Source organism: Haliotis rubra, unplaced genomic scaffold (assembly GCF_003918875.1).
Source record: "Haliotis rubra isolate DU_JTF1 unplaced genomic scaffold, ASM391887v1 Scf33, whole genome shotgun sequence".
Classification (NCBI taxonomy): Eukaryota; Metazoa; Mollusca; class Gastropoda; order Lepetellida; family Haliotidae; genus Haliotis; species Haliotis rubra.
The window spans coordinates 3,550,834-3,617,278 of NW_025767002.1; the positions used below are offsets into that span (position 1 = coordinate 3,550,834).

At 40.4% G+C, this 66,445-nt stretch overlaps 2 protein-coding genes and 2 long non-coding RNA genes across 5 annotated transcripts; all 4 read left to right on the forward strand.

Moving 5' to 3' along the window:
- The first annotated feature begins 34,515 nt into the window (after positions 1 to 34,515).
- LOC124284193 lies at positions 34,516 to 37,140 on the forward strand. The gene is made up of 4 exons (XR_006900492.1): positions 34,516 to 34,558; positions 35,613 to 35,640; positions 36,091 to 36,192; positions 37,092 to 37,140. It is a non-coding gene; the product is annotated as an uncharacterized LOC124284193 (long non-coding RNA).
- A 3,407-nt stretch (positions 37,141 to 40,547) lies between these two features.
- LOC124284112 (protocadherin beta-2-like) lies at positions 40,548 to 48,349 on the forward strand. Its single transcript, XM_046720172.1, has 9 exons — positions 40,548 to 40,680; positions 42,485 to 42,562; positions 43,544 to 43,612; positions 44,297 to 44,460; positions 45,468 to 45,518; positions 46,667 to 46,762; positions 47,052 to 47,138; positions 47,357 to 47,473; positions 48,191 to 48,349. Exons 2-9 carry the CDS (start codon positions 42,508 to 42,510, stop codon positions 48,347 to 48,349), a joined length of 798 nt encoding a protein of 265 aa, XP_046576128.1. The 5' UTR covers positions 40,548 to 40,680; positions 42,485 to 42,507.
- Positions 48,350 to 48,578: 229 nt separating this feature from the next.
- Positions 48,579 to 50,414, forward strand: LOC124284194. Of its 2 annotated transcripts, none has more exons than XR_006900493.1 (3): positions 48,579 to 48,667; positions 50,204 to 50,282; positions 50,386 to 50,414. It is a non-coding gene; the product is annotated as an uncharacterized LOC124284194 (long non-coding RNA). The 2 variants fall into 2 exon arrangements; XR_006900494.1 differs by lacking the exon at positions 48,579 to 48,667 and adding an exon at positions 48,698 to 48,786.
- Positions 50,415 to 50,532: 118 nt separating this feature from the next.
- Positions 50,533 to 57,900, forward strand: LOC124284113 (cadherin-related family member 1-like). The gene is made up of 8 exons (XM_046720173.1): positions 50,533 to 50,538; positions 50,831 to 51,025; positions 52,140 to 52,295; positions 52,803 to 52,932; positions 53,383 to 53,432; positions 55,859 to 55,923; positions 57,343 to 57,597; positions 57,879 to 57,900. Exons 1-8 carry the CDS (start codon positions 50,533 to 50,535, stop codon positions 57,898 to 57,900), a joined length of 879 nt encoding a protein of 292 aa, XP_046576129.1.
- Positions 57,901 to 66,445: the final 8,545 nt, after the last annotated feature.

Sequence of the window (66,445 nt, forward strand, 5' to 3'; positions counted from 1 at the left end):
ACAGCACGTGAACGATGCGGCCTGGCGTTGTCGTCCATGAATATCGGGTGAGTAGCCAACGGATGGTTGTCAAAGTGAGGCACGACAACTGGATGGAGAATATCCCGGATGTACTGCTGACCATTAAGATGTCCTCGGACAGTCACCATTTGCAGTTTACAGTCGTGTGAAGAAGACAAACCCAGATCATAACCGATCCTCCACCATAAGGAACAGTAGGGTGGATATTCCTGGGCACGTAAGCAGTGTTTTATACCCCCACACTCTCATTCGACCATCTGTAACGTGGAGGAGGAACCTGCTCTCATCTGACCAGTGGACCCTCCTCGATGTCCTCAGGTTCCACTGCCGACGGGCCATACACCACTCCAGACGTCGTCTCTTAAGGAGATCAGACAGAGCAGGACGTTTGATGACCCTTCTGAACCTCATACCAAGTGCCCTAAGGCGATTTCTGACGGTTCTGGTGGATAATTGTCTGTAGGGTAACCACAGGCGCTTCAAACCGAACTTGTGGCAAAGGGTTCTCGCCTTACCAGACGTGCCAGGCTGCGATCATCACGGGCCGTTGTCTTCCTGGGTTGTCCAGGCCTTGAACGATCTCTCACATCTCCTGTCATCTGATGTTTCGGACAAGTCGGCTGATGACCGAGTGACTGTAGCCCAGTTGTCGTCCAATAGCTTTGAAGGACATGCCTGTTGCATGTATGCCTACAATTTGCCACCTTAGTGCTTCAGAAAGTCATCTCCTCGCCATTTCAGTATTCATTAATGGAGACAGTTACAAATTTGTCTGCTTTTATACCCATAAATTGCATATCAGAGAAACTGAGTTTTGGGAAAAGTGTGGGTTGTATGCTTCACGTGCACAAGGGATGCATTGTGACGAGTGCAAAGGAACTGAAACGCCTTTTTAGACTACTAAAGATGTGTTGTAATACAGAGATATCATTCATGTTTAACGATGGTTAACAGTTGCTCTACTATCATGAAATATATCAGGGGGTGCTTAATTAAGTTCCAGGTGTATATATGATGAGGTAGAAACAAATAATGTTCAGAACTGGGCCTTTCAGGTTAAGAATATTTTGACAACTCTTGGTTTTGGTAATATATATGGAATAAGCATGAATTTAATGTCTCTTATCTGCCTGTCATTAAACAAAGACTCATTGATCATGCTTTCCAGTCTATATAGGACGTCAATTGTCCAGTGTTTCTAAGTGTAGATTGTATAAACATACTACTGATACTTTCACTTTGCAATATTACCTATCACTTAGGACCTATCACTGTTCTGCATCACAATTTTTGCCTTCACTTAAAGTTGAATCATAATTATCTTTTCTTGTCATTCCGAGTTGGTTCAGTGACAGGCATATCAGTGTCCAAGACGCTGATTATAACTTTGTGTTTGACCATTCTCTGCCTCTGAGTTGTGTTTAATTAAGGAAACGCCGCCGAGAGGCAGTGATTCGCGTGGTTTTGAACTTTACGAAGACACGAGCGAAGCGAGAAGGAGGCTATCTACTTTTGATATAATGAAAAACGATTGTAGACGAAATGTAAAAAAATGTAGTTTGTTTTGTTTCTTTTTGTAGATTGGTGTCGGGATTTTCTCCTGTGGTACATCATGGTGGTGTTGTTAGACATTAGAGACCGATTGGTAGACCAACCTTCACCGGCATTCGATGAAGAATTACTTCAAGTCTGGCAGGCTGAAGAACCTCAACAAACTCCCGACGTCCCGTCTGTACAGCGCCAGCGCCAGCGCCAGCGACGTCGGCGAGATGAAAGACCGGTCGCAGATGCACCTGTAATCATACGATACAGGAGAAGACCCGACAGATTGGGCTACTAAATGAAATATTGTAGTAAAGCCAATCACACAATAATATAAACAATTTTCTAATAAATAATCCACTAGATATATATTGATGAAATCTACTCTTTAAAAATATTTCTAAAACGTTAAGGTATGATTTTAATCTCATTATTTATATTATTATAAGCATTAACCTATTAGTGTATTAAAACCACCTTGTTACACGTCACATAGGTAGAGTATTTCGATGCGCAATATTTGTACAAACCCTCTATGTACAATCATATAGGGTACATCAACCCATGGGCCCAGAGGGACCAATTAACAACGTATTTATCTTACCGAACACATTCATGTTAATTCTGCAAGTTTGAAGCACTGGTATCGGATCATAAGGTCGGCAGTTAGACAAAACCGACGACATACAAGAAAAAAACAAATTTAGAGTTATCTCCCTTCCATCGATTTGTTTTTGCAAAACATCTGTAACTTCCATACATCATACGTGACTCAATTATTGGAGATGGAGAAATACTAACACGAAGTACCAAATGAATTCCCACAATTCGGCATTCCCAGCGGGTAACAGGTTACACGCTTGTAAGCGGGGTACATAGAAAATAATAGAAGAGCGCTCAGCCAGTCAGAAAACGACATTTATGTGTGAGGTAAGACAATGGCTGATATCTAATGCATTGTTTCGGTTACATTCAATCCATGTGTCATCGTTGTAACAAAATACATCATGTTTACTGAAGAGAATACCGTTACTAAAGGTAGGTAGACTGACACCTGGCTAGCTAGGTCTGTTTAGATAACTGATAACGATGTTCATCTGAAGACAAGTTAATTATAGTATCGTTCGTGCAAAATGGTATCACATAATCTGTTATACAGCTGAAAGCTGATTCAAATATGATATATGACACCGTTTGGATTGGATAGAAGGTTACAGAGTTTGATCTGCAAAGGAATACCGTATATCCTGATGTACACCGCTTTGGCAGGTTGGTTCATTTACAACACGATTGACTTCTTGATGTTTACAAAACAAAGTATATCACCACATACGGATGTCTTTCGTCCACTAACTCTTCAGAACAGTAGGTGTTTCACGAGCGCGATTACAAGTCCTTGGGTGAGTTTAAAATGGTGACCGAAAAGTAAAAAGTGATACATGAATCATCATATTGTGAATCGATGGCCATGACATTTTGTTGTGTATGTATTCATCACAAACGTTAAAATGTATTCATTTTAAAATAATTCTATTTACATTATTACCCACGTGGTCAACGTATGGGTAGTTGCATATTAATCTCGTACGTCACACGAGTGTCGTATCGCGTTGACCTGTGTCGCAACGACTTGACCTGAGATTCTAACGATTTGATTGGATAACCGATGACCTCTCAATTAGGTCACGTTGTGACGGAACTACTTTTTCATTCATAACAAACACGTGAATTCATTCATTCTACAACTTAAATGCATTGTGGGAATGTAAACATTGCGAACGTTGCCGTATCGCTGTTTAATTGTGAGTCGAACTGAGACATTATATTCGTTGAAAAACATAAACGCAATGTTTCCACCAGTGATGTTAGCCGAGTGAAGCAACTGCAAACTAAGAAACGGGGTGCTACGGAGTAGTTTACTGTAGGAGGCTGTACGAGGCGATGACAACGGACATGCATCGTGACATCGGTTACCAAGGGGGCAGACGAGCAAGGCGTAGTGACGTCATTACAATGTGACGTCATGCAAAAAGTGTACTACAGAACAACATTCTTCCGCAACCTCTTTATGAAACCGGTTTCGGTTTGAAACCATAAAAATAACAAAAATACGCTATTTTGTCAATTTAAAGCATGTAAGACGTGGGTAATAAATAAAATACCTCGCCGCTCGATCAGATACCATAAAAGGACACGGTCTCATAACATATTCTCTATATATGTAATTATATTCCGAAACTCGTCAAAAAGCACAATCGTTCCAAACCACAATGCCTATGTTGTGCTGGTACATGTAGGACTGCTCGACGAAGTTCGTTGAGTTTTCTCATCTGTTCTCGGTACAACATCTGTGATCATTCTCTGTGCATTGTAAATCTATTGTGCATCCTTTGTCTTCTACCTTCCCTCTACAGTGGCAACGTATAGTCCAACTGTTGATTTGACACGAAGAAACGGAATTTGAATTCACGGTAAATACGGGATAGATATCTCAAGTTGTTAATTTTATATTTAGTCAGTATTTCCCGTCTCAGTCCCTACAATCACTCCCAAGTTACATCGTTATTTCTGCCTCTTATACACGACCCCTATTTGAGGAAATACCTAATTTCGTAACATAGTTCAAATTTTCACACAACCTAGTATAATAATACATTAAACACGTCTTAACAATAATTTCGTGTTAAGACCCTTTAAACTAATACATTTTAAACATGATTATATGTAAGATACGTATAGTTATATGATATGTTTGTTGAATTCATCCATTTCTTGTGTGTTGTCTTTGACATACTGAACTATTTTAGATAGTAGACGTGTTCCGTTCACCATAAATATTCACCCTGTAATACAGGGCGTAATATGCGTTGTGAAATAAGTTTACCACATTATAAATTCAGCGTGCTACTTACAAAACAACATTGATCGCACTCCAGAGTCGAGTTGATTATACATAGAAGTGACGAAAGATTCTAATGGTCGTGAAACCATGACATATCATTGATCCATGCATGATATAAGGTTGGAATATATTTCAGACGAAATAAATTAGGATCATGAAACATGAGCAGAATGTTTAATGTATTCATAATTCTGAACAATATATGATTTAGAGTTTGTTAGTGGATAACAAGTGATGAAGACCTAACCAGCTGATCACAATTTCTCTGTAATCGTGTATAATATTTGGGGTAATCCTCTAGTACAGATAAGAATTAATCTCATACAGATATACATTCATATAATATGTATCTCTCCAACTTCACGATGTTAAAAAAGAAAACGATTAATTTCTGTTCGCAATACAACCATTGCGAAATTGCTACTCAGGGTTAAAGAGGGTGTTTTTTACTCCAACCTAAACAATCAGTGTGTGTTGTTCACATTTTCAAAGTATCATGCCGCCAACAAACACGCAAACAAACAACTGTGTATGTACAAATTGTGATGTCTTCATGTTAAGTACTAGAAGACGCATTTTCCACGAGCACTATTCATTCTGCAGAATGAGGATGTCGCTACATACATTAATCCATTCATCCATCCATCCATACATCTATCCATACATCTCTCTCTCCTTCCGGGGATCACTGTGATGTCAATGTAAACTTTGTACAATCATAAACGATCTGTGTGATACTAGTAGCATAAGGATGTTTGTTTGAAGAAATTCTTGCTGTCAAGTAATATGACCTAGGTGATCATGTTTACAATCATATCTGATTGGGTTAGGTTTGTGGAATCCTACTTCGAGTAATTCTGTGGTAACTCATGTCTCTGAGTTGTAGGTGTTTTTGTCCTATCGCTTCCAGGCAAACAAGGACGAAAAACGACGGTTTACATACAAACAGATATTGTTACACGTCTGTGTATCGTACGTATTTCATCACACGTTTCAGGAGTTTGTATTTCCTGAACGTCTTACTATACCTGGCTTAAATAATTATCAGGTATCATCAAGATTACTACGAGGGGTGTCCCAAAGGTTTCCGGCATCACCATGAGCGGAAAGCACAAACTCAACAAAACCCTCCTTGTTTCTGATATACTATACAGTATCTTAGCATGAGCGTGACATACAAAACATGCATTCTTCGTGCTAATATTTGCTATCTACAGCTGTCAAACAGCAAGACCATATCATTTGCTCTCAAAATAAGGAGAACCGGGTGCATGTCTGTTATGAAGTATCTTCATTTAAAAAAGTTTATGCCAAAGCAAATTCATGATGACACGATGCAAACATTAGGTGACATACTCCTTCATATAGAACGGTCGAGCAGTGGTGTACTGAATTTACAAGGGGCAGATGCAGCACCGAAGATGAACCACGGTCTGGTCGCTCTCGCGGAGTGACTACCAAAGATACAATTGATGCTGTTCTCGACACAATCATACAGGACAGGCGAGCAACTGTTAGACAATTGCTACTGCACATGACATTAGCAAAACATAAGGGAACGAATAATCCATGAACATTGCATATGAACAAGGTGTCTGTCCGTTGGGTCCTCAGAATGTTATCTGAAAAACACAAACGTTAGAGAGTCATGGTTTGTCGTCAGTGTCTTCGGGACTATTAGTGCTTTCATGGGTCATCTTTTAACTTTGGCACTTTGACCCAGAGACAAAAAGTCAAACTATGCAGTGGAACCGCACTGAGGTAAACTTGGCCGAGAGGTCTGGCTTCCCCAGGACAATGCTCCAGTTCACACGGCGTAAGTGGCAGTGAGTGGTGCACAGGACTGTGGCTTCAAGATCCTCCCTCACCCAGCCTATTCTCCAGATCTTGCCCCTTCTGACTTCTTCCTCTTCCCTCAACGCAAATCTGTCCTCAGGAGCCGCAAATCTGAGACGGAGGTCATCGCTGATGTGGAGGAGTTTTAGGGTAACGTGACAAACAATGGTTTTCAGACGGGTTAAATTTGGTGGAGAAATGGTGGAACAAATGCATTGGAGTGAAGGGGGATTGTGCTGAAAAATAGGTACTATAATTTTCATATAGCTTCCATATTACATTTGGGACATCCCCCGTACATTATGTTTCATGCTGATTGTCTAACAGTTCAAGTTACCCGTTTATATGTTTTCAAAATTATTATTTGCATCTTCACTTGTCGTGAATTACACATCAACTGACCATCACAAATTAGTCATCATTTTCTTCCCTTGAGAAGGATACGGCTCTGGTCATCCCTGGCATGTTTGATTCAAGTTCCTCAAATATGACTCGGCTGCTACAGACAAACGTGCCACGGTTCTGATGTTTGACAAGCTTGGATTTAACTGCAAATCAATTCCCCAGTTTTCCACGAGACACTAGCAACAAGGACTAAATATGAGCATGGCATCGTAACGTCTACCCCCTTTTAAAGACACTTCTTCCTTTTGATTCCAGCTGTGCTTAGTGCTGCTCGGAGATGCCGGGTTCCAGATGGACACCTGTTGTTTTCCTGCTGATCAGTCTTTGCAATGGTGAGTCACATAGTATATCATCTATTATTGTCATTCACTCTTAAACTATGAATAGGTGTACATGTGCGGAAGCAGTGATGCTGTGTCTCAGGCTTTTCGCTGTTCTCTGAGGCCTCACGTAATGCAATTGATTTATAGTAACATTCGTCATGAAGTACATGTTCAGTGGTCTTTGGCATCACATTCACATCAGCTGAACGGTTTGTACAGTAAGAGTGACGTTATAAAAATTAAAAACGGTTAAAAAATTGACGTAAGTATAAATGTAATAATTTTCTGAGATCAAGGACGTTGGTTATGTTGATTTTAAAAATAATTTTAATAACTTGTCATTGGTCTTCATTGTCACCATTTTTTGTCTGTGAAAGGTGAGTAGTTTGTAAGAAGTTTCAAATACACTGTGCTCCAACTTTGATGACATGTAAATACTCATAAACATACCAGTGCCGAAATGATGAGGGTATTTTGTGAACATTCATTTTGGATAGACAATAGAGAAATATACTAGTATATTTAAAAGACAAATGTTATCATTCTTAACGAACTGTACTCAGCCATGAAGAGATCCCCTTTTAATACAAATACAATTGTATAAATATATCAAGTGCAGACTGGTCTATTTTCAGCAACAGCTGGTCATTCGAATGGAGGCGGTAGCATTTGCAGATATACTCTGCAACGCCTATACTGCTTTCGATAAACATAGCCCTATACACCTCGCATAAGTCTCAAATTTGTATTGTTGACAATATACTGGAGGTTTTGCTGTTGTCATGGATCTCATGGCAGAACTCGCGATCCCCATGAATCAAATGGATAGTCGTTATTTATATATGTCATCGTGGCACTCGGTGCAGTCTTGTGCCATGAACGTTTCGTCCTGAAAAATTAAACAAATGATTCACAAAGGTAACTCAACTTAATTCTCTGTTGAGCAGACATGATGAATCGATCGTCTTGCAAGCTGTACTCTCTGAACCGACCTCGAAGCTAGACTTTCAGTTGGGTTCCAATCTTTTTCAACTTCGGGTCTAACTGGTGTTGTTTGTATATATAAATGCCGCCACAGACATCATTTTATAACCCCTATCTTTCGTAAAGTGACTCATAATACATTTTTACAAATAATTTTATTGTTTTTAGAGATGTTTTAAAGTCTATTCTCTTTTCCAGTCGTCAGATAAGACTTCGTTGTTTAAGATAGTTTGCTCCCATTTTTGGCAATGTAAATTCTTTGTAGTGATATCTGACAATAGTGTTCTGTAAAACCTTTGTGTCCCCTTTGCATCTTTGAGGAGCTGTTTTATATTTGCTGGTAAGGTTGGGTATGGTATTTTTGACAAAGTCTTATAATCTATGTTAAGTGTTTTCAAATATGACTTTACTGATCTAATGAGGCCAGTAAATGTTAGAAAGTCAGTTTTTAGATTATAATGTTTTATAAAGCTTTCAAAGCAGTATATGTTATCAAGTAAATCGTTGATACATCGAACTCCTTTTTCATACCATTATTTGTAAAAAACTGGTTTACATCCTACACATATATTTTTGTTGTACCAGAGATTTTCGGCAAGTATATCATATACGTCATGGTTAGTTTCATTCCGAGATATAAATTGCCACCAAGCACATAAAACATCCTTATAATATTTATTGTGGATCAGTGGGAGACATTCTTCTGCCAGATATTGGCAGTTATAATCGAATACATAACCAGCGCCAAACTTTGGGAAATTAGAAATATACAGATAGCACCAACTGGCCTTACGTCTGAAAAACCTTCTGACCATTGATAGTTTCTGAGCATGCATTAATGTCTTTAAATTTAGCATGTTAAAGCCTCCATCATGTTTATCACAGATAATTTGGCTTCTCTTAATTTTATCAGGTTTATTATTCCAGATAAATTTAAAACATTTCTGTTGAAATTTATTTGTAGTTTTATTATCATGGTCAGGAAGCAGACAGACAGACAGAGATTGTATTCAGTAATAGGCCACTGGCCCAAAACACATTCATAAATATGATAAGAAGTTACATGCGTTTTACCAGGGAGACTATATAACGTTGTAGATTATCCCTGGTTTTACATAAAAACATCAGAAAGCACACTTAATAAATGATTAAACTTTGGGATGATCAAAGATTTTAAAACAATATTTCTTCCAAAGGGAGTGAGATTACGTGTGGACCATATGGACATTAACGTTTCACAACTTCATATTTTTTCTTTCTAATTTATCTTTATCATATCATTTAAGTCTTGAGTATATGTGATTCCAAGAAGACTAAAGTCACCCTGGTCCGAATTAAGATTTAGCTCTGAACATAGTTTCAGTTTCGATCTTTTCTTTGATCCTATCCAAATGAGACGTGTTTTGTCAATGTTAACCATTAAACCTGAAAATCTGGCGAAGAAACTAAGCACATTAAATACTGCATAGAGACAACGTTCTGAACCATCCAGGGTATATCAACACTCGTTGATAAAGGTAAAATTATCCTCGGCAAGCCTCGGATATTTGTAAGTTTATCAACTCGTGTTGATATAATTGATATCAGTAGACACTTGGGTGAGATTCTCTATGTGTTTCGATGAAAAATATCTTTAGTTCCTCTTTACAGTTGTGGTTTGTTTGCCGCCAACAATTGACTGGGGTCAGTCCAATACAAGTACCAGAAAACACACCTGCAGGTATGTTGACACATAAATATAGCTGATTCCTATCACCTGCACTAGGAATGCTTGTCAGCTTCATTAAACCCTGTTTTCAAACACTAACCCATCAGCTCCGGTAGGTAGACGTGTTAACTTCATGACAACCACTTAAATTCAAACTTGAAGCTTCGTACCACTTTTAACCACTGAGCGAGTATTTAGCATGCATGAGTTATAATACATTGATTACGTACATGTTTACTGTTAGAAAGTCCTTTCGATTACTTTTTATTCAGGTAAATCAATATATACGAACAATAGTAGTGATCCTCTTAATACATGTAGCTGCACTCAATATCTAATTTATATACCCGTAATTGCCGTAAGTCCATCATGATATTTGAATATCCACTGACTGAAATTTAAAACAAGTGGTACAATATTAACACATGCATGTTCAATTTTGTGTAGGACGGAGTCCGTCAAAACGTGACAGTCATCATCAGAGACGTCGATGACGTCCACCCACGGTTCCTGGGGCTGCCCTACTCCGTTTCTGACCCAGAGGTTGTATGCCATTCCTTGAGTGGTGAATTATTTTATATAATTCATTTATACCTCTAGTATTAAGCAACATTTACACCGTTTTTCCCCCTTGTCTCTACAGAACAGCTTCAACAAATTAGCTGTTTAATGAGAGAGATGCATACATGAAGAGGTTTTGGGTCTCGGGGAGTCATTGCAAGAATGAGGAATTTAGGTCGATATGATAACACACTTACATGTGTCGTTGTACATAATATACTCAAAGGCAAAAAATACAAACAAACAGTATCAGTGTTAAACGTTTACTGCCTCGAATGAAATGTTATTACTTGGAAAGGCAAAAATGAATGTTACTTAAGCGTTCATAAAAATAGATTATTTTCCATATGCTACTTAAAGCTTTTTGATAAGTCCTCTAGCATTCCCTTTTCACTATTTATTTTGTATATGTACCATTTGTTTGTATTCATTCACTTATATGCAAACCCTCTGTGAAAAGGAGGTTTGTCAGGTACTTGTACTTTGGCCTGGAGGCCCCTAATAGTGTAATAAAAATCTTGAACGATCAACAGTACAAAACTACAGGCATATGCAAATACAACACAGGATGGGATTCACAAGCAGGTCCACACGGTCGGAAAGAGTGTGTCCACCTTATGTATTGCTGCAGGCCTGGCAAATTCGCCTCACTGAGGCCATTAATTGTCGATGAAAGTCCTAAAAAAGATCATTCCATATGCGAGGAAACACTGAAGCGTTGTTGGAGGAGGATTCGTTGTTGGCGTTCAATTGGATACAAATCAGAGTATCCTGCGTGAGAGTGTAACGCATTAACATTGTCCTGTTTAGGGACCGTTCATGATTTATAGCTAGGGGGGAGGTGTGTGTGCGCGTGTGTGTGCGTTTGTGTGTGTGTGTGTGTGCGAGCGCGCGTGCGTGTGTATGTGATTATGATGATTTTAAGGGGGTCACCCATTTTGTTCTGGGGAGGTAAGGGGGTCATCAATTTTACTAGGGGGTCACTGATTTTGTAGATGCTTCTCCATAAAAATAATCACCCCCCCTTCCCTTGACATAAATTATGAACGGTCCCTTAGGATACTGTAGCATAACTCGAGCATATGTCACGGTATAGCCTGTATGCACGAGGAGCCACTCGTGCTACCATCCAATGTCAAGGTCATCTATGGCCGACAAGTGAGTATGATTGCCGATGATTTTGGAGAAAATGCCAGCTTAGTGTCGAGGAAATGATATGTAGATGTCGCAAAAAGTTGTTAGACCCGTGGAATACCGCTGCCGATCGAATCTAGTCCTACCTAGGTGTTGTCAATATGCCTGGAATTAATAAACCATTTAAAAGGTGAGTTTTCGCTGTCTTGGCTGATCCATGATTTTGGCGTGAAATTGCGGAGGTAGCTGTTTCCGGTGAGTCGTGGCGTATAACGTTTGAAATAATGATCCATTTATAGCTTATTTTGTAGGGAAATCATCTAGCTTTCGATCCGTAGGCCTCGGCGGGGGCTAAAAAATAGTTTACGTGGTGAAATCTAACATTGATTGAGGAGGGGGTGGTTTCGTCGTTACATCCCTTTCCTTTTATATAGTACTAGGGTATTGTCTATATACCTATATGTCTTTCTAACGCTGTTTTTAAGCGCGACAAGGCCCTGTGCTACCATCGCAAGTATTGTCTGCTCCACCGGATACGTCGGCGTCGATGATCTGCTGTCAGAATTGACAGTCGGACTGGTAGTCTTACTCTGATTCCATTCGTCACCACTCGCCCCTTTCCGTAACCTCCATGAAGAGTTGTCCCGGAATAACATGAGTTGGTCAAGAATGAGGCAAACTGTAGCGCAACTAGAGTTGCGCAACAGAGAGAAAAATAACCAGTCTTTCTATCATTCATCACTACTCGCCCCTTTCCGTAACCTCCAAGAAGTCTCGTCCCCGTCTCGATGCTTGTTATGTGCGAAAATACGACAAACCAATCAGAACGAGCGTAATGACTGCTGGTGCTTTGATAAAAATAATCCCTAGTACTTAAATCGGTTATGACATTATGTCATTGTTTAAAAAATCATGACAAATATATATCGTCACATTGAATGTAGTTAACGAACGTAGTTAATTTTAGAAGTGCCATGGACGTTGAGAGATTCGAATACACGCACGTATGTATGTTTGTTAACGTAACGGCTCTCATGGGAGTGTATGTCTGACAATCTTGCGGGCTTGTTATGGAGAGTGTACGTTCGCTTCAAACATCTGTAGGAAATATAATTATAAATCGCTACAAGTTTAAAAACAATATTATACCTCTATGTAACCAATCGGCTTTAATCTTTAAAATTGGGCTTATATATCATATCTCTGGGGATATTTTAGTCTGACTTTATTTTTTATCATTCACATTTTTTTCAGCGAATCCATTTAAAATTCCACCAGGGGTGTGACAGCAAGGTTACACGAATGTTCAGTTTGAGAAATATTTTAAAGTCATTTTTGAGTATCTGCTTTGGGATTTAATGTAACTGAATGAAAGATTATTTTATTTGTATATTCAATAAAACAATTCCCGTTTGTGATTATTTAACCCTATTTAGAAAATTAATATAATTGGAACTATAAGGTGAACAGCTGGTATAATTACATTAGAATGTGTCTTTAACAAATAAGTTTTTCTCCTTCTCTTAGTTGTATCAAAGAAGTTTAATTCTTTAAAACACATAAGTAAAAATACTTTCTTCTTAAAAAACCCACCCCAAACCAGCAATACAATGTACGAGTGCTTCGGTGATATTAAGAACCATTGGAATCAAACAGGGACAGAGTTATCGTTCTTGTTTAAAGTAGTTCTGATGTTCATGCGCCAATATGAAATCCTTCCAGAGGGGCACGAGTCGGTATTCGGCTTGTCCCGGAATAACACGAGTTGGTCACGAATGTCTTTCTATATGCAAGCGAAGACTGATAATTTTCTCTCTGTTGCGCAACCCTATTTGCGCTACAGTTTGCCTTGTCTAACATTTCTCAAAGATACTCCTCTGTTGCCAAGCATAGTACGATCTGAAAGGGTTGCTGGCTGAAACATGTGTCAGAAGTGTGTGGATTGAATCACCGAATCCGTGTTATAGTGCAGGCTACCATTTTGTTTCGGCGTTTTTATGATTGAAACAGATACACATTGACGTGCATAATTCGGAAAGCCTTGTCGCATCTATTGTGTAAGTATTGTCTATTGTACACATTTTAATTGTAATGCTATATACTTTGTCTCTTTCTATATCCTCTGTCCTTTGGACATATTTCAGTTGTGGGGTATATTAGTATATCAGTATGTTAGGGTAGTCATGTTAACGTAGATATTTTCCTTTTTGAAGAGTAAGCCTTAAGTATGCAGTGCTTATGTAACACGACGACGGTCGCCATAAGTGAAAACGTCGCCACAAGTGAAAAATGGTGTTTCTAAAGGCGTTAAATCGAATAGCAACGCCACACTAGTGTGCTGTACCGGTTTGAAGCTCATCTATTGCGCTCCATTTTCGTTGTATGTCGAAACTGCTCCAGAATGTGTTTACTTAGGCACTTCGTATTACTGTATTCAGTGGAATTGATAAACGTCTGGTTGTCTGACCGTGATCATTGCTGTCTATTTTGCTCGAATACGTCATGCTTCTTGCAAATGTTGTGCAGTCCGTACTTGAAAGTGTTTATTCGATCATTTTAAGACGCTCTCTCTCTGATTCAAATCTGAAAATTTATTCAAGATAACCAGTGAAAACAATCCATGCGTTGCGTTTTCTTTGGGTTCGCTAGTAATCTTAAATTATATGCTGACTGGACGAGAGAGTGAGTGAGTTTAGTTTTACACCTCAATCAGCAATAATCAAGCTATATGTCAAGCGGTCTGTAAATAATCGAGTCTGGACCAGACAATCAAGTCATCAACAACATGAACATCGATCTGCGCAACTGGGAACCGATGACATGTGTCAACCAAGTAAGCGATCGTGACCACCTGATCCCGTTAGTCGCCTTTTACAAGCATGGGTTACTGAAGATCGATTCTAACCCAGATCTGCACGGGTGGACTGGACGAGAGACTGACGCCGAGTGTTTCTGTTTCAGCCGCTTTATTCCGCGTGACACTTCCGGTTTTGCACAGATCAAACTTTCCATACAACTAGTTAGCAATGTTTATTCATTCAAGTCAAAGGCCACAGGCCCACAGGACGTACATTAACGGCTTGTACACATATTTGTTATGCATCAATATATAAACGATGAATAAATTTCACAAGGTACTACAGTAATACACAATGCATGATAATAACATTATTGGTGTACCGATGGGTAAAGTTTAAATGCTAAGAATACATACTTACTTAGATTTAGCAATGTTTGAGGACATGTGGAATTGATAAGATTGACAAATGCTGCAACAGAGGGATGTTCATGGAATGCAGGGTGAATATATGATTTTCGTAAATTTGAAAAAGCTTTGCATACAACTAGTTGAATTCATTGCGATACAACATTCCTACTATGTCTAGTCATTTACCCTAAACTACTTAAAACCTTGATTCTGATAATTTATGTATGACATCTGTATAATGTGAACATAATAAATGCAACATAAGTGGAAACTAGTGGTTTTCAATTGTATAATAGTGTACGATGATGGTCATTATTATGCATCTGTCGTAATGAATAAACAACACTTTCTCATACACCAGTGACAAGATATTTCCGAAATGTCACCAAATAACACAACCTGGTATCAAAGAACTTTTATTGTGATACAATATTTACACACTATACTGTAAATTTAACAATATACTCATGTTTTTAGATTTCTTTCAGACATTCACATCTATATTTAGATGACAGTTCAAAGTTCATTTGCCTTTAACATTTGCTTCTGAGTATATCATTTATTTGAGAATGAACCCATCAACACTGTCATCTTCACCGCCAATAGTACCGATCCTGACACAGAGAGATGGGGTTCAGTTAATTACACCATGAAGGTACGTGCTTCCGTAGCCTTCATATGGTATCAAATAATATCGACTCAGAAACCATAAGAACAGCTTTATGAAGATTTGTATTTGATAAATTTGATAACATTCATTGTACTTTTATGAAAATGCCAGTAATTTTGTCCATGTTTAGAGAACACAGGAGGCTTACACAAGTAAGTTTGAAGTATCCAGGACTGGAAACGTGACAGTGATTGGCGCCCTGGACTACGAAAGACTCAGTTTCTATCAGATCACAGTTGTGGCTACAGTAAGTACATGATTTGATAATACTTGGTTTTTACATCTGTTTATGTTCTACCCTATGTATTTACGGTTGGTTTGTTGTTTAACATCGCACTCAGCAATATTCCAGCTATATGACAGTATGTCTATGAATAACCACACAATCCAGTGATCAACACCATGTGCATCGATCTACGCTACGGGATTAAGAGACGATAACATTTGTCAACCTAAAGACGCATTTACCAAAGTAAACATGAGTCGTTATACTGTATTTCTTAGACTCGAGAGAGAACTGTTTCCTGAACTTAAACGGTAGCATTGTTTCTGAATTCCGACCTGGACTCATAACGAATGGTACTACGGTCACGAATCACAAGGTGACATTGCTTAATTGACGTCATGTCAGAACAATTCCAGCTACAGATGGGCGGTGAGGAAACAGTCAAGTCTGAACTAGGCACCTCAGTGAAGATGACCCGCACTCAAACAGGTCACCGAAACCGTGTTATAGTGCAGGCTACCATTTTGTTTCGGCGTTTTTATGATTGAAACAGAAACACATTGACGTGCATAATTCGGAAAGCCTTGTCGCATCTATTGTTGTGTAATTATTGTCTATTGTACACATTTTAATTGTAATGCTATATACTTTGTCTCTTTCTATATACTCTGTCCTTTGGATATATTTCAGTTGTGGGGTATATTAGTACATCAGTATGTTAGGGTAGTCATGTTAATGTAGATATTTTCCTTTTTGACGAGTAAGCCTTAAGTATGATAGGAGCCACCTATGCAGAGATTGCGAAAACTTTTGGTTGCTCCCGTGACATCATCAGTGACGAGTGCCTTGCGGCATATAGTTTGTCACGGACCTTTACCAGGCGACTCAGGGTTCCCAGTTGTGGGGTATATTAGTACATCAGTATGTTAGGGTAGTCATGTTACCAGGCGACTCAGGGTTCCCAGACATTATTTACAGACCACCATCATTGTTGGAGATTGAGCTTGGCACGGACTGTACTTAAATGTCAGCGACGTGACTGGCAGAGGGTCGTCTTCACTGTTTTATGTGTTCAGAGCCGATGGAAGACTGCATGTTTACCTCCGAAGGGGAGCGCGAACTGCTACATGCTGCGTTCAGAAGGACGTGCTGTTGAGCGGGGTTGTTATCATAACGTTGCCAGGAGGAAGAGGGGTCATAAGAGAATACTACTTTAAAAGCTAAGCGTAACGTAGATGACGTTCTTCGTCCGAATTTCCCACCGTTTCTACAACAACTGCCACGTGGAGAACTAATCCGCATGACAACGTCAAACTCAAAACAGCCTGAACTGTAAAGAACTTCATTGCAGTCAACAACGTGAGCGTGGTGCCGTGGCCTGCACGGTCTCCAGACATGCAAAAACAGAACACGGATGACATGATTAGTCGTGTTCGATAGCGACCGCTTCCTCCAGCCAGCCAGCTAGAACTTAACCAGGACATCCAAGAAAAATGATGAATTATTCCAATACTGACGTGTTCTGTGCGTCGGAGAGGTTTTGAGTGTCTAGTAGCATATGGGGTGTTCATACGCACCATGAGTGTGATGGGCATTGTACAATTTTAGATCTTTGTCACATTGCCCATTATGTTAATAGCTTGGTTTACTACTACTGCTCCTCAATTCGAGTTACGTTCGTTGAGCCTTTTTACTTCATTCATCTTTGTTTGTGGTTTTAAGACTAAATCGATTTAAAACTATAGCAAATTTCGTTTGGCTGGCAGTTTATTGATATTCAACGGTTTAATCCCATGGTAATTTTAAACCTTTAATCAGTTACGGTACCGTACTCACTCATGTTAATGCCCCTTCCAGGATGGAGGAGGCCTGACCAGCGATGCCCAGCTGTTCTCCTTCCCAACAGAGCTCACTCCAAATAGAAACAACACATTCAGAACATTGGAACGGCCGCTCGGCGACACATGGCAGGTTTATTACGTTTTACAAAATCCTCATATAACCACATTCCAGCAAAATTCAGCACTTATAACAAGATAAGTACATCACGCAACTTGCGATACGACATCATGTTCAGTAGAACTAGCCCGCCACATAAACCAGAGATAACAACTCATACATGAGAAAAAACTCTGGAACTGTGCCCTCCCGACGAATGCTAAAGTTCTTACTAGGAAGTTTATAGTATTTACAACATGATGCAAAATGAAACAAACATTGTCTCACCACAGGACAACAATGTCAACAGTATTCTCAAGGCTCTGCAGCCTAGTTTGCAAAACATTGCTGCACATAATATACTAACCATTATAATACATTCAATGTATAACAGGATATTATAAAGGCTTCGCAGCCTGGCATGTGAATCAAACAAAGTCACAACAAATCAGTGTTATAAAGGCTCTGCAACCTAACCACACACGGTAGAAAATATGAGCAAATCAGCTGTACAAACCAAACTTGGTTTACTACCCATGAAGGTAACAGGAATTAAACCTGTTTACAAAATTCATCAAGTGCACATAAAACAGACAGCAAACAATGCTCACAAGCACCTCACTGTGCTTAATTCACAACCATCACGGTCAAATACAACCACCACCTGCAACAATAAAACAAAATATGAGATATTATGCATATGAAATATATATATATACATATATACATGAAATTAAAGGAAATAAAAGTTAAATGATGTGAACACTGCCGTGTCTAGAGCGAGAGAGACGATATTTGAAATTCCCTCTCCATTTATACCTTAAACAGCGCCACCTGTCGCACAAAATTACCTCCCTTGGTAGATTCGCATACCCCAAGGAGAAAATAGTTTCTATCTAATTCATTTCACTCAACCGAAAGAAACAATATTTCTCCTTCCCAACAGAGCTCACTCCAAATATAAACACAACACATTCAGAACATTGGAACGGCCGCTCGGCGACACATATAGAGATTCAAAGAAAGTCAAAGGCCTAAGGAAAGTGAAACGTTTAAACGTTTTTGGAGATCATCTTTGATGTAGCCATCTTTGGCATTTTCACTCCTCCATCTACCGTGTCTTTTAAACATTCTGTCCGGAACACCATTATTCGCTGCTGCCGAAGCCCTCCACTGCGAAGGCTATGTAAGCCATACACTTTAATATTGGAAACAAATGGTTCAAGCGCCTCTGTGAAAATCTCTCTCAGGCGAGTATAAGACAAAGGTCGATCATCCTTTCTTAATCTATAACCAGAATTGGTCTTTGTTAAACTCCTAAAAATATATTCACCAGACTCAGAATCAATATTAGCTGCTTCCAGATACTTCTCCAGACACACAACCGGACATAACCTGGAATTAGTCCTACTAATCACCAACCACGAACCGTCCCTTTAAACGTCTGTCTTGGACTGTTCAATGAAAATCATGATGTGAGTATCATAGAAAACAACATCTTGTCTTGTAATATGCAAAAGCTCAGCTGATCTTAAGAATCCTGCATAAGCTATAAGGCACATACATATAACCCTTATACTACTGAGGGTTGGTGAAACAAAACAAAAGTCATACAATTTTTCTAACAAATCAATAGTAATTGGTTCTTTTTAGAAACACACCTGGCTAACTTTCTTTAGCCGCCTCTAACACGTTTCTTACCAAACTATTCTCAGTAGGACTAGGTAGACCTACAACAACATGAGCATAACGAATGCTGTAAAACGCAGTTTGCACCGGGGCGAACGAATCACATCTCTGAACAACAGATACAAGATATATTGAGCAATGTAATGGTGACATAGGCAATTGATAAGGCATATCACAAGAAAGGGCCCACCGTTTCCATGCTGCAATACCATAACGGTATTTCCGTGCCGTAGAATCAGCCCTACAGTGAGACAACAACCCAGGTAATTCGTCAGCTAAACTCCTCACACCACTTGGCAACCTCTCGAACTCATCTCCATAAGCATTGGACAACAAATCTGTAAACAGAAACGTGAAATTAGATAATGCTGAAATCAACAAACAATGCTAACATATCAAAATCCAAATCACGTTCGCCAAAGAGGCCTCCTTTAACCCTAGACGCAACATAGGCTTGTTTAGATCTGGAAAGGTACATCACATCCTTCACTTGGGGAATAAACTCATAATTATGAGAAATAAGAGGCCAAAAGCATGCCGAGTGCCACTCTGGCACAATAAGGGTGCCCTTAGCTTTACTTTCTGCCAAATGTCTAAGGCACCTGGGGATCAGACACACAGGGGGAACAAGCCAGTTAAGAACACCACCCCAGTTAACAGTGAAACAATCAACAGCATCACAACCAGGATTATAAAATCTGGAATTAAAGCATGGGAGCTTGGTATTATAATACGAAGCAAATCTGTCCACACTATGGGGTCCCCATTTAGCATCTATCTGCTTGAAAATATAGCTTGGAATGGACCAGTCATCATAGTCAACAATTTTACTTAGCATATCCGCTGTCTCGTTATCAGAACGAGGTATCCACTGCATAAGTAAAGTCACATGGTGAGAGAAACACAGTTTGAAGATATCCAGCACAACCGCCTGGAGATGAGGTTTCATGCTCCCTTTCTCCACTACTGACGTAATGTTCTTGTTATCTGTAAGCCACATAACTTTGTGTAAAGACAGACTGGGGATAAAGCTTTTCAACACAAGGTGCACTGCTTGAAGTTCTCTCCAAGTAGAACTCGACTTAGCTTCGTCATCTGACCACTGACCATGAGATATAGCTTGACCAAACTGCACACAATAGCCCCCAAAACCAGAGCCACTCGCATCACTGTACACAACTCGCGTTGCAATAGATTTTGTCTTCAGCACAGTACGTGAGTAAGCATTAATATGCGTCAACCAAAATGTCAGTTGATAAACACTTTGAGAGGATAGCTTCACTTTGCTGTTCCAAGATGACACAGAAATGATATCCATACTGAGCGATCTAGTCATAAGTTGAGCAATTGGGCCTGTCACCATCTTCATTGATACTACCTGCCCAACGACTGAGGCCAGTGACCTAACATTCTGATATCTATGCTTATGCGTAAGTAGATACTGAATGTCTGAAATTAACTTATCCCTTTTTCTCTGTGGGATAGACAATACCATGGAAACAGTATTAATATGGAATCCTAACCACTCAAGAGACTGGGAGGGCGACCATAACGACTTTTCAACTTTAGGGACAAAGCCTGACTGAATCAAATCTTCTTTTACCCTTTCACCTGTAGAATTGGCGTTATCAGAAGAAGAAGCAGATAAAATACCGTCGTCTAAAAATGTTACTATTTTCTTGCCCTCATACCGCCATTTCTTAACAAGTTGACGCATAACTTTAGTGAATACATATGGAGCAGATGTAAGCCCAAATGGCATAACCAAGAACTTATAATAGCGATTCTCCCTGTCGAATCTCTCCATGAGAAACCGAGATAATGTGTGATGATGACAAATATCGATATGGTGATAGGCCGAGTGGATATCGAATTTGATAAGCCAGTCATTCATGTTTATGTACTCACAAGCCACTTTCCAATCTTCATACTTGACACTCTTCTTTTGAACATAATTGTTAACTCTAGATAAATCTAAGATCAAACGTTTTTTACCAGATGACTGAATGGCAACAGACAATGGATTAACAACGTATGGAGGAAACTCGCACTCCGATATCAAATGCTTGTTCTTTAAATCAGATATGGCGCCATTCACAAACTCCACATGCTTTAACGCTGAACTGTTATTGCACAAATGCATACTTGGAGGTCTGGAAATAAAAGGAATTTTGTAGCCATTACCAATTATATCAAGGATGTAATCTGAGGTACCAATATCACACCAAAAGTTCAAGTTAGCTTTTAAACGACCCTTGACAATGATTTCTGCAGTGCCCTGTTCATATTCAAAATAATTGTCAGTAAGCATACGATGTGTCACATTAACATCGATCTCAGAGATATTAGAATCACAAAACAACTTAACTGACAAATCTGTATCAGCATAGTCATTAGGACGTGACTGTCGACGTGGCGCCTGCTCCTGTGACAGGTCGTGACGACTGCGTGCTGCTTGCTCGGTAGGGGCATTCTCTGAAGTAGTGTGAAAAGTCGCCGCAGGAAAAGCAGGATCCTTGTCTCTGACCTCTGACCCCACGAAAGGGCTGAATTGGCTGAATCGGTTGAGTGTGTACAGGGCTGCTAACAGGAAGAGTGTACTGCACGGGCGAAGGCGTAATTTGCGATCTTCGCACACTCTTGGATGCATAGGGACCATTCTTATTTCTCTTTTGCTTTAACTTTTTTAAAGCTTTGAAATCTGCTTTAGCGATCTTCTTATCGTCGTCCGTGTCGTCTGCTAACTCATTGGAGACGTAATTGCGTACGGTCTCCCACCCACCCTCAGAGGAATCAGCGATTTTGATTAACTTGTTTCTTTTCTGTAATCTACTTATTTCTTCGTCAATGCTCATAGACGCCTTTGCCAAATCTCCAGATACTAAAGCTTGTTTAGCCAAAGTCAAACCGTCTAATACGTCCGAATTAAAGTTAAACTGTATTTTGTTACCCTCTCGGGACCAGGAGTATTCGGACTCTGCTTTTAATTTCTTTATATCTTTGGCGTTGTGGATGAACTCCTCTCTCAGCTTAGAAATCTTATGATCGAAGGCTGACTCAATCTCTTGTCGGTTAGTATCCAACTTCTCTAAGATGGCGTCCAATTTTCCCGCCGTAGAAGAGTTGTCATCCATATTAGAAATGATGTGAACACTGCCGTGTCTAGAGCGAGAGAGACGATATTTGAAATTCCCTCTCCATTTATACCTTAAACAGCGCCACCTGTCGCACAAAATTACCTCCCTTGGTAGATTCGCATACCCCAAGGAGAAAATAGTTTCTATCTAATTCATTTTATTCAACCGAAAGAAACAATATTTTGTTATTGTAACAGATGTCCAGGATAGTCCACCATACTTTACTGGCGGGCCTTACTTACCTGATATCTGGGAGGACCATGCTGTGGTGAGGCTGTTTGTATTATACAGCAGTAGTTGTTTGTAACTGTAAGAGATGTCCAGGACAGACCACCATACTTTACTGGCGGGTCTTACTTACCTGATATCTGGGAGGACCATACTGTGATGAGGCTGTTTGTATTTCACATCAGCAGCTGCTAAACAACCAGTCGTAACTAGACAAGAACATTATTGTCAAGTAGAATTATAAAAGTATACTGTTTTCAGCACAGAAACGTCGTGACCATCTCGGTACTTGGCGGAGACAGACGCAACCCCAACGACATCACCTACAGGATCACAGCTGGTATTTATATTTCATATTCTCAGTAGATGAGGTAAATGGAATTCTTGATAAAGTTATGCTCGTACAGTGTACATGTCCCCGTGATATATTGTAGGCACCTGTCCTACATATTTCAACATCAACCCAACAAGTGGAACAATTGACCTGACCAAGGATGCCGACAGAGACAGCGGGACAATCCTCCAGAACAACGGGATATGTGTTATCAATGTCCAGGTGAAATTTTAAGTCCTAACTTCTATTTGGAGACAGATATCAACTTTCTGGTTCTTATGTCTTCAGCTATCCTGGCCAAAAGCAATCAATGTTCCATTTTGTCATAAAGCAAGTACACCACAATCAGGACATTGTTATGCATTCTGTTAAATAAGATCATTTCGTTGTGTGTGTGTTTGCTCGTTTGGATTATGATACTTCCTCGTACAATATGGGTCAATTTCGCCGTGATGTTGATTATTGGTGAGTCGGGGTGAGTATGCAACCTGGAGATTTGTTAAAACCGAGACTTAGTTTCCATTTCCTGTATGAGTGTATGTGAAAAGACAGTTCTCGGTGTCCCCACTATAATTACGACCTAAATATTGACTCACTCTCGGTCTACCGTGTGGTCAAGGCTGTGGAAGTGACGTCCTCGGGTACATTCGGTGCTACCGCCAACGACACGGTGACCGTGACAATCAAGGACAAGAACGACAACTCTCCTACGTTCAGCAGCTCCCACTACGAGGCTACCATCCAGGAAAACATGCCGGCAGGGATAACCATCACTTTCACGACACAATCAGTACATGTGGAGGATTTGGATCAGGTATTGCCATATGCGGGTGCACGTCACATGGGACATTGAGTGTCAGAGTTATTTCAGTGAAATCCTGACACTTTGGCAACCAGCGATTTAAGATATACACCTCAGGAAATAAAGGAGGAACAAAATATTTGTGTTAAGGCATAGACCATCATTGTTTGTTAACGTACTCCTCACAAAAAATTAAGCAACAAGTATTTTCAGTGTAAAATCAGTGTAATCTCGATTGCGATTTGTGCCGACATGTTACTGAAAGGTAAATATTTAACGAAAACATAGCATTTAGTGACTATCAAATTAATTTATCAGATAACGTTGATAACCTCATCCGAACACAACCACCCTCAGAAGAAACATGCAAAATGTGTGGCATGCACGTGCTCTACACTTTACACATGCACATGATCGGTTAAAACTTACCAGTAAACATACCTGTAATCATTCCCCTGGTCCTAACTTCATTTTTATGGATGCCCGTCGACATCGAGAAAGAGTTGTTAATGATGTTGTTTAGATCAATAACATCACACACATGGACTGGCCTGCAAGGTCATCTGCTCTTAATCCCATTGAACATGCTTGGGACATTATTGGAAGTCGTGTTTCCGGTCTCCATGTTCATCCCAGACTCTGGCTGAACTTGAGCATGCGTTACAGAGAGAATGAGAGAACACACTTCACACCAGCAACACGACAAGCTCATTTGGTCAATGTGAAGACTTGTAGCGGCTTGCATTCGTGCATATGGTGGTCATACGCGTAACTGAACACGGCTTCACTGTCCAAAACTGACTTAAACTTTTTGCACGACTGTTTTACGGGTACATGCTTTTGATGATTTGTAAGTCTATTATTGCACAATGCCATTTCATATCATTTTGGGAATCGTGCGTACACACATTTCACCCTTCTATTTCCTCATTCAATGATTTGCAATTTCAATAAATGAAAATGTAATGAGACAAAAAAATGTGTTGCTTACTTTTTGTGAGGAGTATGTGTAAGTTAATAAACTGAGGACAAGCAATTTTTGTTGAAGCAATAAATAAGTTGTGCATAAAAGGTTTCATGCCTCCATGGTCTAATATCTTTTTTGTATCATACCTCAGGAGAATAGACAATTATTTCCTAGATTTTACGTTGGAAAATACCTCCCTGTGCATGATTGTTTAGAGCACGGTTCTTATTATAGGGGGACAACGCCAAGCTATCGCTGACACTAGATTCATATTCATCGACGTACTTTGAGATTGTACCGTCCACTGTCCAGGGGTCCACAAACCTGCTGATCAGAGTGAAGGATAACACCGTCCTGGATTATGAACAGAGACAGAGCATTACACTGACGGTAACACAACGAACACATCTGCTTTTGATATTTCCAACATTAGTACTTCTTGGGGCGTATTGTTGGCGTTTGTGGAAATACTTTGGGTAGCCAATGAAATGCCACATAAAAAGCGTTGCAATCAATATATATTTTTCATAAAAGTTTAGACTCACTAGTGTCAATATAGCCACTTACTTCAGGCAACTTCTCTAAACTAAATTTTGCAAAATATTCCATACTGTCTAAAGGTACTGTTTACACATGAACTGATGTATTGTAAAACAAACTCGTAACTTTGAAAGATTATTGAAATGAGTTCAGTAAATGATGAAAAATCAGTGAAAATTGGCGAATTCTACCAAAACTTTACATCACAACGCAGCTGTTCACATGCACGATATTTGCACATGCTTTTTCAGAAATTGATGCATGATCCTCATGCAATATATCTGCATAAAGATATCAGTCGGTTCCCCCAAGTTAGTGGAGAAATCAACCTTATATATACATAACCATATATATACATAACATATAGTGAGTATTTTAAGTGAGTCTAAGCTTTTGAAGAGAAGTATACATTCATAAAAAAAGTAGGGGAACTTCATATAACTTACGATTTATAGAATTGGGAGATATATCGGAGTCAATCAACGTTGATATGATAATAATAAATGTTTTAAGAGTGCATTACCACTTGCACGTCCTTATGACCATAGTTTTTTGTACAAGTCAAAACATTGATTACACAACAGTCTCGTTTCCTGTTGACTGGGTTCCGTCCTATTGCGCAGCTTAGTACAATAACCAGTCCAGATTTTGAGACCAATTCATTTAACTGGCTTCATAAATATTAATCAGTATTATTTGATTCATCTAAGCACTTGTATATTGCAACACTACACTCCTTCTAATGCTTGCAAACAAGTCGTGCAGCGTGCTCTGTCATACAGCGAGCTCTGACAAACGGAAACCTGGAAATCGTGGAAATCTCAAAACGAGACTCTGCCGCTAGAAAAGTTTGGCGGTCTGGTACGGTATTGATATAATATCAATGATATTGTGCGTTACAGGACTACACTGAATAAGCGCAAGAAACACATAATAAGTATAACCAGTGAGCCAGATGAATTTGAATCATTTTATGACCTCATCAAACAGGGGCAGTCTGTGACGTCTTAGTTAAGGTCATGCTGCCTACACCTCGCCGTAAAATATAGAAATACGATGTTATTAAAGTTTAAAATTAACATTCATTTGTAAATACCATTTTTTCATGTAACAAGGAATTGGAATTCAGTGTAACTATAGTTGTTTGTGATGTATATTTTCACTTTCACACGAGAAAAATTCGGATTGGCTGAAAAGTAGGTCATTGTCTGAATAGATTAATGAGTCTCATGTTTCGGTTTGAGTAATCACTCTTGAAAGATGATTGATGTATGACGTTAAATTTACATGTGTGATTTATATTTTCAAACAACAACAACAACAACAACAACAACAATAACAACAACAAAGCCCCGGCTAGAAACAAACGCTAACAACTGTGTGAAGCAGGACGATTGCCAAAACTAATGGTCTCTACAATGATTTATCGACCTGCTTGAAAACCGTCAAAATCAAGAATGACACCCCATGCACGTGTATGGGGCTACTGCTTTGTGCAGGTGTATCCCATGCGTTGTGTTTAGGGGTGGTGATGGTGATGCGTTCGTAAGATGTCTGTCTTTGAAATGTTGGTAAATGCTTTTACTTCTTATCAAAATTGAACTTACAGGTTCCCCTACTTTTTGGGGGAGTTTAATATGAAATATCAGGGCCGTAGGCCGTAGTTAACTGTTCTTAATATGGGGCACTATCCACGTTCGAATCATTTAAGATTAGATGCAATTTTCTGCTTTCTGAAGGTAAAATGACTCCATTTACGTAGTCTCCAATTTTGTTTAAATATTAGTTTTTCCTGCTACGTTGGACCAATTTTTTCATGGTTTTATTAAAAGTTTCTTTGTTCAAAATTGTAGAATCTGTACATAATGTTCTAAACTAAACTTTATAAATATGTTTAGACATATATGTATATATGCAAAACAACTGTTTTGTTCAGTTTAAGTATTAATATACAATACATGATATACATGATACCTTCAGGTTTGTTCAATATTACTCACTCACTCAGTTTACTCCTTGAAACTCAAACAGTCGAGATAAGACAGTCAGAAAGATTGTTTCATTTATGATCAACTATGAAATTAACACATTTACACTTCCAAGGGAATATCAAAAATGATTTTGACTCTATGATACATTTTTAGCCGCATTTGAATTTCCTCCAGTCTGTCTTCCTAGAGTTGATAGTTTTGTGGACTTGGAATCAAAGGAGTACTTCTGTATGTGTGCATCATTGCCAGACCAGTTATACGTTCAGTGCTCATTATTGCACCTGTCCACAGCTTGAGCCTCCGAAGATAGGAGAAAGACCTCTCTGGTAAGGTCATGAACACTTCCAGGATGGCATATATTGCCAGAAACATGTCTTCATTGCACTACTGCTCTGCTGCTGTAGTTGGTCTCTCCAACTCAGATCTCAGGGCAAACATTCTCATCCACTTTTCAACCTCTGCCTCTCAAAACGTGCTCACAACAGCATAGGTGAGAAACTTATCATAGTATGACAAGATAGAGGCAATGCACTCTTCATCTACTCGATCATGGTAGCTTGGGATGAGATTCTGTGCGGCTATGATTGATTGGTGAGAACTGTCAAACCTTGTGTCAAGTTCTGAGAGTACATGAGAGCATAAAATATAATGCACTGAACACATTGATCCTGCAGTAATCACTGACAGTCATTAGATGGGTAACAGCATTGGCACGATGCCGTTGAGATCCAGTCAATACCAGCAGTTCGCCCAATGCTGACAATTCTATCCAAGACTTCTGACCATATTTCTTCTGTGCGTGAGTTTGCAATGCATTCACGGGAGACAGCAACAACAAGGTATGCAGTACCCAAGTCACATGACACAGCCTGCGAGGAAAGAATAACACTACTGCAGAAACTTAGTACAAACTGGGCAACAACCAGGGCAACGATGAACTGAGACTCGGTCATTAGGCGAATGTATGAACTGGCATCTGATTTTGCATCTCCAGTGCTTGAATCTGCAATCTGATCCAGATTTTGCAGAACAGTCTGGGATTTTGCCATCAGTGCAGACAGAGTCGATACCTTGGCTGTCCACCGTGTGGCACAGAACTTTGGTACGTCTTTTCGCTTCGATCCTTTCATCAATTAAGTTGATGCTTCCATTTCAAGTTCACCATCCTGTGTCTCAGTCAGTGCGCCCAGTAGCTCAGAGTCGTCTTCTTCATCGGCCTCAAGATGGATGGTCTTCCTCTTAGCACTGCCACTGAGTCAGTTTTGTGACACTATCAAACAAGTTCCTGATAGATGGAACAGATCTGCATCCTGTTGACAGGGCAAGATTCAAGACATGTGATCTACAATTTACAAAGACGGCATTTGGATATAGTGCCGCAACCTTTGCCTGTACTCCATTCAGGCTCGAACTCATACCAGCAGCCCCACCGTAGCCTTGTCCAACTAGATATTTCATGTCCAGTCGCCATTATGTCAGGCGTCTCATAATGGCATCCGCAATGGCCTGAGCATTCATTTTCTTAACTGTCACAAATCCCAGGAAGACTTCTCGGATCTCACACTCACGATAAACATAACGGGCACATATGGTGATTTGTTCGGAAGCTGAGATATCCTGTGTTTCATCGGCCATAATGCTCCAATAATTGGGAATGCAATTCAATATTCTTTCTCGAATTTCTGATTCACATAATGAAATAATTTCATTTTGAAACTGTAGAGAAGTGTACTTCGGATTTGACTTTGCTTTTTTTGAGGTGTTCACACAGATCTGGATCAAACTTAATCTTCCATTCTACAAAGAAGGAGAATGGTAGGTTTCTGTTAAGCAGTCATCGACCAGGCTATGGCATCTTCTATGCTTTCTACCGGGTCCAGTGTAGTTGGACGCTCATTCTCCATTTCTTTGAGCAGTGATGGAAGTTGATGGAACATTATCGCTGAAAGAACAAAACTTAATCTTAATTCATTCGTTCGAATAAGGATTAATAAGGATTAATAAGGATTAACTGTGTAATTCGGTTCACTGAGGCATGAATCCGTGAATAACCAAGTGCATAAGTTTGCACGTCGGTCTTTAGATTCAGACCTCAATGATCCGAAAAATATACACGGTCAATCCGTATAATTTATTATTTTTCCAAAGAGTAGTAAGTTTAACAGAATAAACCAGCACTAGTGTGAGAAAGATCCACACTGTCAGCGTATGGATATGTCACTTCTGTCAATCAAACTTGGGCCCAGAAAATATACGTTGAACAACGGCAATCCTATCCAGTTTTCACTGCAGTTACTTTGTATGCAATAGTGTTGCGTAATAAAATGAAATAATTCTACATGTTTACAGTTGATGTAATGATGATAAACTAGTATAAGACTCTGAAATGTGAACAACGTCAACACAAACGACAAATAGGAACGGGAAAAATTACTCGTAAAGATATTCGATGTTGACGTCATATATAACTGAATAGCTTCGATACCTTATCAAAGCTTGCTAATTATCTTACCGGAAGATGTTTTCTAGTTTGTGCAAATACAGGAAACCATTTCATAGCATTCAGTTAAAGACGACAGAGGAAATTAAAGCGCGTTTCTTTCACAACAAAACTTTGTAATCAAAGGGACGTAACAGTGGCACCAGCGGTTCACTGTTGAACATTTATGTAATATATGTTCGTTTTCCTTCCAACCAGCTAAACGTAACTCCTACCAGTTCTATCAGTCTCTCCTTGACTTCATCCCATAAATATGAACCTCGCTTTGTTTTAGCATATGACTGTTACATGATTAACAGAACCGTACAAATTTCTCACCGTACAATGAATCAAAGTGCAATATTTACCTTGTCTTTTTGAAAAACATTAGTTTGATGGACATTTGCTTCGGTGTTTTTGGTTTGCTTGACAGGTTTGGGCCAACGAAACCTCCACACCAGAGGCATCTACCACCATTCATCTGAATATAACAAATCAGAATGACAATAGTCCCAACTTTACCATGTCAGAATACAGCGCATCTGTCCAGGAGGGTAGCAGCTTCTCCACATCTGTCATCACCGTCAAGGTATTTGTAACAATGTAACATGTAACTCCACGTACATTGCCTACAGCATCTGTCCAGGAGGGTAGCATCGTCTCCACATCTGTCATCACCGTCAAGGTATTTGTAACAATGTAACATGTAACTTCACGTACACTGCCTACAGCATTTGTCCAGAATGGTAGCACCGTCTCCACATCTGTCATCACCGTCAATGTATTTGTATCCATGTAACATCAGCCACAGTCTCTACACCAGGAGATTCCCAGAAGGATAGTAAGGTTTCCATAAATGTCCTCACCGTCAAGGTACGTCTAACATTGTCACATGTAACCTCAGCCACAGTCTCTCCACCAGGAGATGTCCAGGAGGGTAATAAGGTCTCCATAAATGTCATCACCGTCAAGGTACGTCTAACATTCTCCCCTATCATCTTTAGCCAGTCTCTACACCAGGGGATGCCCAGGACGATAATAAGGTCTCCATATATGTCATCACCGTCAAATCTTTCGCCACGAAACTGAGGGACAGTTGCGGGCGGAAGAAGAATCAAAAAGGGAGTGAATATAAAATTCGAGTCCACAATCAATATAACTATAATATCACTCATTGGTTAGACTTCTACTGGAAATAATGAAGTACAACATTCATAGTCACATAACTGAGCAACTGTTGTATTTGTGAATGGTACGTTTTACAGGCTATAGACAACGATTTGCCCTTGTTCGGAACTGTCTCCTATAAACTACGAGGTGCCAACGGAATGTGAGTATGGTGTTCTTCATGATTATACTTTCTTGTGTACCTTGCGCACGCCAGAATTAACTTATGATCATAGGTTCGACTCCCGACTGGAATCGATTATATTTGTTTGCTTTGTACCCGTGTCTTCGCGTTTGACCAAGGTCCAAGACATGTATCGCCTCGGGCTGAGACCTACTGTGGTTTAGAAATGTTATACCTTCCATTCCTCAAGTCTCCACCTTAAAGCTCTTGTGTAATATTATGCATCACTGTATATGGGTTGATGTACCCTCGATGTTTGTTTAAGTTCCCTGAGCCCGAAGGGCAAGGGGAACATAAACAAACATCGAGGGTACATCAAACCATGGGCCCCGAGGGACCAGTGAACAACGTATTTATCTTACCGAACACTTTAAAAGTTAATTTTGAATTGTTTGAAGCTCGGGTACAAATCTTTTTGTAGCCATCGCCAGGTTTTGCTGACAAGAAATACAGATTTAGAGTTATCTCCCTTCCATCGATTTGCATTCGCAAAACATCGGTAATTTCCGTACATCATACGTAATTCACTGTTATTCGAGGTAAAGAATTACTACCGCGAAGTACCAAATGAGTTGCCATTGACAGCTGGGTACATTGAAATGTTACCTGCTTGTAAGCAGGGGTACATTGGAAATAATAGAAGTGCGCTCAGCCAATCAGAAAGCGACATTTATGTGTGAGGTACGATAAGGACTGTTATACCTTCCATGCCTCAAATTTCCACTCAAACCTCTTGTATAAGTACCTTGTAAATTGACGTATCACTGTAATATCTCCCATGCCTTGATACACTTGTATAAGTACCTTGAAAAACTGCAAAACTGTAAACGCAATAAGTACGATACCATTCATGCACTTAGAACATGTCATGATGATGTCCACTGTCCTAACGTATTGGGTCAACAGAATATGTAGCAACAAAAAGATTAAAACTATAACTACATATTTGTAATAGCTCTGTGAACATTCTGTGGGGTGATAAGGGTTTGGGGGGTGATTATATTCAATTTGGCATACAGTCTTGTGGTGAGGTGTTGGTGAACCTGAATTTTTGTCTAATTACATATACAATGGGCAACTCCTTATTTCTAGTTGAGGTGGGTAAATCCGTTGAATGGAAGTGTTTGTTCACGTGATCTTAAACAATCTCAACTTACTGACATTAGTTGGATAATCAAGCTAAATGTTTCGGCCTAATAACCTTTATAAGACTTTGTCAATCCAAGAAGAAATTCCGTATCATTTGCACAAGGAGAAATAGTTCGAGGAAGTGCTGACTGAAAATTGTTGACAACTGTTGAAAGTTCCATGTAGACGAGGCCTGTTGGTCAGTCTTGGAACGTCAATGTTAGCAGACAGATGAGCGTAATTCCAATGTTGCCCCCCTCATACATCTCAACAACCATCCCTTACATACCCATCTATATACAATTCTGGGGAATTCTAACAAAAGCCATGCCAAACTACAATCTTCTCATAGCTTATGGCATCCTACCAAAAGCGGAAGTAAAACAAACAAAGGGAGGCAACTCCCCGGCCTACTTTTAACAGGTGAAATTACATAGCCTAAGTTCAAGGTGTGAGTTCAAATCCACACTTAGCGCTTTAAACTTTTGTGACCCGAAATAGCAAAAGGCTTGATAAAGGTGTTAGTAGCTACACCGAAACGTCGCTCATATTATATTAAAGAAGTTTTATATCCATAGAACTCTCCTCGTTGTGCTATTTAATGTGATATTATAATTAACAAAACACATCCTCATACAATAACTGTATCTATGGCTACCACGATAAGTAACAAATGCCCTGTGCATTAGGTAATGAGGATTTCCTTTGGATAGTGGCGTGCATAGTTTTAACACAACTTTCTTTGCAACTGGAAACACCAAACTAATCCCTAGATTTTGTTAGAATCCATATGGCACAAATTCCACTTGTCTCGCATACGTTCTGGGAATATGAAAAATGAATGGATACATACAAGAAAGGACAGAAGTTCGTCTTGCTATGCATCAGTACGCTTGGTCATTTTGTCAGTTAAGAGATTTTGTCAGAGGCGATCGACATTTAGCTGTTAATGTATGCATTCATCGCTTCATCGTTTACATAATCATGCATATGTACTGGTGGCTGAAATTAATAATTATTGTGAAATATCCAACATAATACAACATATGCATCAGCGTTAGCCAAGTTCTCGAAAAGCGTTATCCTCTCTTAAGGACCTTCCTCTGTTTTCTATGGATAATTGATGGAAAAAAACAGATAGTTCGCCATAATGTGTTGAGGGATCTATCAGAATTTGACATTTGAATGTTGAATTTTTTAAAACACCATTACAACCTTCTTAAATTACCCAAGTATTTCACTACTTGACGTCTGTGAGAAAGGTAAGTTAAATCTTGTTTTTGTTTTGGTGTATTCACCCATATCTAAATATTCTTTGTTCGAGGTTCTCGATCACTTCCTCTGGCCTGGTAACTGTGGCCTCTGACCAGCTGGACAGAGAGACCAAGTCTGTGTACTACATATCGGTGGAGGCCACAGACCCCGGAGGATTGAAGGACACCGTTCAGCTCACTGTCAACATCACGGACGCCAACGACAATGCACCGGTATTCAGAAGAGACTACGACGGGTATTTGAAAGAAAATGGAAACAGCTTTAGTAGGTCCATCATTGTGTCGGTGAGTCAATCAAACGGAAGCTATCGTGTTCAAGGTAACCTTACTTGTTCTTGCATAGTTTGAAACCCACACAATTTGGTATCATGGCAATAATAAATTCTTCGAGTAACGTTGAACGCTTCGCCTTATTCTCCTCACTATTGTCAACAAACGTACTGACAATGTCAGGGAACAACCTCCAAAGAAATATCTCTTATTGTACTTACACTTCAATACCTTAACCACAAAGCTATCCTTAATCAACGTTTTGCGATTATTGCATTGATTATTTCTTATATCCAGTTTTTACCTCAACTCAAAGCTGTCGTCTAAAGAACAGATTCGATTCCTTTCATAAGTAACACAATGAAATATTGATTTCTTTCTTTGTTACCAATCTTGCCAATCCAAAATTGGAACGAAGGCCCTCTTGAACACAAGTAAGAAACTGCGTTAGCAATTGCAGGAACCTGTTAATAACGGCATTATAGGGTGCTTAATAGTTTTCGTAAATTTTTGAGTGGTTAGCATATATTGTTTTTAACTGAACATTCAATAGAAAACATCAGTTTTGTAAACGTAATATAGCATATTTAGAGTAAATGTTCTACAGGTGACGTTACAAGACAAATTAAACGGCTTAACACCTCTACCAATAGCATACATGTGTTAACCATATCCCCCACAGGCCACAGACGCCGACATGGGGGTCAATGCCCAGGTGAGGTACAGCATCAGCCGGACCTACCCCATCGGCCTCGACTCCCACTTCGTCGTGGGTAGCGTCACCGGTGTCCTCTCTGTGGCCGTTCCTCTCATGAACAGTGACACTAGCCAGGTTGCTGTGTTGGTGCGGGCTACGGACTCTGACACACCTCCACTATTCTCTGATGTTAATGTTACAATTAGTCTCCTGGTGGGTAGTATATGTCATATAAATTAACTAAACTAAGATTATGTATAGCGCATTTTCTTGAAGTGACAGATCTTGGGTGTTTCAGTAGAGTTTCCCAGGTTTTTGCTTATCAAATTTGTTGTGGCAGATTGTGTAATTGAAATGGCTGGTACCACTAATAGAAGTAGAGCGTGCTGGCGTGTATTATACTACGCAGCAAAAGAAACGTCAGTTTGGAATTTTCCTTCGCAGAAATGGATAACTGTAAACTCATGTAATGTTTTGATCGTATACTTTTGACAACATCTCCAACTTTACCTGAGCAAAGACATTCCTTCCCAAACTCAGAATGGAACCAAGGAAATGGTCTCAAAAACACAACCTGATCTCGGAGATGGTACGGTGTTCTCCATGAATATATAACATGAGCTCCTCTTTGTATTGTTTATGTTTATTTCCAAAGGGTAAATGTAGTCCATCGGCCCATGGTACATATATATCATTGGTCCACAGAGTTGCGATATTTATGTATTTATAGTACAAACAATGCAACATGTTTCAATATTCCAACATTAGTATTACACAATAGGTTGTTAAACTTATGAATTGTTGCGTTTACAAAGTATTTAAGTGGTATAAACTGTTTTCTAAGATCAATGTAAGCGTAAATAAAAGTAGAAAATTATATTCATTTTCGATATTACAGTTATTACAGAGTATACAAACCCAATTCTGTTCAGAAGTGGCTTTTAATCTAAGTTCAAAATCTGCCAGAAAAAGGTACAGGGAAGTCTACACGTTGGGCTTCCCAGATATAGCCCAAACCTTAAGTTTTGAGCCTCTTTGTAAGCAAGGGCCAAACAATTAATTGTCTTATAAAGCAGACTGAATAGAGTAAATTGCACGCTTTGTAAAAAAATTGGCCGCCAGTATTATTCTCATGCGACACTGCTCCTGTAAATACATTCAACTGTTCTTTGTCCAAACATCGAGTCATACATGAATTCTAATATTATTCAGTTCAACTGCGCGCCCAATTTGCATGATTTTGTACCATGTTCCTTAATGTTTTCAGACACCAGGAAGCACGTGTGGAGATACAGGTAAATTTTCTCTTACTTCGCCTTCATCTCTCTCCCAGATGAGCGAATCACGCTGGCTCAATGTGTCATAACATAATTCCATCAACGCACAGTAAAGCGGTCAGTTGGCTGGTTGGTTAACGCCGTACTCAGCAATATTCCAGCTATATGGAGGTGATCTGTGAATAATCAAGTCCGGACCACACAACCCAATGATCAACACCATGAGCATCGATTTACGGAACTGGAATACGATGACATGTGTCAACCACGTCAGCGATCCTGACCACCCGATCCCGTTAGTCACCTCTGACGACAAGCATGGGTTACTGAAGATCAATTCTAACCCGGATCTTAGCGGTTAGCGGTCAGTAGGAAAATGAACAACTGGCATAAGATACATTTCAATGAACTAAGTTACGTTTATTCCCGTAACTCAATGTCCTAGCATGGTAACTTTTCTTGATTAAGCCTGTCCGCCTGTTGCGCCGATTCTACACTGTGAGGAGTCATCATCATCATGTTGCAGCAGGTGCGAGCAAGGATACTTCTGGGGCGCTGCTGCTTGTGACGGTAGGTCCAGAATAGTCAATACAAGTCCAAGTGACCAAACCCTTTCCATATTAGAAGAAATTTCCACCGTGTCGACTGCACGAGTCCGTATACATCATTGACTAAATTTTTTAATCCGTTTCACACTTAAACAAATTATACCAGGTGTTTGCAAATATTTTTACCAGGTGTTTGCGAAAAGGTGCGCGTACCTGCAAAATACAAAGATTAAATGGTTCTGAATAGCAAAACGGACTACTTCAAATGCAAAGTGCCCTTCTATGCCTGAGAAACGAACCCTGTTTCCTTTTTTACATAACGTAAATCTTACATTGAAAATCTTATTAGCTTATTAGGTGCCGTCTGTTCAAAGGACCTTTGCAAATGCAGACAAGCACGATGCTTTTTTGATCATCTTTGGGACAGTAGCTGTTACACCTCGAATTGTTTGATGATTAGTACTTGCGTCAGTGCACTACGTTGACGAGACACATGCTGTGGAGCCGCTTCACATTACGTTTGCGAAGGCACAAATCTTTTATCCTTGCTGTCACCAATTGTTTAACGCCACAATGAACAATATTCAACCTAAATGGCGGCAGTCTGTAAATAATCGAGAATCCAGGGATCAACAGCATGTACATCGACCCACGCAATTGGGATACGACAACATGTGTCAACCAAGTCAGCAAGTCTGGCCAGCCGATCCCGTTAGTCGCCTCTTACGACAGGCATGGGTTACTGAAGATCAATGGAAACCCGGATCTTCTCGGGTCGCAAACATATTAGAGCGGTATATTTAACGAACGAATTTCAAATCATATTTATAATGCCCTTAAAAGTTTCAGACACATTTTCAATCGATAGTGAAGACTCTCATGCTATCTTTTTATGGCTGACGTGATGATATTCGCAAACAGCATGCCCTCCCCCACATGCTGGATGCCGTGACGTGATCTGCATGTCCCCCCAGCAACGTCAGTTGTACCAGCTGTCATCCGGGCTTCTACCTCAAGGGCAGCACCTGTTTGGGTGAGATCATGGATCGTTAAAACTGAATTAACTGATGCCTATCATAAACGAAGTTTTAGAAATATCTTCAAAGGAGTGTTCAAAAGTTTCTACTCCTTAAATATAAATGATTTGATGTATGCAGTAGTGTAGAGTTATCTTCAGACAACTCATGGTTAGTCGACTGCAGGGAGGTATGGCACCAGTGATGATTATGTTGTTTTTTGAAGATATCAAAGCAGGATAATCAGCATATTCATGTACAGTGTCTATTCACTTCAGGCAGGTTCATCTCACTATTATAAGTGTTTGATTGTTTCAGAGGGCAGTGTAGCAGGCGATACAACTGACCCAGGTGAGTAAGTTCAGTAGCGTACTGGGGAATTGCGATCCTACATTAAGCCAGGCCCGGAGGTTATGGTTTCAGAGTTCAGATTGTCAACACCAATCACGCGTTAGTGGCTACAAGGCATCTATTCTTTGAGTTTTCCTTTCCTTTTTAAGCTTAGATCCGTATTTTAAACTCTAACTCTGTTCCAAACAGAGATAAAATCACATACTTACTTACGCTTTGCTTTCGTAATTCATTATTGCAGAGGAATCGTCAAACGTCATCTACATTGTAGTTGGAGCTGTAGGTGGTGCAGTTGCTGGCTGCTTTATTACCGCCGTCATCGTCTTCGTGTGGATGAAGAGGAGAACCAAACCTAGAGGTGAGCAAAGGCACTACCTGTTTTACCTGTGACCAGTTAATTGTATTAATATACTACCCCATTAGTTCTACCTGTGTTTTTATGGGTTCATTAGTTCTACCTGTGACCAGTTAACTGTATTATCGTACTAATCCCATTAGTTCTACCTGTGACTAGTTAACTATATTTATGGGTTCATTAGTTCTACCTGTGACCAGTTAACACTCTATTTATGGGTTCATTGGTTCTACCTGTGACCAGTTAACTGTATTTATGGGTTCATTAGTTCTACCTGTGACCAGTTAACTGTATTATCATACTAATCCCATTAGTTCTACCTGTGACCGGTTAACTGTATTTATGGGTTCATTAGTTCTACCTGTGATTAGATAACTGTATTTATGGGTTCATTAGTTCTATCTGTGACCAGTTAACTGTATTAATATACTCTACTCCTATTGGTTCTACCTGTTAGCAGTTAATTGTATTGAACGGACTTTTCACACGTTCATGGTAATATGAAACTCTCTGACAAGTTACACATAGTTGACGAAGCAGTATTATCATTTTCCATGCATTACGTATTGGCTAACTGGAAGTAAACTTACACAATGTGCACGTGTATGGCCAGTGTATTCTGTTAATAACACTTACGTTTAAAACCGTGCCCTAATGGTTAATAGTATGAGCAACAGCTGTGGCCGAGCCTGACAACCTGATCCATGTCAAGGTCGGGTGACACTCCAAAGCAGTAAAGTGTTGGTATTTGTTATGACCAGAATCCCACAAGGTTTAGATCTAAAATATATTTCTGGTCTATTTGCAAAACAATAATATCACTTTTATTTCCAGAGGACAATGCTAACAACGCAAACATGTACACATCGGCCTCCCACTACGAGGACATAGATAACCACTATAGTAAAGTAGAGATGCGGTACGTCAACACTAGGGGTAGTACTCCGGATTATGTGAACGGGACTTAGAACAAAGAAGCTACAACCCTCTCCAGCGCAACAGAGAACGCGGAAACATGGAGGAAAAAGACACAGATTACTGTAACATCACCCATGACAGTGCCAGTGCAAACTGAATAGGGAGATTTTAAGAAGTTTTTTGCGCCGTGCTCATGAATTATTTTCATATTTATGTAATATTCATGTTTATGTAAAATTCAAAGTGTATTAGGTAACTGGCTATTTGTGCACAAACACCTGCCAATACTTATCCTTCAGTGTAACTATCTTCACCTGTGCATGGGACAAAATAACCTTGATACCACATATCAAGTTCACAACAAGGAAGATTTATCAGCCTCAAGTGGATGCTCAACATTGTGATAACATTGACGAAACATTCTGACGGAAGATACCAGTAGATGTGCAGCAAAATATATTTAAAGTACGCACCTAATGAGATTTGTTTAGAAAAGAATAGTCTTGGAATACAGTCAAGATGTGAAAATGAATGAGGACTGAGTACTTGCTAATTACTAATATCCCAGTCCACAAAATAGGTGTGAAAATGCTTAATTGTTACCCTTAATGTCCTGACATCTAACTTACCACTTATCAGCAGAGATTGACTTCACTTTAACCTGCACAAGTTAACTCTGTCTTTACAACAGGAGCTCATTCCGTTAGACTTCAACCCCTTCTTCCCTGAAGTAGGGTATTCTGTTTGACTGAAACTTTAAACAGCTGCTGCACACACTAAAAGATTTAGCATAGTCGTTTAATACAGATTCCTTTGAAAGGTTGTGTTTCTTTTATGTTTTATTTGGTTGTTGTATAACGCCAAACTCAGCAATATGCAGTTGATATGCAACAGTAATGACTGACATCATGAGTTCATGCAGATATATCACTTGACTGAGATCAATAATAAACCACGACACAGACCATCGTGACACCTTCGTTTACCATGACGTCTAAATAAAATACATCACTATCTCTCTGCTACTGAACCTGATCGACTGTATTATTAACACTATCAGACATTGCTTATTGATATTTACAAACTGAAAAAGTTGGAAGATAAATAGACATTAAAATATATTTTTAAAACTTGAATCAAGTCGTCTTGACATATTTGAACTATGAAGCAGGCCTCCGCAGATATAAAAACAACGATGAATTTCACGCTGTGTTTAAATTTTTTTCTTATTATCACTTATTATTATTGTCTTTTGGCATATTATCACAAACACCACAAATTGAAATCTCAAACAGTGACACGTGGACAAGCACAACAATGAATACAATTTAGATAATGTCAGCAACATCATGCCTGGAAGATAATCAATAAAACATTACACATTGACTACGTAATTAAAGACTGACTGAGTGAGTGAGTTTGGTTTTACGCCGCTTTTAGTAATATTCCAGCAACATCACGGCGGGGGACACCAGAAATGGGCTTCACACATTGTGCCCATGTGGGGATCCGAACCCGGGTCTTCCGCGTGACGAGCCAACGCTTAAACCATTAGGCTACCCCACCGCCCCACGTAATTAAAGAAGTGTGAGGAATATGCATATTGAGAAAAAAAAAAGGATGCAATGGTGTTTATGAAATCAACTATATCTGTGATGGTAGGGTGTACCTGTAAACCAGATAGTATAAGTTGAAGTCATCCTATATTCATATTTAATCAGAGGGTTGAGATAACGACTCATATCTACACAACGACCCCAGGTAGGATGCACCACTCCGGTCCCTACATTAAAGTGGGCATGTGATCAAGAATCCATTACTAGAGATACAATTAGACGGGTACTCATCACAGCAAAGGGAAGCAGTACAGGTATGTACCGATCGAATACTTATCTTCTGCAAGTGTAAACGGAGCTGTGAAGAAATCCTGTGGTGAAGTGTTTGTCGTATACTATTGATCCGGAATGAGTTAGTTGCATGGTTAGAAACTGCCAAGCTATTTGCTGTCTGCCTCGCCATTAAATGGCTGAAACATCGCCTTAATTTAACTTTTTGAGTTATGTGTACACTAGGGATGCTTTTTCATGAACACCTTCTATAATGATAGCCTCAGTTGCATAATCCGTTTGTTGTTGAGTCGTTGGATCATGTCCAAACAATAATCAGGCTAAAAACACGTATTGACGCTGCTTATGACTTCATGGCGTCATTATGGAGTGGAATCGATTTTGGCCTTGGTGCACAGCACTGTAATATTCTTCATCCTATCCTCAGATGTTTTTGTTGGAATAACTCTAACCCTAACCTATAACATTTGTTCAGGCCCCGATTTCTTGAAACAAAATTAAGTCTGAGTTTTGACTTTATAAGTTGCAGTTTTTACACAAATTTGAGAAAACGCAGGAAAATGCATTTCCCAGAATAAACTGACATTGATATTTAACTCAAACATTCATCAACAATGATGTTTAGTTCATCAGAAAACATTTTATGGGGTCAAAAATGCCCATGAAATGGTCACTTTTCAATTTGTTAATACACATAGCTTCATATAAAAGCCAGAGTCAATAAGAGTCAATTTTAAGATTTTATAGGTTGATCTCCCCCACCTAAGCCTAATATATTACCTAATTTAAGTTCACTTATCTGCTTATTGTCCCATTTATGGGACGGTACTTTGGCGGAAAATTTAGCATAGAAAACATGCAAACCATTTTCATTCTCTTTTCTTTTTTGAACAACGAAAGTTTTAAACACATTCTAATGAACTTACATAGTTAAAATAGAAACCAATAAAAAATCTTCTTATCTCACACTTCGCCGAAATGGCAGGGGAATGGCCTTGCCACTGGAAGTGGCCAATTTTCTCAGCTTCATTCTCGTCTTTACTGCAAGTTTCTATCTTCACCAATAGGAGAGAAATCCTTTTTTGATGTGACCGTCCCAAAACGGACGATATGCATAAATGGGGTAAAACTGTTCAAAGCCTTTGCCTTCTTGGAAAGTGTGACCTTTCTATAACTTTATCCATTATTCTACATTTTGTCCAGTGAAATTGGGGAAGCGGCATCTGTTTGACTAAAGCTAAGGAAATAAAAAAATCCAATAAAGTAGTCCTCATTCTAGTTTTATCAGTTTAAGTAAATAGCTTTGCATTTTATAAAAATATATATTATTACATGCATATATCGTACAGAGTTTAGAATATAAATAGGCGCATAAGTTGTATATGAAAACCAATCAGTGATACCACGGTTACCCGTGAGGATATTTTCAGTTAAGCTCGATGAACATCATGATATTTTTGGGTTGACTATTTTTCATCATCTATTAATTGACTGTTTGGATATCTGGGTTTTACAATGGCATTAGCAACATGTGGCTATTAAACTTAACAATTTTTTTTGTTTGTGTTTTATCTTCTGCTATGATGAATTAGAAAATTAATGTTCTGTGCTATAATGTGCTTCCATCAAAGGTGGACTAGGCTCTGCAATATTAGCACCACTTTGTCTGCTACAGGTAATTCTGCTAAGGTTTTTTATAAAGTTACCTGAAGACTGAAGAAACAATGTGTATGTGCCCCACAAGGTATTGGCAACAAGGGATTTCGTTGGACTGATTAAGAGTATTTGTATGCTGCACCTTTTAAAGACAACTCCTTTTCATTCCAGCTGTTCTTCAGGACTGCACAAAGATGCCGGGTTCAAAATGGACTCTTCTAATTGTCCTTCTTTTCTGTTTCTGCAAGGGTGAGTCATTTAATGTGCTGTTTATAATTGGAGCTCATAACGTATCACAGTCATGCATAATTGTAGATATGAAGGGAAGTGTCCAAAGAGGTCTCATGAACATATGGCTAACTATATGCCTATATAATCGACTTTGTTTATGATGACAGGAAAACCACGTTTAGAGTTGCTTTACAAAATGCTGGACTGTATTGTTTCCAGGAAGAATGTCCGTTCATAAAGAGTCCTTGATAGCAAACTCAGAGAATGTGTGCAATTTACAATTTACATATGTGAAATCTGTACTTGTGTGACACTTACGTCTCAATCATGGCGGTTTAAATAGTGACATTTAAAACCCATAACGATACAAGGGTTATTTTCCTCCATCATTCATCATGTGTTGTATATGTGAAGCTTGTAATAGCTGGTCGCCAAGCAATGTTACTTACAGGCCGAACTTGTGTTTATTTAAATCGATATACAGTTAAAATAGAAAAAAGAATATATCATTATTTGTCTTGTAAACTCCCTTTCAGGTCCACGAAATAGCTTGTACATCAAAGTCTGGTCATAATACTTGGATGAGAACTTAATCAATCAATATTGCGGTCAATCTTTGACAATGCAACATAAATACGAAGCATATACGTTATAACTAAAATGTTGATACCTTAACTATCTTGTCATTAGTCTTCACGTGGCCACGTGTTGAGGTCAAACAACGGAGGAAACTCTGATAGCAGTTACCAACTTACCACATAGTATCACATACCTTGATACAGGCAAACACATAAATCGCATGAGGTGTTTGTGCGCCCAACTGCTATTAACAAAATACAAAACCTAACGAAAACATTCTTGGAATATACTCATTTAAATAAGTTAATAATCAGATATTGTAAGCGCGGGAGTAAACTAAATATGATACGTAAGTGTTTTCTGTTTAAACTTATTTATAGTGTATCGATGTTAAGGTTCCTTCGTTGTTCCCTTTTACAGCTGTGGTTTGTTTGCCGCCAACATTTGATCGGATAAATCCAATAGAAGTACCAGAAAACACAACTGCAGGTAAGCTGACACATAGAGATGACCAAAGTTGACGGTGATCTGTTAATGTGATTGGATGAAGCTATAAGTGGAATACAACAACAGCATAGCTGTTGTCAACACGTAAATCGTCTTATGAGTTATCTTGAGAAAAGAAAAATATATTTGATAACTCAAAACCATGTGATGTGAGCACCGTATGACAACACACGTTCACAAGGCCTGCAAACACGTGTTGTAGATGCAGTAAATTTGTAATCATAAACATAATTTCAGAAAACGATACTCGATTGTTTTAAGGTGTATAAATGCAGTTGATATTTCACTGAAATTGGATGGGCAGCATCATCAAAAGTAAAGTCACCAACACGAATCTGCCAATTATATGATCTGCACACACGTATGTTACACATATGTTTATATGATCTGTACACACATATGTTCATATTTGTTCATATGATCTGTATATATACACGCATGTTGATCACATTTGTTCATATGATCTGCACACACGTATGTTCATCCCATTTGTCCATACGATCTGCACACACGTATGTTCATCACATATGTTCAAACGATCTGCACACATGTATATTCATCACATGTGTTCATGATTAATATGACTTCCGAAAATTACGGCAGATTGTTTTTTAAGTGTATAATTACAGTGCACATAGGACAGCACCATCTGCCAATCTATTCCAGGTACCCCTATCGGTGTTCTGACTGTGAGAGATGCAACCCCTTCCCACATCACAGTGACACTGTCAGCGGCAACACAAGAATACGTGTATTTATATCAGCATACCAGCATCTCTGGCTTCTATAACGCCAGTATAGTTCTGCAGAGACAGTTGGACTACGAAACAGTAAGGCGTACATGCATATCTTTCACACAGTATGTTGCATTATCGGAGAATTATGTCAGTGTCCCCTGGCCTGTTTTTGTTTCGAATCACTATATCACAGGATTGTTACATTCAGGTTCATGCTGACAACCGGTGTTTTAACTAAGCCATACAAGAAACACATTTCCCTTACTAACAAGAGCTCACTACGACAAATACTACCTGGATTTGAGTAATGCATCACACTACAAAGAACTAATTTGGAGGGATAATACATTCTCTGACTTGACGGCGTGTAGGGAATTGTGTGGCTGGCAATATTCCCTCACTCATAATGAGTCGATAACGTCCCGGGAAATATGATTTGTGAGGGAGTTAAGTATTACGCATCATTTGTGCAACGTTCACAACCATTCAGGACTAAAATGAACAGTTAAATGCTCATGGCATACATCTGGAAACATGTCCTATCTCATGGAGGGGCGGCGGCGTAGCCTAGTGGTTAAAGCGTTAGCCCCTTGAAGTCGAAGACCCGGGTTCCATTCCGCACATGGGTACAATGTGAAAAGCCATTTCTGGTGTCCCTCGCCGTGCATAATCTGCAATATTGCTAAAAGCGGCGAAACACTTAACTCACTCTCTATCTCACAAATAAATAAATAAATATTGTTATAACATATTTAACATGGTTGTCATAATATAATGGAGAGATTATTTTTAAAATGTATATTTTATATGGATTCTTTACACTACGCAGTGGCAGAACATTTTCTGTACACTGATAGGAAACATAATTTATATTTTGAGCAAAAGTAAATATACTGTATATATTTTTTATTAATGCTCTAAATTAGCCGAATTAAGTCAAAATGATATATTTTCTGTTGTCATGATACATATAAGCATACGTTCATTCATTTACAACCTCCAAAACATGAATTCTGAGCGAAACTAAACAGTCTCGCCCATTCTGGTAATGAAGAACAATGCCTTACGTGTTCTGATGATACATTTATTCTTACATTCAGGAAGGCAGCTTGCTGGAACTGCTCTTCACGGCCACAAATCCATCAACTCCGGTAGGTAGACTTGTTGACTTCATGACAATCTGTTTTCATCCACCAATCCATCAGCTCCAGTATGTAGACTTGTTAACTTCAGGACAATCTGTTTTCATCCTCAAATCCATCAGCTCCGGTATGTAGACTTGTTAACTTCATGACAATCTGTTTTCATCCACCAATCCATCAACTCCGGTATGTAGACTTGTTAACTTCAGGACAATCTGTTTTCATCCACAAATCCATCAGCTCCGGTATGTAGACTTGTTAACTTCATGACAATCTGTTTTCATCCACCAAACCATCAACTCCGGTAGGTAGACTTGTTAACTTCAGGACAATCTGTTTTCATCCACCAATCCATCAACTCCGGTATGTGGACTTGTTAACTTCATGACAATCTGTTTTCTTCCACCAACCCATCAGCTCCGGTAGGTAGACTTGTTGACTTCATGACAATCTGTTTTCTTCCACCAATCCATCAGCTCCGGTAGGTAGACTTGTTAACTTCATGACAATCTGTTTTCATCCACCAATCCATCAACTCCGGTAGGTAGACTTGTTAACTTCATGACAATCTGTTTTTATCCACCAATCCCTCAACTCCGGTAGGTAGACTTGTTAACTTCATGACAATCTGTTTTCTTCCACCAATCCCTCAACTCCGGTAGGTAGACTTGTTAACTTCATGACAATCTGTTTTCTTCCACCAATCCCTCAACTCCGGTAGGTAGACTTGTTAACTTCATGACAATCTGTTTTCATCCACCAATCCATCAACTCCGGTATGTAGACTTGTTAACTTCATGACAATCTGTTTTCATCCACCAATCCCTCAACTCCGGTATGTAGACTTGTTGACTTCATGACAATCTGTTTCCAATCACTTACATTTCAAACTAGTAGACTTGATGCTTGGTGCCACTTCGGGTATTACAATCCGCGAGCGAGTAGGTAAAGTGCATTAGATGTACAAATACATTGGTGATGATTTCTGTTAGGATTCCCTATAATCATATTTTCCTCAGGGTAAGTGAAAACGAGAATGTGCAAACACTACTTGTAGTTTCACACAGAATTTCAGTTATTTCAAGTCAAACAAGCAACTCACTTTAATTTGAAACAGTGAATAATGTTACAACACATGTATGCTCAATGATGTGTAGGACGGAGTCCGTCAACTCGTGAGAGTCATCATCAAAGACGTCAATGATGTCCCCCCACAGTTCCTGGGGCTACCATACTTCGTCTCTTTCCCAGAGGTTGTATAACTTTTGTTGTATTCGTCTGTCTTATACCTCGTTTAAAATCATAAGAAATGTAGTACTGAGAAAACATTAACTATTTCTTCACAATCTCCACAGAACGTCTTTTAACAAATGTCAGTTGTTTATTACGATTCTCCAAAATGCTGATTAATGCAAGAATACATACATGACGAAGTGTCTGAGCTCATGGAGGCATTTCTAGATTAAGAAGCTCACATTGACCTGATCCCACACCTACATGCGTCGTTGTGAATTATTCATTGAGAAAACTTGCTCATTTCAGAATACACCGATCAACACTGTCATCTTTACCGCCAAAAGTACTGATCCTGACATAGGGACTGGGAGTTCAGTCAACTACACCATGAAGGTACATGATAGTCTAGCCATATATCGACCAAGATCAATTCAGAAGCATATTCTAGCAGCATAATGAAGCTTTACTGTGAACCTTTGCTCAATACACGGTATAGAGTAATGGAATCACATCAGTGGAATGAATGAATGAATCACTTGAATTAGATCAATTTTTCACTCATATACGTGTTGTACTTGCATAACAAAGCTACTCATTTTTCACATGTTCAGACATCACATGCTGACTACAGAAGCAGGTTTAAAGTATCCAGGACTGGGAACGTGACACTGATTGGAGGCCTGGACTACGAAACACGCTACTTTTATCAGTTTGCAATTGTTGCCACTGTAAGTATTTGCGAATATCATCTGTTTGGTTCCAATGGTGTTTTGAGAGCTACAAACAACCTACATGATGCATCCACAAGTGTAACCTTGTGATTTGAAAGTAATGCATTACTTACATTTGAGAAATAACTGTATGTTGAACCTTAACGGTAGTAGCGTTTCTGATTTCTGACAATGACGCATGACAAATGGATGGGTCCTTTGTTGTTTAACGCCGCACTCAGCTCACTCTTGACCAGACAATCCAGTGATCAACAGCATGACCATCGTTTTATGCAATTGGGATACGATGACATGTGGCAACAAAGTCGGCAAGTCTGACCACCCGATCCCGTTCGTCGTCTCTAACGACAAGCTTGGGTTACTGAAGAGTAATACTAACCCGGATCTTTACGGGTCGCGTGACGAATCATACGAGGGGCATGCTCATCTTCTTTGCGAACACTTTTGCGGCATTACGTATTTGACGCTCATCTTAGAAACATTCCAGCTGGAAACGGTCTAACTAGACAACTCAGTGATTAATACCATGAGCACCTTCCAGCGCTGTTGAGGTACGATGATCCACAATCAGTCGTCAAGGCTGGCTAGTAAATCAGTCGTCCCTCAGAAGCAGCATAATTAGCTGCAGACCATTTTGTATGCTCAGCAGAATTTACACATATATTGTAACAGTTAAGGTACCGTACTCGCTGATCACGTATATCCCCCTGCCAGGATGGAGGAGGCCTGTCCAGCGAGGCCCAGCTGTTTGTGATTGTAACAGATGTCCAGGACAGACCACCATACTTTACTGGAGGACCTTACTTACCTCATATCTGGGAGGACCATACTGTGGTGAGGCTGTTTGTATTATACACCAGTAGTTGTTTGTGATTGTAACAGATGTCCAGGACAGACCACCATACTTTACTGGAGGACCTTACTTACCTCATATCTGGGAGGACCATACTGTGGTGAGGCTGTTTGTATTATACACCAGTAGTTGTTTGTGACTGTAAGAGATGTCCAGGACAGACCACCATACTTTACTGGAGGACCTTACTTACCTCATATCTGGGAGGACCATACTGTGGTGAGGCTGTTTGTGTTATACACCAGTAGTTGTTTGTGACTGTAAGAGATGTCCAGGACAGACCACCATACTTTACTGGAGGACCTTACTTACCTGATATCTGGGAGGACCATGCTGTGGTGAGGATGTTTGTATTTTACACCAGTAGTTGTTTGTGATTGTAAGAGATGTCCAGGACAGACCACCATACTTTACTGGAGGACCTTACTTACCTGATATCTGGGAGGACCATGCTGTGGTGAGGATGTTTGTATTTTACACCAGTAGTTGTTTGTGATTGTAAGAGATGTCCAGGACAGACCATCATACTTTACTGGCGGGCCTTACTTACCTGATATTTGGGAGGACCATACTGTGGTTAGGATGTTTGTATTATACACCAGTAGTTGTTTGTGACTGTAAGAGATGTCCAGGACAGACCACCATACTTTACTGGAGGGCCTTACTTACCTCATATCTGGGAGGACCATGCTGTAGTGAGGATGTTTGTATTATACATCAGTAGTTGTTTGTGACTGTAAGAGATGTCCAGGACAGACCACCGTACTTTACTGGAGGACCTTACTTACCTCATATCTGGGAGGACCATACTGTGGTGAGGATGTTTGTATTTTACACCAGTAGTTGTTTGTGACTGTAAGAGATGTCCAGGACAGACCACCATACTTTACTGGAGGACCTTACCTACCTAATATCTGGGAGGACCATGCTGTGGTGAGCTGTTTGTATTATACACCAGTAGTTGTTTGTGACTGTAAGAGATGTCCAGGACAGACCACCATACTTTTTTGGAGAACCTTACTTACCTGATATCTGGGAGGACCATGCTGTGGTGAGCTGTTTGTATTATACACCAGTAGTTGTTTGTGACTGTAAGAGATGTCCAGAACAGACCACCATACTTTACTGGAGAACCTTACCTACCTAATATCTGGGAGGACCCTACTGTGGTGAGCTGTTTGTATTATAAACCAGTAGTTGTTTGTGACTGTAACAGATGTCCAGAACAGACCACCCTACTTTACTGGAGAACCTTACCTACCTAATATCTGGGAGGACCCTACTGTGGTGAGGCTGTTTGTATTATACACCAGTAGTTGTTTGTGACTGTAAGAGATGTCCAGAACAGACCACCATACTTTACTGGAGGACCTTACTTACCTCATATCTGGGAGGACCATACTGTGGGGAGGATGTTTGTATTATACACCAGTAGTTGTTTGTGACTGTAACAGATGTCCAGGACAGACCACCATACTTTACTGGCGGGCCCTACTTACCTCATATCTATTGTGGTGAGGATGTTTGTATTATACACCAGTAGTTGTTTGTGACTGTAAGAGATGTCGAGGACAGACCACCATACTTTACTGGCAGGCCCTACTTACCTCATATCTGGTAGGACCATGTTGAGGTGAGGATGTTTGTATTATATACAAGTAGTTGTTTGTGACTGTAAGAGATGTCCAGAACAGACCACCATACTTTACTGGAGAACCTTACCTACCTCATATCTGGGAGGACCATGCTGTGGTGAGGATGTTTGTATTTTACGCGAGTAGCTGCTAAACAACTAGTCGTAACTAGACGAGAACATTATTAAGTAATAATACATAAGTTTTATAAGTAAAATTATCAGTAATTACTGTTTTCAGAACAGCAACGTCGTGACCATCTCGGCACTTGACGGAGACAGAGGCAACCCCAACAACATCACCTACAGGATCACAAGCGGTATTTATGTTTCATATTTTTCAGAAGATGAGGTAAATGAAATTCTTAATAAAGGTATGCTCGTACAGTGTACATGTTGTGATGTCCCCCTTATATATTGTAGGCACATGTCCTGGATATTTCAACATCAACCTAACAAGTGGAACCATTGACCTGATCAAGGGTGCGGACAGAGACAGCGGGACAGGGATATGTGTTCTCCAGAACACGGGATATGTGTTATCAATGTCCTGGTGATTATTTATATCTCATGTTGGTAATTATGAGGCCTGCACACAGCACAGATGCATCGGTCTTTCTGAAATTAATATCGAACACACACATACACCACGTACATATGTATATGTATGTGTGTATGCGTGCGTGTGTATAGATGTATGTATGTATGTGTGCGTGTGTGCGCGCGCGCGTGTGTCATGTTTAGTGTTTGCGTAAGGCAATGTGTGTAAAGAAAGTTTTTAATGTAAAATATATGTATCTGAAGGAACGGAATCATACATCATTCAAAACCCTTCTCGCTCTCTGTCTACCGTCTTTCTGTGTTCAAGTCTGTGGAGGTGACGTCCTTGGGTACATTCGGTGCTACCGCCAACGACACGGTGACCGTGACCATCCAGGACATAAACGATAACTATCCTACGTTCAGCAGCTCCCACTACGAAGCTACCATCCAGGAAAACATGCCGGCAGGGATACCCATCACCTTCACGACACAACCAGTACATGTGGAGGATTTGGACCAGGTTTGGGGACGCTATGAGTCACAATGCCTATACATATTCTACTTATAGTGTGCTGGACATTATGATAAGATATCCTCAATATCCGTTTCGAACTTCTAAATCAAGGTCAGTCATTTTACGGTTTTCTCTAAGTCAGCGGATTTTTTAATGTGAAGTCGTAAGCTACACAAGGGATATTTTGTGGACAAATGACCTGACAAACTTGCAGAACAAGGTAATAGCAAACCTGTAATGATCACCCTGAACAGGAAATGTGCTGAATGGGGAACATTTTGTTTTCATTGTTTATCTCCCACAACAATGCATGTGGAATTTGAATGTCTTCTTCACGATCGCCACGCTGGTCCCGAACTCCAACAGATGTGTATATGTGGATGCATTATCACTTTAAAGGACAATATGATGGATTGTATGTTATCATTTCTCTCAATGCAACATTTGTGTGTACAAAATTTTGCATAGATAATATTACAAACTAATTGTGTAGAGGTGATTATAATAGCTGTAATATGCAAGAAATACGTTTGTCAGCTTTCATTTCTAAAGTGTAAAATATGTAATATTGATTGGATAGGTATAGAAAATGTCGTTATTGGATGCCAGAAGACTGAATTTGAAAACATTGAATCAACATGGAAATACGGAATATTTTGTTACGTCATTATAAGAGACTATGTATTTTTTATGTTTGTGTTATACATGTACATTGTTATCAATGAATGCCATTTAGAGGTGGGAAAACCTTCATCACCTCATCAGTAAGTAACCAAAACGTTGATTGTAAAGAAGCTTTTGTCCGTAAACGTTCAAGATATTCTTTGTCTGATATGTTTCCAATTTTAATAGCAGTGAATTGATCAAGCTGGCCCTATTTCCACCAAAATACTTACATTGAATATGCAGTTCCTGTTATACTACAAAAACTAACTAAACATACAGTGCCACAATTGATACAATCTTGATGTTGCCTTTTTCTTAAACAATGTTTGCCTTAATGGATAAATACCATTAGAGTTTACAGGTTCCGCCTGTCGAGATATATCACACCAATAGACTGTAAATGCATGACCACTGTTGTATCTGAATAATATCAGGCATATTTCTTATCATAAAGGGGGACAACGCCAAGCTATCGCTGACACTGGATTCATATTCATCGACGTACTTTGAGATTGCCCCGTCCACTGTCCAGGGGTCAGCAAACCTGCTGATCAGAGTGAAGGATAACACCATCCTGGATTATGAACAGAGACATAGCATTACACTGACGGTAACACAACGTACATAGCTACGCAAATAAAACCATGGTGTCTTTTATAGCATTGACGTGTTGCGAGCTACAACATATTAGCTCTCCCTACGTGACATTGGGGTGGTGTTGAAATGGAACACTGAAACAGTTAATGAGTGACACCAATGTAAGCCAAATCATCATCTACATCCTCATGATAGATAGGTCTCGGATTGTTATACTTTATATAGAGGTAACGTATTCATTTCTCTAACGAGATTTTGCACAGTTTCAGCTGATCGTTATTAAACATTATGATCAGTGTTGACTTGCGATGCATTTTATGCTAGACAATTTAACAGACTTTATATTTACACATATCACCAACGTAGAAATGTATGTTACTTCCTTGAGATTATTGGTAGTGGAGTGGATGATACACTCTTCATTGATTATTACATTCTCCCGGTATACAATGAGGCTCCACTACAATATCATTTTGATTCTGTTCTTTGAGCACTTCATCTTTACCCTGTAAATATCCAGGTTTGGGCCAACGAAACCTCCACACGAGAGAGAAACAGTGCATCTACCACCATTCAGCTGAATATAACAAATCAGAATGACAACATTCCCAACTTTACCGCGTCAGAATACAGCGCATCTGTCCGGGAGGGTAGCAGCGTCTCCACATCTATCATCAGCGTCAAGGTATTTGTAACAATGTAACATGTAACTTCACGCACACTGCCTACATCATCTGTCCAGGAGGGTAGCAGCGTCTCCACATCTGTCATCACTGTCAAGGTATTTGTAACAACGTAACATGTAACTTCACGCACACTGCCTACAGCATCTGTCCGGGAGGGTAGCAGCGTCTCCACATCTGTCATCAGCGTCAAGGTATTTGTAACTTCACGCACACTGCCTACATCATCTATCCAGGAGGGTAGCAGCGTCTCCACATCTGTCATCAGCGTCAAGGTATTTGTAACAACGTAACATGTAAATTCACGCACGCTGCCTGCATCATCTGTCCAGGAGGGTAGCAGCGTCTCCACATCTGTCATCAGCGTCAAGGTTTTTGTAACAACCTAACATGTAACTTGACGCACACTGCCTACAGCATCTGTCCAGGAGGGTAGCAGCGTCTCCACATCTGTCATCACCGTCAAGGTATTTGTAACAGTGTAACATGTAACTTCACGCACACTGCCTACAGCATCTGTCCAGGAGGGTAGCAGCGTCTCCACATCTGTCATCAGCGTCAAGGTATTTGTAACAACGTAACATGTAACTTCACGCACACTGCCTGCATCATCTATCCAGGAGGGTAGCAGCGTCTCCGCATCTGTCATCACTGTCAAAGTATTTGTAACAATGTAACATGTAACTTCACGCACACTGCCTACAGCATCTGTCCAGGAGGGTAGCAGCGTCTCCACATCTGTCATCAGCGTCAAGGTATTTGTAACAACCTAACATGTAACTTCACGCACACTGCCTACAACATCTGTCCAGGAGGGTAGCAGCGTCTCCACATGTCATCACCGTCAAGGTATTTGTAACAGTGTAACATGTAACTTCACGCACACTGCCTACAGCATCTGTCCAGGAGGGTAGCAGCGTCTCCACATCTGTCATCAGCGTCAAGGTATTTGTAACAACGTAACATGTAACTTCACGCACACTGCCTACAGCATCTATCCAGGAGGGTAGCAGCGTCTCCGCATCTTTCATCACCGTCAAAGTATTTGTAACAATGTAACATGTAACTTGACGCACACTGCCTACAGCATCTGTCCGGGAGGGTAGCAGCGTCTCCACATCTGTCATCAGCGACAAGGTATTTGTAACAATGTAACATGTAACTTCACGCACACCGCCTACATCATCTGTCCAGGAGGGTAGCAGCGTCTCCACATCAGTCATCACCTTCAAGGTATTTGTAACCATGTAACATGTAACTTCACGCACACTGCCTACATCATCTATCCAGGAGGGTAGCAGCGTCTCCACATCTGTCATCAGCGTCAAGGTATTGTAACCATGTAACATGTAATTCCAACCACACTGCCTCTGTCCAGGAGGGCTGTACTGTGTAGACATCTGTCATACCAGTGACGGCATATGTACCGTGTTAACCAGTTCTAAACCAATACTGGCCACACCACCTCTACCTCTACATTTGTCATGACCAAGACGGAATGTGATGTCATGACATCAGTTAGTCGTTTGCCACTACTGTTTTGTACGTTCTGCTGTCATATATACTCAAAGGCAAAAGTTATTGTGGTTGACTTGAAGTTTGATATGTGAATTAACAACTGATATGTTTATGTTATCCTCCCCATTACGTGCCAGACGTAGTCGATAAGGGACAGATCTCGGGATTTATCGAACCAGGGTTGGCCGTTGACATTGTGCTGCGCCAAGAATGGCTGAACCCCGCTGGCGAAAGGAGGTCTGGCATTGCCCTGCGTGAAGATCATTCCTGGACCATTCTGCTGGAGAAATGGTATGACGACTGGATAAATAAATTGGTCTCTGTACCTGAGACTCGTTAAATTTCCATTGGTGGCAAGCAAAGGTGTACGTCCAGCAATCGGTATCCAATCCCAAACCATCATTCTACTGATGCCAAAACAATCGACCTGAAGGACACAGTTCCTAACATAATGCTCACCACGTCGCCGGTAAACTCGGGTTCGGCCTTCATCTCGATGCAGGAAGAATCTGGACTCGTCAGTGAAGAGAACATGTCGCCATCCACGTGTTCTCCACCGCAGATGTTACCTGCACCACTGCAGTCGTAGACGTTGGTGACTTAATGTCAGAATTTGTCGTCTGGCAGGACGTCTAGCACGTATTCCGTGTCCGACGAATGGTCCTTGTCGATATCCTACTGACACCAGAAACTGTTCGGGCTGTCAGTGTGGCTGGTAGGAATCTTTAGCGCAGAACCTGTTGCGTGGTAACAGGTGGACGGCCACATCGGGGACGGTCTGATAACGTCTCCACAAGCGGTGTACGGTGTTCCTGTGCACGTTTAACTGCTGTTTCAAGCATTCCAGTGGCTCGCCATCATTCATTTTCAGTAAGACGTAGCATAGAGAAATGCAAGCAGATTCTTCCAAATTTGTGTTTTTCGGACCCGTTGACGACTACACAATGACTTTGGTGACAATGATTCGAGCTTTAGACCCACACTTTTTAAAGGGCATAATTTATGCCTATTTTCTACGGACCTCTTGAAAGCACGAAAAACGCATGCAACCACTGACAGGGCCCTGTTGGGTGATGGATTAAGTGTAAAATAAAGAATAGTAAAATACATTATAAGACAAACTTTTGCCTTTGAGTATAGTTTGAGCATTTCTTAGTATTGTGATAAACAAGACGAACTGTACAAAATGGCACCCACGTATGTTGCAGACGACTTATCCTAATTCGGGAATTGGACTCCCCGATCAACGGATCCTTCAAAAGGATATAATTCTAAAGTAAAACCACAGTCACACATGTGTTCTGTAACGTGAAACAAAGAATATCAATACTGTGACACGTATTTCAGTTCATTCTGTCAAAGCTACTCTTTTCAGGCTATAGACTACGATCTGCCGAACTTCGGATTTGTATCTTATGCACTACGGGGTGGCGACGGAATGTAAGCATCCATGTAATTGTGTGTATGCATTGAATGTATTGCATGTATTTATTGTACATGTTAACTGATAGATTGTTGGTTTGCATCATGTGCGTATAGATGTATGCATATTAATAAACTCTTCAAAAAGGCTAAAAATAAGGAAATGTATTAAACGTATTAAGTCGTCCGATTTCTGCTTGAGGAATTCTTCGCTATTCCTCCTGCAACGCATTGGCAAACTTCTGCAAATATCTGGGTACAACGGTGACGATGTTGACGCGTCGATCAAGTCCGTCCCATAAATGTTCGATTGGGTTCAAATCAGGCGATTTGGAAGGCCAGGGAAGGACATTGGCGTTTGCTGTGGCGAGATAGGCACCTGTTACACGAGTTATGTGGGGTTGAGTGTTGTCAGGTTGAAACAGCTCCCTCTGGCGGTTAACAATTTGTTGAGGTCGCAGGATTTGGGCTATGTAGCAATTTGCTGTAAAATTGCCTTGAACCACCACTAGCTCTGATCTACCCTTGTAGGACGTGATCCCCCACACATTGACGCTGTCTCCACCAAATCTGTCCTCCTTTCGAACGCAGTTTAGCGCAAAACGGTCTTGTTGACGTTCGTCGTTGCAGGAGGAAACGCGATTCATCACCGAACCAAACGCGTCCCCAGTTCCCCAGGTACCATGCCTGTACTCTGTTGCACCATTGGACACATTGTTGCCTGTGTAGTCGCGTCAGGACAGGTCCAATGTTCGGTCGATGTGTTTGAATTGTCACTTCTCTCAGACGATTTCTGATGGTTTGGTCGGAAATCCTTCAGGCACCTGTCCTGCAATGTTCGTTGCTGAATCGGTCCTGAGCAGGAGTGGCCACTCTTGGTCTTCCACTTCTTTGACGATCTTAGGTCGAATCGAACCGGATATATCGATGCCATAATCGAGATAGGGTGTGTTTTGGACGTTGGAGTCTTGCAACGGCAGACTGGAACTGTCCTGGTTCCAATTGTTCAATGGCGATATTTCGGTCAGTGGCATTCAACCTTGGCATTTTAATCTTTGTTTAGTCGTAAATTGTGTAATTAAATGATGAGTTTGGTTTGGCCTTTTATATATCAATGTCTATAATGTTGTTTCCGACACATTGCACGTGCATTACGTGGAAAACTTTTTTCTGCATGCACTTTTCATGTATCATTTTCTATGCCAAACATTTAGAGACACATTTTGGGATGCATTTGTGCGCAGTGCACAAACAACCACGACATGATTAACGGGATTCAACCATATGACAAATGACGACTGCTGTCAAAATATATCGAAATGAAATGCTGAAAACGCCTGTCCGTTTCTTTTTTTTCAACAGTGTACATGAGAATATTGATATCCTGCACATTTGTATGATCTGAATATATTCGTTTCTGCGACATCTCTGTTCAAGGTTCTCCATCGATTCCTCTGGTCTCGTAACTGTGGCCTCTTACCAGCTGGACAGAGAGACCAAGTCTGTGTACTACATATCGGTGGAGGCCACAGACCCCGGAGGATTGAAGGACACCGCTCAGCTCACTGTCAACATCACCGACGTCAACGACAATCCACCGGTATTCAGAAGAGACTACGACGGGTATTTGAAAGAAAATGAAACCTCCTTTAGTAAACCTATCATTGTGTCGGTAAGTTTACCAAATGCAAGGTATTGTGCGCAAGCTCACGTTAGCTGTTCCTTCATAGTTTGAAACAAACGATATTTTGTTTCTACATGTTGTTAAATCTACCAGTAACCGATTAATGCAGTCACGTTGATGCAAGGCTATTATCTGGACACCTTTTTATCGCCAACAAGCATCTATACTAAAAATTATGGAAATGAATACGTGGATGCAAGAAGGACATTTTCCTCAATACAAATTACATACCTTTTACGTCTTTTAACCTTAACTATGATGACATTGTCTACATTTGCTTCCTCTTCAGTTCCCTCAGGAAACTAGTATAGCAGTACTCAGTGATATTTTCACTAAGCTTAATACAAAAGTGGAAAGGATCAAGAAAAGTATATCTACATGTTCAAGGAAAATAATATATTTAGGTGTATATAAAGGAATATATATTATATATGTATATAATACACACACATATATGGCATACATAACTGGAATAAAATATGTTTTCATAATCAAAGTTAACGTTTAAAAGGTAGGAGTAGGGGAGAGTGAAATTAGGTTTAACATCGTGCGAGAGAATAATTTCGCTCATACTTGACGACGTGCATGCGTGTGTATGTGTATATTGCGGCTGCTTTACGGTCGGGGATCGAACCCGCGACCCTTCCGCACTCGAAGACGGACAACTCTATGTCCATTTTCAGCTGACATTACAATTTAAACAGCGCAACACCAATACTAATAGTATACATATATTAACCTTATCTTCCAAAGGCCACAGACGCCGACATGGGGGTCAATGCCCAGGTGAGGTACAGCATCAGCTGGACCTACCCCATCGGCCTCGACTCCCACTTCGCCGTGGATGGTGTCACCGGTGTCCTCTCCGTGGTCGTTCCTCTCATGAACAGTGACACTAGCCAGGTTGTTGTATCGGTGCGGGCCACGGACTCTGGCACACCTCCACTATTCTCTGATGTTAATGTTACAATTAGTCTCCTGGTGGGTATCATACGTCATATCTGAATATATATCATATGTCATATCTGGATATATACATTCATTCACATATTTCAATTTATGATTGAAAAAGAATTGAGTTATATCGGAGTCAATCAATGTTGATATGATAGCAATGAATGCTTTGAGAGTGCATCACCTCTTGCACTTCCTTATGACCATAGTTGTTTGTACAGTAATCGCTCTACATTGATTTATCGACCTTCTTGAATACCGTCAGAATCAAGAATGACACCCCATGCACGTGTATGGGGATACTTCGTTGTGCACGTGCATCCCGTGCATTGTGTTTAGGGGTGGTGATACCGAGAAATGGTGGTGCGTTCATAAGATGTATGTCTTTGAAAAGTTTGTTAACGCTTAATATACTTCCTATCCAAATTGAAAGTTCAGGATCCCCTTCCTTTTCAAGAGTAAATATATGCGTAACACTATTAATGTGCCATTTTCCCAGGGACCAGAAATATTTAGTAAAAGAAATAGGTGTCAAACCAATTACAACCCAAGAAATGTTTTGAATTATCTATGATATATCATGAAATCAAATAGGTTTACAAACCAATGCATATTAATGTAAAGTAATGACCCAGACAGTACAGTTACAAAGGCAATAGGATATAAAAAAGCAGTGGAAAATGTAATGAAATAGGTGACAATAGTGTTCTCCAAGCAGCAACAGTGGTCAAGCTTACGAACCAGTGCCTAGATTTTCGAAGCTCTCTTAGCGCTAAGATAGTCGTAAGTTAATGTTATGTATGGCGCACGACTATCTTAGCGCTACAGCTTCGAAAATCTAGGCAACAGGAACAAACTGGTTGACCAGGGTGAACGTAACTGTCTTCCCAGACTTCTGGTCTTGAAATGAGTGAGTTTAGTTTTACGCCACACTCAGCAATATTCCAGCTATATGGCGGACTGGTCTTGAAAATGAGATAAGATGTAAATGTGCGTGTCTAAATGCCTTCTAGGAGGTTTTAACTTTATGCTGTATTAGTTGATGAGTTCTAGAAACGTCTATATTACTTTTGACTCCCAGTCTGAAAATAGTAACAAACACACCTCTTACCACTCCTGGGTCTTAACAAACAATGTAGTACAATTGCATCACTGTTTCACGATGAATTACACTGCCACATTATAATATGAAACATTTTTTTACAGACACCTGCACGAACATGTAGAGAAACAGGTAAATTATACCGGAAATGGAATTTGTCATGGATTGGGTATACATGTATTTTTCAGTATTTCAGCTGGGAAATAAAGAGAATTGAATGTGATATTGCTAAATATAATTATAACTTCTAGCTTTCGTATCGCTGATATCATGTTTGCAGGAATGAATGAGTTCGAACTAGGTTCTTTTGCGTGACGAGCGAAAGCTTTAAACAGTAGGCTGCAACTACACTGCCTACTTATCATCAGTGCAAAATATCCGTTGATTTCTGTTTTGCTGTATATATCTAGAATGGGAAAATAATATTATGAGTGAGTTTCTAATTTACGCCACTTTTAGCAATATTCCAGCGATATCACGGCGGGGGACACCAGAAATAGGCTTAACAGCATTGTACCCATGTGGGGAATCGAGCCCGGTCTGACGGCGTGACGAGCGAACGCTTTAACCACTAAGCTACCCCCATCTACTCCGGGAAAATAATGCATCTGACGCTTTTTGGTGTATGTACATATAAGTTATCCTTGGCACTAAGGATGTTTTCTGTCACGCTTAGCGGAATCTGTTCGGCGTATAATCGAGACTGGTTATTCTCTGGCATTGACGTTTTATATTTACATAACGCAAAGTCATTAGACTGTTACATTAATCTGCGATTGATGGATGTTTGGGTTTGATAAAATATGTCCATTTTTGATATCTTACGGTTTTGTTTCTTTTGTTTGTTCCCCAGATTGCCGTCACAACTTTACAAATTGCGAGTTGGCCAGATGTGACGATCCCGCCCACCCAATATGTGTGCTGTGTCGGGGAGGTCATACCCTCTTCCATGGACAGTGCAGGGGTTAGTTTGTAGCTTCCATAAAATTCATTGTGGTAGAAATAAGATATTTGTATGGGAGTGAGTGACTGTTACTCCTTTCAGCAATACTCCAGCAATACCGCGGGGGACACCAGAAATGGGCCTCTCACATAGTGATCTTGGATCCTCGGCGTAACGAGCGTTTAACCAATTCGGGCTACCCTACTTTGCCCGATTTGTGTTTGAAACTCGTATATGTGTTTCAGCGTGTCCACCATAACACCCATCCTGCACTGCGAGGAGGAGGAGACACCATCCAGTTGCCTCTTCAGGAGCAGTTGCAGCAGGTGCGAGCAGGGATTCTACCGAAAAGCTGGTGCTTGCGAGGGTAGGTTAAGAATATACTTTGATGTACAATTAATAGCGGCAGGATACACTGGCAAACTGTGATGCATCATAATCAATCAGTCAATCACAGCATTATCGTTTTTGTGGTAGGAATCACTGTCAGTCAAACTAATACCTGGTATTGGTGACCTTGACAGCCATCACGAACACATGCAAAGGCAAGTCAACTGTTCACATGAAAGTATTTTCAAAATAAAACCAAACCCCCAAGAACTAACCCAAAACAACAACGAAATTTATAGTAGAAGTCAAAATAGGATTTGTATTAGACATGCTTGTCACTGATGCATCGCTGATTAGAAATGCCAACGACACGTTTACTATTACGCACAACTTTGATGAAAGCCACGACCTTGATGAAAGAATGTCTTGAACCATATGAGTACGGGAATACAGGAGTCAACGTGGCTTGTCACGCTGAAGACCCGTGGGTTCGAATCCCCACATGGGTACAATGCGTGATGCCCATTTCTGGTGTCCGTAATGCCGCTCGAATATTGCTAAACGCTGCGTAATATTGCTCAGTCAGTCAGTCGGCGTCAACGATCAGCGGATCTTTTCTGCAAAGAAAGACACAACTGTGCGACCACTGTACGACATGTCCAATCCGTACCATTGCTTTCACTAAAGATGTGGCACTGATCAAATTATACTGATTAACAGCGAAACAATCGTACTTTTGATGTCCAAACGGTTACTTGAAAACGAGAAAACTAAACTATCATGAATAGAAAACACCACCACTGCAGCACATTTGGTTTATGCAGAAGTTTACACTGTGTATGAGGTAAGCTCCTGATATAGAACAAACTGTACAAAACAGTCTAAACACGCCGCCTCCTGCAACGTGAACAAAAATACATACTACAACACAAGGCCTGGCGCTTAGAAAAAGCTCGGAACGGGTGATCAGTCGCTGACTTGGCTGGACACATGTCATCGGTAACCATTTTTGTATAGGTCGATGCTCATGCCTTTGATCACTGGATTATCTGAACCAGACTCGATTATTCAACAGACCTCCGCCATATATTATTATTATTATTATTTACATTATGTTTTTACAGATTAAAAGATAGTATGCAGCAAGAGAGGAGTTCGGGTGATCCTGGCACACAGTCGTAGGGCTATGGGCGCCTCATCGAATCAGCTCATTAGGGCCCTGTCCTCTACCACCGCAGCCAAGACAGCGAACGGGACTTCTCCAGGAAACGCTGCCTTAGTCGAACCCACCAAGAACAAATCCGAGAATGCAGCGCCCCTAACACTGCAGCCTTCTGCATTACCCAGGAGTGTCAGAAGGGCTTTACTCCCGGCGGAGGAACCTGGCACTCTGCTGATGATCTGCGCCAAGAGATCAGGAGGTACGCAAACCAAGGGCACTGCAAGAACAATGGGGGGAGACCTCCTGACAGTGTAATTTGGGATGCCAAGACATTCTTCAAAGGCGAGGTCCGCATATTTACCATGCTTTTCCTGAATCTCGCCACCATTTATTATGTTTTACAGATTAGAGATAGAGATGCAGCGAGAGAGGTTGTTCGCGATCCCGCAATAGTCCAGGTTGCGGGGCTCATCATCAGCTCAGGCCTCGGTCGCCTCTACACGCAGCCAAGATGTTAATGGGACCTCCCTGAAACGCTGCTTTAGTCGAACCGTACCCAATAATGGCTCTGGAAGTCTGAGGTTCTCAACACTGCAGCCTTCTTGCATTACCCAGAGCTGCGTCAGAAGGGCTTTACTCGCGGAATTCGGTGATAGACCCAGTACCTCAGGATCTGCGCCAAAGAGATCAGGAGGTGTTACCAAACTCAAGGCCACCGAGAACAATGGGGAGCCTCCCCGACCATTGGCGCGGGGATGCAAGCAGAGACATTTCAAAGGCGGGGTCACTTTATCGTAACGGATCTTGCCGGTATTATGATGTTTTACAGATTAAGATGAAATGCAACCAGAGAGGTTCGGTGGTCTACGGCACAGATCAGACTAGTAGGCTCATCATGACTCAGGGCGCCTTTACCACTACGCAGCCAAGACGGCGAAGATGGGACTTCTCCCCGGGAAGCAGCTGCCCCTGGTCAACCCGCAATAACTGCGGAGGGTAAAGGCTCCCCTAACCTGCGGCCTTCTGCATTTTTAGAGTGTCGAGGCTGCTCCCGGCGGAGAGCCGGGCACTCCTGATCTGCGCCAAAAGTCGGCGATTCAAAGGCGGTGCATATTTATCGTGACTTTACCAGATGCGCCCGGTATTATGATGTTTTACAGATTAAAGATGGTAATGCGGCCAAGAGAGAGGTTCGGGAATTGATCCCTGAAAGCGCAGTCAGACTGGTAAAGGCTCATCATGACTCAGGGCCCTTGTCGCCTCTACACGCAATAGAGACTGGCGAATGGGACTTCTCCCAGAGAAAACGCTGCCCTAGTCCCAGCCCCACCAATAACTTTCGAGGAGAATCTGAAGGCTCCCTGTACAGCCTTCTGCATTGCCACCAGGAAGGCTGCTCCCGGTGGGAGGGACCGGGCACTCCTGAAGAAGTCAGGAGGTACCGGAAATAAGGCTACCAGAACAGTAGACCTGACGACTTCAGTGTACTTTGGGATGCAAGCGAGAGACATTTCAAAGGCGAGGTCCGCATACTCGTATGCTTTCCTTGAATTCGCCAAATCACATTACTGGTGTCAAAGCGACAGAAAGCACCCAATGATATAAACAAATGAGTTGGCTTTATCAAAAAAGGACAAGATTCAGGTTTGCTGATTTAAACCTTCGGAGGGCTGTATATACCCGGCTATTCAGGAAGACCAAGATCATTTCCCGCATGACGCCTGGACATGTTCAGGGTCGTACCATGGATGGACCCCTCGGAGTCAAAGCCGGTGCGCCGGGCGGAGACGGTAGTGTGCTACAACGAGCAATGCCATCATGTCGTTTCAAGATATGATGTTTGTGTTAAGGAAGGGCTGACGTCCACTGACAAGGTGTTGGACAGTCTCCGTGTAATAATACCATGATGCAGTGGCTTCTGCGTTTCTCCCACAAAAGTCGATGACTCAGGCATCAGTGAAGGACTTCCACCTGGGTTTATCGGTTCACCGTACCGTCCAGCAATTTTTAACGCCACCAAACAAAATCCCAACCTCACATCTCGAAAGATTCAGTCCAACAAATCTCGGCACGCTTGTGGCAAATAGCTACGGTGGGAATTCCTGCGTTTCTTATCATTTGAGTCTTCAAGCATGCTTCACTAGAAAGTGACCATCAAAATGAAACTCAGCGCAAAAAAGTACACAATAAAAATCTCTACCGCGAAGAGTTCACATTTAACGAAACCCCCGACTCCAAAAATTGATCTGGCATGCATTCACGTTAAGAGAGGAAACGAGGTGCGGTGGGCTCCTGTATATCAGGACATTATCGCTTCTGAATGACGGTCAAGACTCTTGATGTCTTGTTGTTTTATCCATCAGCTACTCCAAAGGAATAGGAAAGGACTGGCACAGCAAACGTATTGGTGGCTTTGGAAGCCTTGTTTCGAGCATTTAGCTCTGAGCTCCGGATTTCTTTAAGCGAGATTTGTAATCGGCCCGAAGTTTCGGACTTTGAACTGGGCATTCTGGAGTTTGTCTCTTCGAAGTTGCATTCCAAGATAGGTGTAGATCTTCCAATGGAGATGCTCAATAACTCCTCCCCTTGTAACTTGACCGATCCATCATTAGTTACCCTTGCCACGTTTCTCAAATGAAGATTATTACCTGGCGTCCGGAGTCCCAAATGTCAATAATCCAATATCATTAGAAAAGGACGCGACAAGGAGAACCTGGCTCTTTCAAATTCGGGAATCTTATTATTATTTTATTATTATAGCATTTGTGCTAACCTGTAAACATCAAGCTCAGCTGCTGTAGCGTGCTTTGATTTTCCTCTCGATCACTGGATGCCAAGTTCGGAAACGGCGCATCGTGCTCTCAATCTCAACTCCCTGGGGAAAATACAACTCTTTCAGGGCACTAGACGCCTGAAGTTAATGTGGCTTTCCCAATCCTTTACGAGGTAAACCTACTACAGCTGTGGATCGTAATGGGACGCATAGTCACAGCATACGTCCCAAGTTTACTGTACGTTATTTTACCTGCAACTAAGTGTTTACTTTTTACGTATTCATGAGGCCACAATCTGATCATGTACCAACTCGATTCGTGGGTTCTCTCAGTGCACAGGGTTGTGCAAAATGCCACCAGTAGTTGTGATAACATTGGAAAGAGTCTGCAGAGCAAAGCTGGAATAAAGTATTGCTGAGTGAGGCGTAAAACCAACTTCACTCACTCATCACTAGACTGAAAGAACATTTCCCTCGGTGTTGATTTGATGGATGGAATACCGATTGATGGAATTGCTGGCGATGAGGCATCTATAGAATTGTGCTTTGGCATTTGGGTGGCATAAAATGAATCTATTTATACTCATTAATATTACATCGTTACAACAACGGGCACTATAGTTTGAAAACACTGACGAGCATTTCCCAATTTTAAAATTTACCAAGTCCCATTTGTTCCTGCCACCTTCGTCATCAGCAATAACTTACCATAACAGAATGTTTGAAACAGGATACGATACCCCATCTATTTATTCTAGATGTAAATACAACAGCAGATTGAAGTTGAAATGGCAGCGAAGCGTAACTCGAGATAACACTAACGCAGAATGGATTGGGGAAACATTGTAAGCAAACATCTAGAAAACACCGCCGTAGGGATTGGTTGGAAAATTGAGCGGCAGGGGTTACATCCAGATAACTGCCGTAGAATGGTTGAAACACTGTAATTACAAATTGGACGGAAGCATTGGGTGACGAAGACCACTTTCGGAGCAGTAGGTGCTCGGTTTGTAATATCCACGAATCATGGTCCCGATCCGCAAAGCTTTCGTAACGTTGCGACCTGTCGTGAAAACTACGAATGTCGTTGGCTAACACCGAACATCCCACGACATTCGTTGTAGCCCCAGCAGATCAATAATATTGAGGCTTATGAGATCAGGACTCAGTAGTTTCAGTTCTAATGGTGTGTTATTGATGGTCAACGTTGACAGGACATTACAGCTGTTTCACATTTTATGGACACCAGCTGTTATCCGAGCTTCTGCCTCAGAGGAAACACTGTTCAGGTGAGAGATCATCCTCATATCGAGGTGATGGTTTGTTTTGCTTGAAACATTAGGGATGTTATTACATCAGAATGTTTTGGACAAGGTGCAAATCATCTTTACGTGTGACGAAGTTTCACTCTCTTTCTCTGCCATGTCAGTACATACTCTGCACTTCTCCTCTCTCTCTCTCTCTCTCACACACACGCACTCATAAGCCAATACAACGCGTCCAGCAGCAGTCCAGCAACACAACGTCTAGCAACATCTGTGTGTCTTTCATGCTTTCAAGTAATTGTTTGTTTCTGTAAATATTTTTTTATT

Bases quoted from the DNA above. Each gene is read 5' to 3' on its own strand.
- LOC124284113 (XM_046720173.1), top strand. The intron at 51,026-52,139 runs GTTTGGGGACGC...CTTATCATAAAG, and splicing joins ATGTGGAGGATTTGGACCAG to GGGGACAACGCCAAGCTATC. The intron at 52,296-52,802 runs GTAACACAACGT...GTAAATATCCAG, and splicing joins GACATAGCATTACACTGACG to GTTTGGGCCAACGAAACCTC.
- LOC124284112 (XM_046720172.1), top strand. From the start codon at position 42,508: ATGCCGGGTTCAAAATGGACTCTTCTAATTGTCCTTCTTTTCTGTTTC. The intron at 44,461-45,467 runs GTAAGGCGTACA...TCTTACATTCAG, and splicing joins GACAGTTGGACTACGAAACA to GAAGGCAGCTTGCTGGAACT. The intron at 46,763-47,051 runs GTTGTATAACTT...TGCTCATTTCAG, and splicing joins ACTTCGTCTCTTTCCCAGAG to AATACACCGATCAACACTGT.